The 72,089-nt window shown below is 49.0% G+C and overlaps 1 protein-coding gene across 3 annotated transcripts; it reads left to right on the forward strand.

Moving 5' to 3' along the window:
- Window positions 1-30,901: 30,901 nt before the first annotated feature.
- Window positions 30,902-52,426, forward strand: coil (coilin p80). Of its 3 annotated transcripts, none has more exons than XM_072242131.1 (7): window positions 30,902-31,197; window positions 32,515-33,511; window positions 35,222-35,308; window positions 36,295-36,342; window positions 38,413-38,482; window positions 43,316-43,407; window positions 50,466-50,708. In XM_072242131.1, exons 1-7 carry the CDS (start codon window positions 30,962-30,964, stop codon window positions 50,526-50,528), a joined length of 1,593 nt encoding a protein of 530 aa, XP_072098232.1. In that variant the 5' UTR covers window positions 30,902-30,961; the 3' UTR covers window positions 50,529-50,708. The 3 variants fall into 3 exon arrangements, with proteins under 3 accessions (XP_072098232.1, XP_072098233.1, XP_072098231.1); XM_072242132.1 differs by lacking the exon at window positions 50,466-50,708 and adding an exon at window positions 50,076-50,458; XM_072242130.1 differs by lacking the exon at window positions 50,466-50,708 and adding an exon at window positions 52,158-52,426 and having other exon boundaries at window positions 30,904-31,197.
- The last annotated feature ends 19,663 nt before the right edge of the window (window positions 52,427-72,089 follow it).

A 72,089-nucleotide genomic window follows, 5' to 3' on the forward strand; every position in this document is an offset into this window, starting at 1 on the left:
CCTCAGTGCCTTACCATTTACCCTGTATGTTCTATGTTGGTTTGTCCTTCCAACGTGCAATACCTCACACTTGTCAGTATTAAACACCATCTGCCATTTTTCAGCCCATTTTTCCAGCTGGTCCAAGTCCCTCTGCAGGCTCTGAAAACCTTCTTCACTGTCTACTACACCTCCAATCTTTGTATCATCAGCAAACTTGCTGATCCAATTTACCACATTATCATCCAGATCATTGATATAGATGACAAATAACAATGGACCCAGCACTGATCCCTGTGGCACACCACTAGTCACAGGCCTCCACTCGGAGAAGCAATTCTCTACTACCACTCTTTGGCTTCTTCCATTGAGCCAATGTCTAATCCAATTTACCACCTCTCCATGTATACCTAGCGACTGAATTTTCCTAACTAACCTCCCATGCGGGACCTTGTCAAAGGCCTTACTGAAGTCCATGTAGACAATATCCACTGCCTTCCCTTCATCCACTTTCCTGGTAACCTCCTCGAAAAACTCCAACAGATTGGTCAAACATGACCTACCACGCACAAAGCCATGTTGACTCTCCCTAATAAGCCCCTGTCTATCCAAATGCTTGTAGATTCTGTCTCTTAGTACTCCCTCCAATAACTTACCGGCCTATAATTTCCCGGATTACTTTTCAATCCTTTTTTAAACAACGGAACAACATGAGCCACTCTCCAATCCTCCGGCACTTCACCCGTAGACTGCGACATTTTAAATATTTCTGCCAGGGCCCCTGCAATTTCAACACTAGTCTCCTTCAAGGTCTGAGGGAACACTCTGTCAGGTCCCGGGGATTTATCCACTTTAATTTTCCTCAAGACAGCAAGCACCTCCTCCTTTTCAATCTGTACAGTTTCCGTGGTCTCACTACTTGATTCCCTCAATTCCATAGATTTCATGCCAGCTTCCTTAGTAAATATAGACGCAAAAAACCTATTTAAGATCTCCCCCATTTCCTTTGGTTCCACACAAAGCCGACCACTCTGATCTTCAAGAGGACCAATTTTATCCCTTACAATCCTTTTGCTCTTAATATACTTGTAAAAGCTCTTTGGATTATCCTTCACTTTGACTGCCAAGGCAACCTCATGTCTTCTTTTAGCCCTCCTGATTTCTTTCTTAAGTATTTTCTTGCACTTCTTATACTCCTCAAGCACCTGATTTACCCCCTGTTTCCTATACATTTCATACAACTCCCTCTTCTTCTTTATCAGAGTTGCAATATCCCTTGAGAACCAAGGTTCCTTATTCCTATTCAATTTGCCTTTAATCCTGACAGGAACATACAAACTCTGCACTCTCAAAATTTTCCCTTTGAAGGCTTCCCACCTACCAATCACATCTTTGCCAAAGAACAACCTGTCCCAATCCACGCTTTTTAGATCCTTTCTCATTTCTTCAAATTTGGCCTTCTTCCAGTTCAGAACCTCAACCCTAGGACCAGATCTATCCTTGTCCATGATCAAATTGAAACTAATGGTGTTATGATCACTGGAACCAAAGTGCTCCCCTACACAGACTTCTGTCACTTGCCCTAATTCGTTTCCTAACAGGAGATCCAATATTGCATCCCCTCTAGTTGGTCCCTCTATATATTGATTTAGAAAACTTTCCTGAACACATTTTACAAACTCTAAATCATCTAGACCCCTAACAGTATGGGAGTCCCAATCAATGTATGGAAAATTAAAATCCCCTACCACCACAACTTTATGTTTCCTGCAGTTGCCTGCTATCTCTCTGCAGATTTGCCCTTCCAAGTCTCGTTGACTATTGGGTGGTCTGTAATACAATCTCACTAATGTGGCCATACCTTTCCTGTTTCTCAGCTCCACCCATAAGGACTCAGTAGACAAGCCCTCTAATCTGTCCTGCCTGAGCACTGCTGTAATATTTTCCCTAACAAGCAATGCTACTCCTCAACCTTTCATTCCTCTGCCTCGATCACACCTGAAACATCGGAACCCTGGAATATTAAGCTGCCAGTCCTGCCCCTCCTGTAGCCAAGTTTCACTAATGGCTACAACATCATAATTCCACGTGTCAATCCACGCCCTCAACTCATCCGCCTTCCCCGCAATACTCCTAGCATTGAAATATATACACCTCAGAAGATTTTTACCACCACTCACAACCTTTCTATCAGCGGATTTGCTTAAACTTTCAACATCATTTATTTTCACCCCAGCCACACTGTCAGCTCTGGCACTCTGGTTCCCATCCCCCTGCAAATCTAGTTTAAAGCCTCCCCAATAGCACTAACAAACCTCCCTGAAAGGATATTGGTCCCCCTGTGGTTCAAGTGTAACCTGTCTCTCTTGTACAGGTCCCACCTGCCCCAGAAGAGGTCCCAATGATCCTGAAATCTGAAACCCTGCCCCCTACACCAGTTCCTCAGCCACTTGTTCCTCCTCCAGAGCATCCTATTCCTACCCTCACTGGCACCTAGCACAGGTAGCAATTCTGAGATTACCACCCTTGAGGTCCTGCTTTTCAACTTCCTACCAAGCTGTCTCTACTCACTGTCCAGGACCTCTTCACTCTTCCTTGCTATGTCATTGGTATGTCATAAGTATGTAAAAGGAAAAAAAATAGTGGAGACAAATGTACAGTAGTACTTTACAGTCAGAAATGATAGAATTTGCAATGAGAAGCAAAAAAATGGCAGAAGAATAGACAGTGAAGAAAATGATGAAAGATCACAGAGGAATCTTCATTACCTGGATAAATGAGCTGTGGAATGGCAAATGGGTCTCAATTCAGATAAGTTCGAGCTGTCGCATTTTAGGAAGTCAAACCAGCTATGGACTTTCACAGTGAACAGTAGGGCCCTGGGGAGTGTTGTGGAACAGAGCGACCTTGGAGAACAAGTTCACAGAAAAAGCATCACATGTAAACAAAGGTGAAGAAGGCCAGAATCAGGTTTAGTATCACTGGCATATGTTGTGAAATCGGTTGTTTGGAGGCAGCTGTGCATTGTAATGCATAATAATAGAATCAGTAAATTACAGTAAGAAGTTTTCATGTTGTTTTAAGTTAAATTGAATTCTGTAAGTAGAGCAAAAAGTCAAAAAAAAAGTAGTGAGGAAGTGTTTCGGGTTCAATGTCCATTCAGAAATCTGATGGTAGATAGGAAGAAGCTGTTCCTGGATCTTGAGGCTCTTGTACGTCCTCCCTGATGGTAGCAATGAGAAGAGGACATGTCCTGGGTGATGGGGGTCCTTAATGATGGATGCTGCCTTTCTGAGGCATCACCTTTTGAAAGTGTCCTGGATGCTTGGAAGGCTAGTGCCTATGATGCTGACTAAGTTCACAACTTTCTACAACTCACTTTAATCCTGAGCAGTGCCTCCCACCACCACCCCCCCCATACCAGATGGGATGCAGCCAGTTAGAATGCTCTCCATTGTACATCTATAGAAGTTTGCAAATGTCTTTGGTGACAGACCAGATCCCCTCAAACTCCTAATGAAATATAGTCGCTGTTGTGCCTTCTTTGTAACTGCATCGATATGTTGGGCCCAGGATTGATCCTCAGAGATGTCGATGCCCAGGAACTTGAAATTGCTCGTCCTTTCCACTTCTGATCCCTCGAAGAGCACCAGTATGTGTTCCCTCCTCTTACCCCTTCTGAAGTTTACAATCAATTCTTTGGTCTTACTGACCTTGTGCGTTAAGTTGTTGCTGTGCCACCACTCAATCTGCTGATCCATATTGCTCCTGTACGCCTTCTTGTCACCACTTGAAATTCCACCATCAATAGTTGTGTCATCAGCAAATTTATCGATGGCATTTGAGCTGTGCCTAGCCACACAGTCATGGGTGTAGAGAGAGTAGAGCAGTGGGCTAAGCACACATCCTTGAGGTGCGCCAGTATTGATTGTCAGCGAAATGGAGATGTTATTTCCAATCTGCAGAGACTGTGGTCCTCCGGTGAGAAAGTTGAGGATCCTGTTGCAGAGAGAGGTACAGAGGGACCAGGTTTTGGAGCTTTATAATCAGAACTGTAGAAATGATTGTATTAATTGCTGAGCTGTAGTCAATATTTAACAGCAGTGTGACATAAACATTAGTAATGCCCAGGTGATCCAAGGCCTTGTGAGGAACCAATGAGTCATTTCCACTGTAGACCCATTGTGGCAATAGGCAAACTGCAGTGGATCCAAGTTTGGCCTTCATCAGCCAGGACATGTTGGGACGTGAAGATGAAGTTGTACAAGATGTAGGTGAAGCCATAGTTTAAGTATTGTGTACAGTTTAGATTGCTCTGTTATAGGAAAGATGAAATTAAAGTGGAAAGAAGGCAGGAAAGATTTATGAGTATGTTACAAGGACACGAGGGCCTGAATTTCAGAAAGAGATTTCGCAGGCTAGGTGTAGGAGATAGAGAGTATATAAAATCTTGAAGGGTTAGATTGGCTGAATGCACATAGTCTTTTTCCCAGTGAGGGGGTACTCAAAACTAGAGGGTGCAGGTTTAAGGTGAGAGGGAAAATACTTAAAAGGGACATCAAGGGGAATTTTCACACCGAGGAGGGTCAGTATATGTAAAGGAAGTGGTTGAGGCAAGTACAATAATGGCATTTAAAAGATTTTTGAATAGGTACATGAATAGGAAAGGTTTAGGGGAAGGTGGGTCAAATGGGATGGCCTTCGGGGAACATGGTTGGCATGAATGAACAGGGCCGAGAGGCCTGGACTGTGCTGATTTATACTGACTCAAAAGCAAGTACTTTATTTGTTTTCATACTAGAGGATGCAACTTAGGGAACTGAGAATGCAATGAGAAAGAAGAAGTTTTAGTTAAACACAGGCAAAAAGATTCTGCAAATGCTGGAAATCTTGAACAACACAAACAAAATGCTGGAGGGAGTCAGCAGGTCAGGCAGCTTCCATGGAGGGGAATAAACAGTTTTTTTTCAGATTAAGAGGACATGTTATTGTCATTTAGTAATGCATACATTAAGAAATGAGAAAAATGTTTTTCCGGAATGATATCACGGAAACACATGACAAACCGACTGAAAAACTGACTAAAACCACATAATTATAACCTATAGTTACAACGGTGCAAAGCGATACCATAATTTGATAAGAACAGACCATGGCACGGCAAGAGTCTCAAAGTCTCTGGAAAGTCCCATCATCTCACGCAAACGGTGAACCTCCAGTGCCGCAAACTTGCGGCATCCTGGAAGCATCCGACCACAGTCCGACTCCGACTTCGTCCGAAAACTCCGAGCCTCTGACCAGCACTCCGACTCCGAGCACCATCTCTGCTGAGCATTCCAACCCAAGCCCCGGCAACAGGCAAAGCCGAGGATCTGGGGCCTTCGTCTCCAGAGATTCTCCATCGCGCAGCAGCAATGGCAGCAAAGCAGGCATTTCAGAAGTTTCTCCAGGTGTTCCTCCATGCTTCTCACGGCTGTCTCCATCAAATCCGGATTGTGCACGGCCCCCTTGTTACACATGCGACATTCATTCGGAACGGCCACATGCGCTGCATTGCGCCGCCATCTTCTCCTCCCTCCCAGTTGATGTTTCAGTCTGAGATTTATTTCTGGTAATATTACTTTATGTGTTCTGTGTGAGTTATATTAGTGTGTTATACACTTCGGGCCGGAGGAACGTTGTTTCGTTTGGCTGTGTACATGTGTACGGTTGAATGACAATAAACTTGAGCTTGAAGTTCCGCCAGCATTTTGTGTACATTGCTCAAGATTTGGTTAAAAAGAAGTTTAAGAAATTGATGTCCCAAAGACTCATACATGCATAGGGCAGGATGACTGAATCCCAAAGGGAAAGATGGAAATTGTGGCTGCATTAGTTATCATCTTCAAGGATTCTGCAGATTGTGAAATAAATACTTCTGGTGGGCAAGAGGGAGATGCAACCACACTATTATATACAAGAGGAGGGACGTTTGAGAAATGTGCCGAGGCTTTGGCAGGAGGTGGCTGAGTAGAAGAAGGGAACCGGTGAGGTCTTGTATGTCCTTTTTAACTTCATTGTTCAGAATGAGTGTCATTGGGATGTTGGTCAGGACAGTAGCATTTTCCTCCTGAGGTTGTGGGAGATCAGGGAGACTGCCAGTTTCCCTGAAGACTACATTCATGAGAAGAGTGCTCAGTCAGGGCTAGCTCCTGACTTGCAGCATTAAGGGATTAGAGCTGGAGATGAATATACTGAAGACCACTATAGACCAGAGCTTTAGTGAGGTAGTCCCACCTAAGATTTAGGCTTCAGGTAGCTCGGTGATCTCCAAGAGAGGTAATGTCAGGGTCACTTGCAAGCCCAAGTGCAGGAATCCCACAGACTTCAAACAAAACAAAATTTTATTACATAAATATATCAGCAAAACTAATTAGAACTCAGGCAAACTATATGGAATCTTGAAGAACTGAAGTCGTTCACGATACAGTGAAGAACTCGGTCAGAGTTTCACCAGGCAAGGATCCATAATGACCGAGCAAAGACGGGTTGGCAAGCCCCCCTGGAGCGCATAGGAATTCAGGACCAATCAGACCGCCCCAGTGTCCAGACAGAAAAATAACCCCAAAGACAACAACTACAATACAAGACATTGGAAATGCCGAGCTAATTCAATCACCCCAAATTGAATAAAAGTGACAAATACAAAGAGAGCTTAGCAATGCCCATGATCCCAAAGAGACACCTGCAACACAAAGTGAAAACTCAGAGCAAGTCCAAACACAAATAATAACATAAAAGGTAAACAAACATAAAAACATAGAAGGTGAACAAACCTAGGAACACCTCATACCCATGAGGTAACACAGAGAAAACGATCCACACACTACCTGAAATTTTTTTTTAATGACCCCTGGTTCTGACAAACTCCCCACACCCCCACCCCAACCCTTCTAAAGTCAACTCCTGGTGGCTTAGAGCGATCAGAGAAAAGGTCAGGATCTGGAACCCAACTCCTCTCCTCCAGACCATACCTCGCCCAATCAACTAAATACTGGAATTGCTCATGAACTTTCCGGAAGTCAAGCAATCTGTGGACAGTGTAAACAGGCCCTCTGTCTATAATTCCAGGAGGAGGGGGAGGCTTAGGAATAGGGGCCAAAGAACTACATAGTCAGGGTTTAAATTTAGAGGTGTAAAAGATGGGATAGGTTTAGAGAGACCTGGGAAGCTGTAATCTATAAGTTACAGAACTTAACAATTCTAAAAGGAAATTGAAGCAAGGAGCTAGCATTTACGATTCAGTTTTATGGGGAGGTCACGGGTAGAAAGCCAAACCAGCTGACCACACAAAAAAAAGACCTTGTCACCTCCTGTTGACATGGAATTGCTGCCTCACTGAAAAAACTTCCAAAATCTTCTTGGCTTTAAGCCAGCACTGCTGACCGCAGGCAGAACACTGACTTCCTCTTCCTGCTCGGGGAAGAGACATGTTAAGCAAAGAATGGTGAAGGGTGTAATGAACCTTCTCTGAATGGTGAAGGGTTTTATTTACTATTCCTGAATGGTGAGGGTGTAATGACTTATCTCTGAATGGTGAACGATGTAATCATAGAACCATAGAAACTACAGCACAGAAACAGGCCATTTGGCCCTTCTTGACTGTGCTGTGCCGAACCATTTTCTGCCTAGTCCCACTGACCTGCACACGGACCATATCCCTCCATACACCTCCCATCCATGTATCTGTCCAATTTATTCTTAAATGTTAAAAAAGAATCCGCATTTACCACCTCGTCTGGCAGCTCATTCCATACTCCCACACTCTCTGTGTGAAGAAGCCCCCCCAATGTTCCCTTTAAACTCGCCCTCCCTCACCCTTAACCCACGTCCTCTGGTTTTTTTCTCCCCTTGCCTCAGTGGAAAAAGCCTGCTTGCATTCACTCTATCTATACCCATCATAATTTTATATACCTCTATCAAATCTCCCCTCATTCTTCTACGCTCCAGGGAATGAAGTCCTAACCTATTCAACCTTTCTCTGTAACTGAGTTTCTCAAGTCCTGGCAACATCCTTGTAAACCTTCTCTGCACTCTTTCAACCTTATTTATATCCTTCCTGTAATTTGGTGACCAAAACTGAACACAGTACTCCAGATTCGGCCCTACCAATGCCTTATACAACCTCATCATAACATTCCAGCTCTTATACTCAATACTTCGATTAATAAAGGCCAATGTACCAAAAGCTCTCTTTACGACCCTATCTACCTGTGATGACACGCGTAGGAAATTTTGTATCTGTATTCCCAGATCCCTCTGTTCCACTGCACTCCTCAGTGCCTTACCATTAACCCTGTATGTCCTACCTTGGATTGTCCTTCCAACGTGCAATACCTCACACTTGTCTGCATTAAACTCCATCTGCCATTTTTCAGCCCATTTTTCCAGATGGTCCAAGTCCCTCTGCAGGCTCTGAAAACCTTCCTCACTGTCTACTACACCTCCAATCTTTGTATCATCAGCAAATCTGCTGATCCAATTTACCACATTATCATCCAGATCATTGATATAGATGACAAATTACAATGGACCCAGCACTGATCCCTGTGGCACACCACTAGTCACAGGCCTCCACTCAGAGAAGCAATTCTCTACTACCACTCTTTGGCTTCTTCCATTGAACCAATGTCTGACCCAATTTACCACCTCTCCATGTATACCTAGCGACTGAATTTTCCTAACTAACCTCCCATGCGGGACCTTGTCAAAGGCCTTACTGAAGTTCATGTAGACAATATCCACTACCTTCCCTTCATCCACTTTCCTGGTAACCTCCTCGAAAAACTCCAATAGATTGGTCAAACATGACCGGCCACGCACAAAGCCATGTTGACTCTCCCTAATAAGTCCCTGTCTATCCAAATGCTTGTAGATTCTGTCTCTTAGTACTGTGATGTACCCAGTAACTGGGTTGCCAAACCAGCAGAAATGGACCACTCAGTTGGAGTCTGGATTACTGGAACTAAGAAAGTTTTATTAAAGAAATAAGCAACACAGTACTCTAATAGTAAGGATATAAATGCAACAGTTTAGCAATGAATAAACACATAAGTACACAGAACTAGAGTAATAGGGTCAACCAAGCTCTATCGCAGTCTAGGGGTAAGATGATCAATCACAAGTGACAGAGTTCAGTTTAGTTCAGTTCGCAGTAACCGCCGTCGTGCCGTTGGAGAGAGAGAGAGAGAGAGAGAGAGAGAACGAATGAATATGCAAATCGGATTCCAAACAGACCTTCGATATTCCTCGCAGTTAGCTTTCGGGCGAGCCCTTTGTAATGTCTTCTGAGGTCACAAACTGTGACCCCTCCGTTCCAGACACGATCGTTCTTCAGCGGTGAACCCGGCACCCAGGCAAGGGCGGACACACACCAGGTTCCCGCCGACCGTATCTTTCCACCCTGTGCGTCTATGGCTGGTCCCGCGATCAGACCTCCAAAACTCCCACCAACTTGTGGGGGCGCACCGCTTCCAGGGTCTTGTTACCTCGTGGTGTCGTGTGTGGTGTCTTAGCGAACCTGCCCCTTTTTATCCCCCTGCTGGGGTATCGCCTGTCCATCACACTTCAAGCAGTTCAGGGTTCAAAAGGAGCCGGTCTTGACAATACTCAGACTGGTGTCTTCTTCTGTTAAACTCTGTCGTCTCTTCATTAACATTTCCAAATGCTGCTCCATTGTCTTACTTATCTCTCTCTCTCCTGAAGACAGGTGGCAGATCAACTGTTGATCCCACTGGTGCCAGCACAGGACAGTTAACATCTTAATCTATGTGTACTTTTGTAACCCTCTTTCGTCACAGTACTCCCTCCAATAACTTACCTACTACCGACGTTAAACTTACCGGCCTATAATTTCCTGGATTACTTTTCGATCCTTTTTCAAACAACGGAACTCTCCAATCCTCCGGCACCTCACCTGTAGACAGCGACATTTTAAATATTTCTGCCAGGGCCCCTGCAATTTCAACACCAGTCTCCTTCAAGGTCCGAGGGAACACCCTATCAGGTCCCAGGGATTTATCCACTTTAATTTTCCTCAAGACAGCAAGGACCTCCTCCTTTTCAGTTTCCATGGTCTCACTACTTGTTTCCCCTAATTCCATAGACTTCATGCCAGTTTCCTTAGTAAATACAGACGCAACAAACCTATTTAAGATCTCCCCCATTTTCTTTGGTTCCGCACATAGGCGACCACTCTGATCTTCAAGAGGACCAATTTTATCCCTTACGATCCTTTTGCTCTTAATATACCTGTAAAAGCTCTTTGGATTATCCTTCACTTTGACTGCCAATGCAACCTCATGTCTTCTTTTAGCACTCCTGATTTCTTTCTTAAGTATTTTCTTGCACTTCTTATACTCCTCAAGCACCTTATTTACTCCCTGCTTCCTATACATGTCATACAACTCCCTCTTCTTCTTTATCAGAGTTGCAATATCCCTTGAGAACCAAGATTCCTTATTCCTATTCAATTTGCCTTTAATCCTGACAGGAACATACAAATTCTGCATTCTCAAAATTTCTCCTTTGAAGGCTTCCCACCTACCGATCACATCCTTGCCAGAGAACAACCTATCCCAATCCACACATTTTAGATCCTTTCTCATTTCTTCAAATTTGGCCTTCTTCCAGTTAAGAACCTCAACCGTAGGACCAGATCGATCCTTGTCCATGATCAAGTTGAAACTAATGGTGTTATGATCACTGGAACCAAAGTGCTCCCCTACACAGACTTCTGTCACTTGTCCTAACTCATTTCCTAACAGGAGATCCAATATTGCATCCCCTCTAGTTGGTCCCTCTATATATTGATTTAGAAAACTTTCCTGAACACATTTTACAAACTCTAAACCATCTAGACCCCTAACAGTGTGGGAGTCCCAATCAATATATGGAAAATTAAAATCCCCTACCACCACAACTTTATGTTTCCTGCAGTTGCTTGCTATTTCCCTGCAGATTTGCTATCTCTGAATGGTGAAAGGTGTAATGAGTTCTCTCTGAATTCTGAAGGGTGTAATGAACTATGAATGGTGAAGGCTGTACTGAGTGTTGAAGGGTGTAATGAGTATGTCTGAATCATGAAGGATGTAATGAGTTATCTACGAATAGAGAAGGGTGTAATAGCTAAATGCTGAAGGGTGTAATGAGCTATCTCTGAATGCTGAAGCATGTAATGTGTTATCTCTGAATGCCTGAAGGGTGTAATAAATGTCTCTGAATGTAGAAGGGTGTACTGAACTATGAATGGTGAAGGGTGTACTGAGTATCTCTGATGGTGAAGGGTGTAACGAGTATCCCTGAATGGTGAAGGGTGTAATGAGTCTTTGAATGGTGAAGGGTGTAATGAGTCTTTGAATAGTGAAGGGTGTAATGAGTTATCTCTGAATGGTAAAGTGTTTAATGAGTTGTCTACTAATGATGAAGGGTGTAATGAGCAATCTCTGCCCAAATTAAATGGTCTCTCCAAGAGTATTGGTTACCAGAAACAAGGCAATGAAGAGTGCAATCAAACTCTTGGTTAGTTCTCTTGGTCTGCCCATTTGTATGTGGGTGAACACCAGAAGAACGGTTAGAAGCGGCTCCAATAAGTTTACAAAATGCTTGCCAAAACTTGGAAATAAATTGTGGACACCTGCTGGAGACAATATTGGAAGGAAACCCAGGTACCCTAAACACTTGCTTCCATAGAAGGTTTGCAGTTTCACAGACTGTGGGTAATTTAGTGAGGGGAGATAATTTACAAGCCTTGGAAAATCAATCAGCAATGACTAAAGTAACAGCAAAGTGGTGTGAGGGGGTAAACCAGGGATAAGATCCAGCAAGAGATGAGACCAGAGATAGGTGGGAGGAAGAGGACCCTGGGAGGAGAATTAGAACCTTTGGAACAGGCTAGGACAAATGACTTGACGTCTCTATTCATACCAGCTACCAATAACAGCTTTTTATGAATCCCAGGGTGAGCTATTATCCTGGATGCCCCATCTGAGGAGGTTCGGCCTAAGTTCAAGTGACGCAAAAAGGCGATCTAGGGGAACATTACTGGGAACTAGATTACTCCCCTCAAGTGCTTGTCCGACTTGGGAATCAATATCAAGAACCTATCAAACTCTGCTTTAAGTACACCCAACAACCTGGTCTCCACAGCTGCCTGCGGTAATAAATTCCACACATTCACCACCTTCTGGCTAAAGAAATTTCTCTGCTTTAAATACACCCAACAACCTGGTCTCCACAGCTGCCTGCGGTAATAAATTCCACACATTCACCACCTTCTGGCTAAAGAAATTTCTCTGCATGTTTTAAATAGACAGCCCTCTATCTTGAGACTGTGCCCTCTTATCCTGGAGTCCCCCACCATGGGAAGCATCCTTTTCATATCTACTCTGTCTAGGCCTTTCAATATTTGAAAGGTTTCAATGAGATCCCCCCCTCATCCTTCTAAATTCCAGTGAGTACAGACCCAGAGCCATCAAACATTCCTCGACTAATAATCCTTTCATTCCTGGAATCATCCTTGTGAGCCTCCTCTGGACCCTCTCCAATGCCAGCACAACTTTTCTTGGGTGGGGAGCCCAAAACTGTTCACAGTACTCAAGGTGAGGCCTCACCAGTGCCTTATAAAACCTCAGCATCACATCCTTGCTCTTGTATTCAAGCCCTCTTCAAATGAATACTAACATTGCATTTGCCTTCCTCACCACCGACTCAACCTGCAAGTTTGAAAAAAGCGGCAAGATTTTCAATGGGAGTCATTGACTGGAGTACTGTACAGAAACATCGTGAGCACTCCTGTGCAGGTCTGACAAAGAGCCTGAAAATCAGGAAGTTTTTCGTTGGGAGTCGTTGATTGGAGTACTGTGCAGACGCCACAAGAGTGTTCAAGTGCAGGTCTGACAAAGAGTTCTTAAAAACCCCAGTCTCTATAAAAGAGAGCTACCACCTAGCGGAGTTGAGCGTGGGACTGGTCATCGTTTGAGTAGTCTTGAATCAGAGTAGTAAGGCTTTGGCAAGAACAGATGGAGATTAGGTAAGTTTGTTCCTTATTTCTTATTTAACTTTAGAGAGAACAGGGGGTATGTCTACAGAGCCAGTGTTCCGTTCCAGGTGTCAGATGTGGGATTTTCAGGAGACTCCCAGCCTCCCCGATGCCCACATCTGTGGCAGGTGCACTGAGACCATGTTAGGGAACTGGAGCTGCAGCTCGATGATCTTTGGCTTGTTAGGGTAAGTGAAGCAGTGACAGACAGGAGTTACTGGGAAGTAGTCACCCCAGACAGATAAATAGGTGACTGTCAGGAGAGGGCAGGAAAAACATCAGATAGTGGAGAGCACCACTGTGGCCATCCCCCTCAACAATAACTACTCCATTTTGAGTACTGTTGGGGGGACGACCTACCCTGGGAAGGAACAGTGGCCGTGCCTCTGGCACTGAGTCTGGCCCTGTGGCTCAGAAGTGTAGGGCACAGAAGAGGCTGGCAACAGTGATATGGGAATCTATAGTCAGAGGGATAGATAGGTGATTCTGTGGACACAGAAAGTAATCTTGGATGTGCAAACATGAGGAAATCTGCAGATGCTGGAATTTCAAGCAATACACATAAAAGTTGCTGGTGAGTGCAGCAGGTGAAGGGTCTCGGCCTGAAACGTCGACTGTACCTCTTCCTAGAGATGCTGCCTGGCCTGCTGTGTTCACCAGCAACTTTTCAGTACTCTTGGATGGCAGTTTGCCTCCCAGGTGTCAGGGCCCAAGATGCTTCTGGACACGTCCACAATATCCCAAAAAGGGAGGGTGAGCAGCCAGAAGTCGTGGTATGTATTGGCACCGATATGGGTAGAAAAAGGGAGGCGGTCCTGAAAACAGACTACAGGAGTTAGGAAGGAAGCTGAGAAGCAGGGCCTCCGGTGTAGTAATCTTGGGATTACTGCCTGTACCACGTGACAGTGAGGATAGGAATAGAATGGGGTGGCAGATAAATGTGTGGCTGAAGAACTGGAGCAGGAGGCAGGGATTCAGATTTCTGGATAATTGAGACCTCTTCTGGGACAGGTGGGACATGTACCTGAGTCCGAGGGGGACCAATATTCCTGCGGGCAGATTTACCAGAGCTGTTGAGACCGGTTTAAACTAATATGGTGAGGGATGGGAACCAGTATGATAGAGCTGAGGATGAGCCAGCAGGTTTACAAGTAGATGATGGATTTAACAGGAAGGACAAGCCAATGATTGGGTACAAATGCAGACAGAGCAAAGTTAAATTTTACCACACAGGCAAAATTCAAAGGGGCGAAGAATGCAGGGCTGAAGGAGCTGTATTTAAATGCATGCAGCATTCAGAATAAGGTGGATGAACTTGTGACAAAATTAGATTGGTCAATATGAGGTGGGCATCACTGAGTTGTGGCTGAAAGGCGGCCATAGTTAGGAGCTTAACATCAAAGGATATACTTTGTATCAAAAGGACAGGCAGAAAGGTATAGGTGGTGGTGTGTTTCTGTTGGTAAGAGATGGAATTACATCTTTAGAAAGAGGTGTCATAGGGTCAGAGAATGTTGAATCTTTGTGGGTGGAGTTAAGAAACTGCAAAGGTAAAAAAACGATTTTGGGAATCATATATAGGCCTCCAAATAGTAGCCAAGATGTGGGGTTGAGATTGCAAAGGGAGCTGGAAAAGGCATGTAATAAGGGAAATGACACAATTGTAATGGGGGACTTCTACATGCAAGGGATTGGGAAAATCAGGTTGGTGTCAGATCACAAAAGAAGGAATTTGTTGAATGCCTATGAGATGGCTTTTTAGAGCAGCTTGTGCTTGAGCCTTCTAAAGGAAAAGCTATCTTAGATTGGGTGTTGTGTCATAACCCTGATCTTATTGGGGATTTTAACATAAAGAAACCCTTGGGAGGCAGTGATCATAAAGTGATTGAATTCGTACTGCAATTTGAGGGGGAGAAGCACAAGTCACATGGATCAGTATCACAATGGAATAAAGGGAATTACAGAGGCGTGAGAGAGGAGCTTGCCCAGGTGGATTGGAGGAAGATACCGGTGGGGATGATGACAGAGCAGAGGTGGCTGAAGTTTCTGGGAATAGTTCACAAGGTGCAGGCTAGATATATCCCACAGAGGAAGAAGTTCTCAAGTCGCGGGGTAGGCAAACTTGTCTGACAAGGGAAGTTAAGGACTGTATAAAAGCTAAAGAAAAGTCATATGAGGTAGCAAAAGTGAGTTGGAAGTTGAGTGGTTGAGAAGCTTTTAAAATCCAACAAAAGGCCAGTGAAAAACAAATATTCTGGTTAGGGGACAAACGGTAATAACTCCCCCAGATCAGTTAATCACAGGGACAGGCTAAGACAAACAAGAATAAGAGGGATCCCTGGAATGAATTGATTGGAACTTTAATGTTTCATGGTGATTCCCAATCCGAGAGCCTAACAGTCTGGAAATATATCAAACTTTCCCTGTCCTGAGGGGCCTGCCATCCTATGCAGTGGCAGTAAAGGGATGTTCAAACTTTGAGAGAGGACCCCATTTGTAAGTGCCAACCCTAAATCTAAAATCTCAGCGACTGAACCCAAGTCAACAAATGCCCGAATGGGAAATTCCTTTTGATTTCATATCAAACAAGAGGGTAAATGTTACCCCAAAGAAGTACTTATAGGAGAAGCCATGGAGATCGTCACAGACCTCCCCTCAATGGACAGCCCCTGGGGTTTAGATAGATAGGTAGATATACTTTATTGATCTGGAGGGAAATTGGGTTTCGTTACAGCAACACCAACCAAGAATAGAGCATAAGCAGAGCAATACAAAAACCACAAACAATCAAACAACAAAATGCAAACTATGCCAGATGGAAAACAAGTCCAGGACCAGCCTATTGGCTCAGGGTGTCTGATCCTACATGGAAGGAGCTGCAAGTTCGATGGCCACGGGAAGGAACGACCTCCCGTGCCGCCCAGTGTTATATCTCGGTGGAATATGGCCTCTTGGGGCACATGGTCGGATAATGCCCCAAATCCCCACAGTACAAACAATGTGTGACAAACAGGAGCTACAGGGAGGTAGTTACCCCTAGGTTGCAGGAGACAGGAAACTGAGTAACTGTCAGGAGAAAGAGGGGAACTGCACAGCCAGTGCAGAGTACACCTGTGGCCATTCCTATCAATAATAACTTTATAACTTTAGGTACTATTGAGTGGGAAACAACATACCAGGGGGGAGCTACAGTGACTGGGTCTCTGGCACTGAGTCTGGTGCTGTGGCTCAGAAGAGCAGAGATGTGAAGAGGCTCTGTTGGTAAAAAAAAATAAATTAAATCATTAGAAAGAGGTGACATAGGGTGGGAAGGTGTTAAATCATTGTGGATAGAGCTAAGGAACTGCAAGGGTAAAAAGACCCTGATGGGAGTTGTATACAGACTCCCAAACAGTAGTAAGGATGTGGCCTACAAATTACAATGGGAGATAGAAAATGCATTCCAAAAGGCAATGTTGACATAAGATATAGGAGCAGAATTAGGCCATTTGGCCTATAGCATCTACTCTGCCATTTCAACATGGCTGATCCAATTTCCGTCTCAGCTCTAATCTCCTGCCTTCTCCCCATATCCCTTCGTGCCCTGACTAATTAAGAATCTATCAACCTCTGCCTTAAATATATAGTGCCAATAAAAAGTATTCATCCCCCCCTTAGAAGTTTTCATATTTTATCATTTTACGACATTGATTGACAGTACATTTAATTTGGCTTTTATTGACACTGATCAACAGAAAAAAACTCTTTCATGTCAAAGTGAAAACAAATCTCTACAAACTGATCTAAATTAATTACAAATAAAAAACACATAATAATTGATTGAAGAAGTATCACCCCCTTCAAGTCAGTATTTAGTAGATACACCTTTGGCAGCAACTACAGCCCATATCTGTGTGGATAGGTCTCTATCAGCTTTGTATATCTGGACACTACAAATTTCCCCCATTCTTCTTTACAGAACTGCTCAAGCTCTGTCAGATTGCTTGGAGATCACGAGTCCTTTTCAAGTCCAGCCACAAATTCTCAATTAGATTGAGGTCTAGACTCTGACTTGGCCACTCCAGGACATTAACTTTGTTTTTAAGCATTTCCTGTGTAGATTTGGCTTTATGCTTGGGATCATTGTCTTGCTGGAAAACAAATCTCCTCCCAAGTCACAGTTCTCTTGCAGACTGTGTCAGGTTTTCCTCCAGGATCTCCCTGTATTTTGCTGCATTCATTTTACTCTGTACCTTCACAAGCCTTCCAGGGCCTGCTGCATGAAGCATCTCCACAGCATGATGCAGCCACTACCTTGCTTCGCAGTAGGGATGGTGTGTTTTTGATTATGCATGGTGTTTGGTTTATGCCAAACAGCATTTAGTCTGATGGCCGAAGAGCTCAATTTTGGTTTCATCAGATAATAGAACATTCTTCCAGCTGACTTCAGAGTCTCCCACATGCCTTCTGGCAAATTCTAGTCTCTTTGCCACTCTCCCATAAAGCTGCGACTGATGAAGCAATGGTTGTTGTATGTGTAGTCTCTCCCATCTCAGCCACTGAAGCTTGTAACTCCTCCAGAATTGTCATAGGACTCTTGGTGGCCTCCCTCACTAGTCCCCTTCTTGCACAGTCACTCAGTTTTTGAGGGCTGCCTGCTCTAGGCAGATTTACAGCGGTGCCATATTATAACCATATAACAATTACAGCACGGAAACTGGCCATTTCGGCCCTTCTAGTCTGTGCTGAACTCATACTCTCACCTAGTCCCACTGACCTGCACTCAGCCCATAACCCTTCATTCCTTTCCTATCCATATATTTATCCAATTTAACTTTAAATGACAACATAGAACCTGCCTCAACCACTTCTGCTGCAAGCTCGTTCCACACAGCTACCACTCTGAGTAAAGAAGCTGCCCCTCATGTTACCCCTAAACTTTTGCCCTTTAACTCTCAACTCATGTCCTCTTGTTTGAATCTCCCCCACTCTCAATGGAAAAAGCCTATCCACGTCAACTCTATCTATCCCCCTCATAATTTTAAACACCTCTATCAAGTCCCCCCCCCCAACCTTCTACACTCCTCCAAAGAATAAAGACCTTCCTTTCCATTTCTTGATGATTGACTTAACTGTACTCCAAGGGATATTCAGTGACTTAGAAATTTTCCTGTATCCTTCTTCTGACTTGCACTTTTCAATAACCTTTTTGTGGTGTTGCTTGGAGTGCTCTTTTGTCTTCATGGTGTAATTTTTTCCAGGATATTGACTCACCAGCAGTTGGACCTTCTAGCTACAGGTGTAGTTTTACTACAATCAATTGAAACACCTTGACTGTACCCAGGTGTTCTCCATTTAACTAATTATATGACCTCTAAAACTAATTGGCTGCACCAGTGATGATTTGGTGTGTCATATTAAAGGGGATGAATTATTGTGTGTTTTATATTTGTAATAATTTAGCTTGCTTTGCAGAGATCAGTTTTCACTTTGACGCAAAATAAACTTCCGGTGGGGCGGGGGGTGAATACTTCTTATCGGCACTTTACATAAAGATTTGGCTTCTACAGCTTCACCACTTTTTAGCTAAAGAAATTCTTCCTCATCTCCGCTCCAAAAGGACGGCCCTCTATACTGAGGTTGTGGCCTCCAGTCTTAGACTCTCCCGCCATCAGAATCATTCTCTCCACATCCACTCTTTCAAGCCCTTTCACCATTCGATAGGCTTCCATGAGGTTACCCCTCATTCTTCTGAATTCTAGTGAATACAGGCCCAGGGTAATCAGACACTCCTCATATGACAAGCCATTCAATCTTGGAATCATTTTCGTGAACCTCCTTTGAATCCTCTCCAGTTTCTAATCCTTTCTAAGATAAGGGGCCCAAAACTGCTTTCAATACTCCAAGTGAGGCCTCACCAGTACTTTATAAAGTTTCATCATTACATCCTTGCTTTTATATTCTAGTCCTCTTGAAAGAAGTGCTAACATTGTATTTGCCTTCCTCACCACAGGCTCAACCTGCAAATTAACCTTTAGGGAATTCTGCATAAGGAATCCCAAGTCCCTTTGCACCTCAGATTTTTTTTGTATTTTCTCTCCATTTAGAAGATAGTCAACCCTTTCATTTCTTCTACCAAAGTCCATGACCATACACTTCCCGACACTGTATTCCATCTGCCATTTCGTTGCTCATTCTCCTAATATGTCTAAGTCCATCTGTAGCTTCTCTACTTCCTCAAAACTACCTGCCCCTCCAGCTATCCTTGTATCATCTGCAAATTTTGCAACAAAGCAATCAATTCTATCATCCAAGTCATTGACATATAATGTAAAAAGAGTTGGTCCCAACACAGACCCCTGTGGAATACCACAAATCACCAGTAGCCAACCAGAAAAGACTCCCTTTATTCCCACTCTTTGCCTCCTGCCAATCATCCACTGCTTTATCCATTCTAGTACATTTCCTGTAATACCACAGGCTCGTAGCTTGTTAAGCAGTGTGGCACCTTGTCAAAGGCCTTCTGAAAATCCAAGTACTCAAGATCAACTGATTCTCCTTTGTCAGTCCTGCTTGTTATTTCTTTAAAGAATGCCAACAGATCTGTCAGGCAAGATTTCCCCTTAACGAAACCATGCTGACTACGGCCTATTTTATCATATTCCACCAAGTACCCTGAGACCTCATCTGTAATAATCGACTCCAACATCTTTCCAACCACTGATATCAGACTAATTGGTGCATAATTTCCTTTCTTCTGTCTCTCTCCCTTGAAAAGTGGATACAATAGACAATGGGGATTTCAATATGCAGGTAGATTGGGAAAATCAGGTTGGTGTGGGATTTCAAGAATGGGAATTTCTTGAATGCTTATCAGATGGCTTTTTAGAGTAGCTGATGGTTGAGCCCACTGGGGGATCAGTTATTCTGGATTAGGCATTGTGCAATGAACCAGAATTGATTAGAGAGCTTAAGGTAAAAGAACCCTTAGGGGAAAGTGATGTTCAAATTCACCCTGAAATTTGAGAGGGGGAAGCTAAAGTCAGATGTATCAGTATTACAGTGGAGTAAAGGGAATAACAGAGGCATGAGAGAGGAGTTTTCCAGGGTTGATTGGAAAAGAACACTAACAGAGATGTTGGAACAACAATGTCTGGAATTTCTAGAAGCAATTTGGAAAGTATGGAATATATACATTCCAAAGAGGAAGAAGTATTCCATAGGTGAGATGACACAACCGTGGCTAACAAGGGAAGTCAAAGTCAACATAAAAGCCAAAGAGAGGACATATAATAAATCAAAGATTAGTGGGAAGTTAGAAGATTGGGGAGCTTTTAAAAAACAACAGAAGGCAACTAAAATTGTAATTAAAAAGGAAAAGATGGAATACAAAAGTAAGCTAGCCAATAATATTAAAGAGGATACCACAAATTTCTTCAGATGCATAAAGTGTAAAAGAGAAGTGAGCGTGGATATCAGACCACTATAAAACGATGCTGGAGAGGTAGTTATGGCGGACAAGGAAATGGCAGACAAAATGTATGAGTATTTTGCAACAGCCTTCACTGTGGAAGACACCAGCAGAATGGTGGACGTTCTTCGGTGCCAGGGGTCAGAAGTGTCTGAAGTTGCCGTTACTAGGGACAAAGTTCTTGGGAAACTGAAAGGTCTGAAGGTAGATAAATCACCAGGACTAGAAAACCTATAATACAATACAGGCCTTTTGGCCCGTAATACTGTGGTGAACATGTACTTACTTTAGAAATTACCTAGGGTTACCCATAGCCCTCTATTTTTCTAAGTTCCATGTACCTATCCAGGAGTCTCTTAAAAGACCCTATTGTATCCACCTCCACCACTGTCACCGGCAGCCCATTCCACACACTCACCATTCTCTGTGTAAAAAACTTACCCCTGACATCTCCTCTGTACCTGCTAGTTGGGAAGATGATGGAATCAATTGTTAAGGATGTGACTTTGGGGTACGGAGGCGGATAATAAAATAGACCATAGTAAGCATGGTTTTCTTAAAGGAAAATCTTGCTTGAAAATCTGTTGGAATTCTTTGAAGAAATAACAAGCAGGACAAACAATTGGTTTATGTTGTGTACTTGGATTTTCAGAAGGCCTTTGACAAGGCGCCACACATGAGGCTGCTTAACAAGTAAAGAGCCCATGGTGTTACAGGAAATGTATTAGAATGGATAAAGCAGTGACTGATTGGCAGGAGGCAGAGAGTGGGAAGAAAAGGAGCCTTTCTGGCTGGCTGGCTGTGTTGGGACCACTTCTTTTTACATTATATGTCAATGACTTGGATGTTGCAAAGTTTGGTGATGATACAAAGATAGCTGGAGTGGCGAATAGTTCTGAGTATGTCAAGAGGCTACAGAAGGATTTGGACAGATTAGAAGAATGGGCAAAGAAGTGGCAGGTGGAATACAGTGAAGTGTATGGTCATGCACTTTGGCAGAAGAAATGAAAGGGTAGATTATTTTCTAACTGGAGATAAACTTCAAAGATCTGAGGTGCAAAGGGACTTGGGAATGCTTTCACAAGCAAATATGCAGATGCTGGAAATCTAAGCAACACACACAAAATGCTGGAGGAACTCAGCAGGCCAAGCAGTATCTATGGAATCCTCCAGTATTTTGTGTCTGTTGCTGTGAGTGCTCGTGCAGGATTCCCTAAAGGTTACTTTGCAGATTGAGACTGTAATGAGGAAGGCAAATGTAAGGTTAGCATTCATTTCAAGAGGACAAGAATATAAAAGCAAGGTTGTAATGATGAGGCTTCATAAAGCACTGGTGAGGCCTCATCTGGAGTACTGTGAGTAGTTTTGAGTCCCTTATCTTAAAAAGGATGTGCTGACACTGGAGAGGGATTGAGGGAAGTTCACCAAAGTTAGAGGACTGGGAAGTTTTTAAATACCAACAGAAGGCAATGAAAAAAGTGATTATGAAGTTAGAGATGGAATACTAAAGTGAGCTAACCAATAATATTAAAGAGAAATGCATAGGCAGAGGCTCAAGTTTTTGGGTCATTGGGAACCTTTCTGGGTCTGGGGTGACTTACACAAGAGGGACAATTTCTACCTGAACTGGAGAGATACCAATGTCCTGGCTGGGGGATTTACAAGTGCTACACAGGCGTGTTTAAACTTGAGTGGCAGGGAGGTAGGACCTTGAGAGTGGAGTGGCTGTGGAGAAAGCAGGGATCAATACTAAACACAAGAAAGTCTGCCGATACTGGAAATACAAAGCAACACATACAAAATGCGGGAGGAACTTAGGAGATCAGGTGGCATCTATGGAAATGAATAAACAGTCAACGTTTTGGGCCAACACCCTTCATCAGGACTGGAATAGAAGAGGCTTGACAGAGAAGGTGGATGAACCCAATGTGTAGATTAGTTCTGGGAACTGAGAAATCAGAGTCAGAACAGAAACATGGCTGAGGGAAGGGCAGGACTTGCAACTCAATGTCCAGAATACAGATGAATATTTGCTTTCCTCTTTAATAATACTAAAGAGGATACCAAAAGTTTCTTCAGATACATAAAGTGTAAAAGAGAGGCAAGAGTGGCTATCAGACCACTGGAAAACAATGCTGGAGAGGTAGTAATGGGGGACAAGGAAATGTGATTGAACTGAATAAGTATTTTGCAATAGTCTTCACTGTGGAAGACACCAAAGCATGGTGGAAATTCCAGGTGTCAGGGGGCATGAAGTATGTGAAGTTACCATAACTAGAGAGAAGGTTCTTGGGAAACTGTAAGGTCTGAAGGTAGACAAGCCACCTGGACCAGGGTTCTGAAAGAGGTGGCTGAAGGCACTAGTAATGATCTTTCAAGAATCACTAGATTCTGGAATGGTTTCAGAATACTGAAAAACTGCAAATGTCACACCACTCTTCAAGAAGGGACAGAGGCAGAAGAATGAAAATTATATGCCAGTTAGTCTGACTTCAGTGGTTGGGAAGATTTTGGAGTCGATTATTAAGGATGAGGTCTCAGGGTACTTGGAGGCACATGATAAAATAAGCCATAGTCAGCATGGTTTCCTCAAGGGAAAATCTTGCCTGACAAATCTGTTAGAATTCTTTGGGAAATAATAAGCAGGATAGACAAAGGAAAATCAGTTGATTTTAGCATGAATAAAGTAGTCGTTCATTTGCAGGAGGCAAAGATTGGGAATAAAAGGAGCCTTTTCTGGTTGGCTGCCAGTAACTAGTGGTGTTCCACAGGGATCTGTGTTGGGACCTATTCTTTTTATGTTATATGTTAATGACTTGGATGATGGAATTGATGGCTTTGTTGCAAATTTTGCAGAAGATATGAAGATTGGTGGAGGGGAAGTTGTTTTAAAGAAGTAGAGAGGTCACAGAAGGACTTAAACAGATTGGGAGAATGGACAAAGAAATGGCAGATCGAATACAGTGTTGGGAAGTGTATGGTCATGGACTTTGGTAGAAGAAATGAAAGAGTTGACTATTTTCTAAATGGAGAGCATATACAAAATAAAACTGAGGTGCAAAGGGACTTGGGAGTCCTTGTGCAGGATTCCCTAAAGGTTAATTTGCAGGTTTGAGTCAGTGGTGAGGAAAGCAAATATAATCAACATACACAAAATGCTGGTAGGAGAAATGAAAGGGTTGACTATGGTGTCTGTGGTGCGGAAGGCAAATACAATGTCATTTGAAGAGGACTAGAATATAAAAGCAAGGATGTAATGTTGAAACTTTATAAAGCACTGGTGAGACCTCACTTGGAGTATTGTGAGCAGATTTGGGCCCCTTAGAAAGGACGTGCTGAAACTGGAGAGTGTTTAAAGGAGGTTCGCGAAAATGATTCCAAAATTGAATGGCTTGTCATATGAAGAGTGTCTGATGACCCTAGGCCTGTATTCACTGGAATTCAGAAGAATGAGGGGTGATCTCATTGAAACCTATAGATTAGTGAAAGGCCTTGATAGAGTGGATGTTTCCTGTAGTCGCAGTGTCCAAGACCAGAGGCCACAGCCTCAGAATAGAGGGCCATCCTTTGAGAATGGAGATGAGGAGGAATTTCTTTAGCCAGAGAGTGGTGACTCTGTGAAATTCATTGCCACAGGCAGTTGTGGAGGCCAAGTCTTTATGTGTACTTAAGGCAGAGTTTGATAGATTCTTGATGGGTCAGGGCATGAGGGATACAGGGAAAGGAATGGAGGTTGGTGCTGAGAGAAAAATTGGATCAGCCATGATGAAATGGCAGGACAGACTCGATGGGCCAAATGGCCTAATTCTGCTCCTATATCTTATGGTCTTACAAAAGTGTGACAGAGGTTCAGAGAAGAGTGGGTGCTCCCTTGTTGATGAAAGAAGAGGGAACAAGAGCACCTCGGGAGGATTTTCAGTATGTAAAAGTCCCAATGAGAGAGTGTGCAATACTGGATCTATTATTAGGGAATGAGACAGAAGAAGGTGGAGGGGAGCACTTTGCACCCAGTAACCACAATGTCATGAGTTTCAAAGGAAATGTGCAGAATGACAGGTATGGTCCGTGGGCCGAAATTCTAAATTGGAAAAAGGCCAATTTTGATGGTAACCGAAAGGATCTGGCAAGTGTGGTTTGGCTGTTTTCTGCCAAAGATGTACTTGGAAAGTGAGAGGCCTTCAAAAGTGACACTCTGAGAGTACAAAGGTTGTACTTGTCTGTCAGAGTAAAAGGTAAAGATAGTAAGTATAGGGAACTTTGTTTTTCAAGAGATATTGAAGCCCTGTTCAGAGGTTAAGGGGAAAAATATAGCAGGTACAGGCAATTAACTACAGATGAGTTGCCTATAGAGGACAAGCAATGCAAGCAGACACTTAAGAAAGAAATCAGGAAGACTAAAAGATGGCAGGACGTTGCTCTGTCAGATAATGTGAAGGAGAATCCCAAGTGACTCTACAGGTAAGTTAAAAGGATTGTTTGGGACAAGATTGGTCCTCTGTAAGACCAGAATGGTAATCCATATGTGGAGCCAGAACAGATGGGGGATATCAAAAATGCATTCTTTGCATCTGCATTTACTTAGAAGATGGACACAGAGTCTATAGAAGTGAGGCAAAGTGGCATCAACTTCATGGACCCTGTACACATTACAGAGAAGGAGCTGTTTGCTACCCTCAGACCAATCAGGGTGGTAAGTCCCCAGGGCCTGACAAGGTGAGCGCTCAGACCCTACAGGAGGCAAGAGCAGAAATTGCCGGGGCCCTAGTGGAGTTATCTTAGTGACAGGAGAGATACCAGAACATTGGAGAACAGCCAATATTATTCTACCGTTTAAGAAAGGCTCTAAACATAAACTAGGAAAAGAACATACAACATAGAACAGTACAGCACATTGTTGTGCCGACCCTCAAACCCTGCCTCCCATATAAACCCCCACCTTAAATTCCTCCATACACCTGTCTAGTAGTCTCTCAAACTTCACTAGTGTATCTGCCTCCACCACTGACTCAGGCAGTGCATTCCACGCACCAACCACTCTCTGAGTAAAAAACCTTCCTCTAATATCCCCCTTCAACTTCCCACTCCTTACCTTAAAGCCATGTCCTCTTGTATTGAGCAGTGGTGTCTTGGGGAAGAGGCGCTGGCTATCCACTCTATCTATTCCTCTTATTATCTTGTATACCTCTATCATGTCTCCTCTCATCCTCCATCTCTCCAAAGAGTAAAGCCCTAGCTCCCTTAATCTCTGATCATAATGCATACTCTCTAAACCAGGCAGCATCCTAATAAATCTCCTCTGTACCCTTTCCAATGCTTCCACATCCTTCCTATAGTGAGGTGACCAGAACTGGACACAGTACTCCAAGTGTGGCCTAACCAGAGTTTTATAGAGCTGCATCATTACCTCGCGACTCTTAAACTCTATCCCTCGACTAATGAAAGATAACACCCCATAAACTTTCTTAACTACCCTATCTACCTGTGAGGCAACTTTCAGTGATCTGTGGACATGTACCCCCAGATCCCTCTGCTCCTCCACACTTCCAAGTATCCTGCCATTTACTTTGTACTCTGCCTTGGAGTTTGTCCTTCCAAAGTGTACCACCTGACGCTTCTCCGGGTTGAACTCCATCTGCCACTTCTCAGCCCACTTCTGCATCCTACCAACGTCTCTCTGCAATCTTCGACAATCCTCTACACTATCTACAGCACCACCAACCTTTGTGTCGTCTGCAAACTTGCCAACCCACCCTTCTACCCCCACATCCAGGTCGTTAATAAAAATAATGAAAAGTAGAGGTCCCAGAACAGATCCTTGTGGGACACCACTAGTCACATCCCTCCAATCTGAATGTACTCCCTCCACCATGACCCTCTGCCTTCTGCAGGCAAGCCAATTCTGAATCCACCTGGCCAAACTTCCCTGGATCCCATGCCTTCTGACTTTCTGAATAAGCCTACCGTGTGGAACCTTGTCAAATGCCTTACTAAAATCCATATAGATCACATCCACTGCACTACCCTCATCTATCTGCCTGGTCACCTCCTCAAAGAACTCTATCAGGCTTGTTAGACACGATCTGCCCTTCACAAAGCCATACTGACTGTCCCTAATCAGACCATGATTCTCTAAATGCCCAGAGATCCTATCTCTAAGAATCTTTTCCAACAGCTTTCCCACCACAGAGGTAAGGCTCACTGGTCTATAATTACCCGGACTATCCCTACTACCTTTTTTGAACAAGGGGACAACATTCGCCTCCTCCAATCCTCCGGTACCATTCCCGTGGACAACGAGGATATAAAGATCCTAGCCAGAGGCTCAACAATCTCTTCCCTCGCCTCATGGAGCAGCCTGGGGAATATTCCGTCAGGCCCTGGGGACTTATCCGTCCTAATGTATTTTAACAACTCCAACACCTCCTCTCCCTTAATATCAACATGCTCCAGAACATCAACCTCACTCATATTGTCCTCACCATCATCAAGTTCCCTCTCATTGGTGAATACCGAAGAGAATTATTCATTGAGGACCTCGCTCACATCCATAGTCTCCAGGCACATCTTCCCACCTTTATCTCTAATCGGTCCTACCTTCACTCCTGTCATCCTTTTGTCCTTCACATAATTGAAGAATGCCTTGGGGTTTTCCTTTACCCTACTCGCCAAGGCCTTCTCATGCCCCCTTCTTGCTCTTCTCAGCCCCTTCTTAAGCTCCTTTCTTGCAACCCTATATTCCTCAATAGACCCATCTGATCCTTGCTTCCTAAACCTCATGTATGCTGCCTTCTTCCACCTGACTAGATTTTCCACCTCACTTGTTCCTTCACCCTACCATTCTTTATCTTCCTCACTGGGACAAATTTATCCCTAACATCCTGCAAAAGATCCCTAAACATCGACCACATGTCCATAGTACATTTCCCTGCAAAAACATCATCCCAACTCACACCCGCAAGTTCTAGTCTTATAGCCTCATAATTTGCCCTTCCCCAATTAAAAATTTTCCTGTCCTCTCTGATTCTATCCTTTTCCATGATAATGCTAAAGGCCAGGGAGTAGTGGTCACTGTCCCCAAGATGCTTACCCACTGAGAGATCTGTGACCTGACCTGGTTCGCTACTTAATACTAGATCTAGTATGGCATTCCTTTTAGCCTGCCTGTCAACATACTGTGACAGGAATCCGTCCTGGACACACTTAACAAACTCTGCCCCATCTAAACCCTTGGAACTAATCAGGTAGCAATCGATATTAGGGAAGTTAAAGTCACCCATGATAACAACCCTGTTATTTTTGCACCTTTCCAAAATCTGCCTCCCAATCTGCTCCTCGGTATCTCTGCTGCTACCAGGGGGCCTATAGAATACCCCCCAATAGAGTAACTGCTCCCTTCCTGTTCCTGACTTCCACCCGTACTGACTCAAAAGAGGATCCTGCTACATTACCCACTCTTTCTGCAGCTGTAATAGTATCCCTGACCAGTAACGCCACCCCACCTCCCCCCCCCCCATCCCTTTTAAAACACTGAAATCCAGGAATATTGAGAATCCATTCCTGCCCTGGTGCCAGCCAAGTCTCTGTAATGGCCACTACATCATAATTCCATGTATGTATCCAAGCTTATAGGCCATTGAGTCTGACATCAGTTGTGGGAAAGTTATTGGAAGGTATTCTGAGGGACTGGATGTAAGTATTTGATAGACAATGACTGATTAAGGATAGTCAGAGTAACTTTGTGCATGGAAGGTCATGGGAAACCAAGGTTAAAGAGTTTTTCTAAGAATTTGCCAGGAAAGTGGATGAAGGCAAGGTGGTGGGTACTGTCTATAGGGACAGTAGCAAGGCATTTGATGAGGTCCCACAAGAGAGGTTGGTCAAGAAGATTCAGCGGCTGGGCGTTCATGATGAGGTAGTAAACTGGATTAGACATTGGCTTTGTGGGAGTAGCCAGAGAGTGCCAGTAGATGGTTGCCTCTCTGACTGGAGGCCTGTGACTAGTGCACTACAAGGGATCAGTGTTGGGTCCATTGTTGTTTGTCATCTATATCAATGATCTGGATGATAATGTGGTTAACTGGATCAGCAAATTTGCAGATGACACCAAGATTGGGGGTGTAGAGGACAGTGAATAAGGCTATCATGGCTTGCAGAGGGAGCTGCATCATGTGGAAAAATGGGCTGAAAAATGGCAGATGGAATTTAATGCAGACAAATGTGAGGTGTTGCACTTAGGGAGGACAAAGCAGGGTAGGTCTTACACTGAGGGTTTTTTTCCACTGAGCTTGAGTAGGACCACAACCACAGGCCATGGCTTAAGGGTCATGAGAGTGTGGACTGAGCTGCAGCGTAAGTGGTGCTGTGAGCTTGATTTCAACATTTCAGAGAAGATTGGATAGATACATAGATAGTAGGGATGTGGAGGGCTATGGTCCAGTGCAGGTTGATGGGAGCAGGCAGTTTCAATTGTTTCAGCACGGACTAAAGTTCAAAGTAAAATGTATTATCAGTGTAGAGTACATGCATGTCACCACATACGACCCTGAGATTCTTTTTCAGTGGGCATAATTAGCAAATCTACAGAACAGTAACTCTAAACAGGATCAGTAAACTGTGATTATCAGGAACAAGCTGTGCAAATACAGATAATAAATAAATGGCAATAAACAACGAGCACGGAATAAGAAAATAGAAGAGTCGTCAAGTGAGTGTAGTTATCTCCTTTTGTTCAAGGTTCACAAGCCTGATGGTTGGGGAGTAGTAACTGTTCTTGAACCTGGTGGTGGCACCTATATCTTCTACTTGATGGCAGCAGCAAAAAAAGAGCATGGCTTGGCTAGTGAGGATCTTTGATGATGGATACTGCTTTTCTACAACAGGATTCCACATAGATGAGCTCAATGGTTGGGAGGGCTTTATCAGTGATGTACTGGGCCGAATCCACTACCTTTTGTAGGATTTTCCGCTCGAAGGCTGAACGGCTTGCTTCAGTGCTATACTTCCCTATGACTCTGTATTTGTGGGGGATAGCTTAGTAAGGCCATTTGGGCAGGTTAGAAATGGGAGAAGGGTGGTCACTCAGTTGTGACTTGTAGAACATTACAGGGTAGAATGGGAGATTATAACTGCCCTAACCTTCACTGAGTTACCTTGGCTAGGTGGCCAGAGTCCTGACCCATGGCCAGAATGGGTGGGGTTTGAGGCAGCTCTGCCCATCTACAAAAGGGGCAGGGTCGAGTGGGCCATCTTTCTTTCCAGTAGCCCCTCCCACATTGAGTTAGGGGTGTTTACAGTGGAGATGCTGGCAGTGTTGGTTGCGTTACAATGGGTTCAGAAAGCCAGACAAGGCAAAGCATTGATATGTTCAGATTCATCCTCAGTTCTAGCAAGTTTAAGGTCTTTTCACACAAACAGTCAGCAAGATGTACTTTATGAAGTCCTTCAGTTAGTTACAAGAATTGCAAATCAGGGAAGTCAGGTAAAATTTCTATGGGTTCCAGCACATGTAGGGGTGAAGGGGAATGAGAGGGTGGATGAGTTGGCAAAGAAAATGTAGAAATGCACATTAGTATCAGTAAAGCAGAGGTTAAGTGTGTAATCTGGGAAAAAATCAACCAAATGTGGCAAGAAAGATGGGACAGGGAGGGGAAAGGGAGGCATTGATATCAAATACAAAAGAGTGTTGCAGGTACTAGGGTAGGTAGTAGATACAGAGGAGAGGAAACTGTGTGGACTAGGTTAAGGCTGGGGCACCGTGCATTAAACAAAACATTGAAAATAATAGGGAAACACCAGACAGCATTGTGTGAGGAATGTCAGGAAGAGGAGTCAGTAGAACATGTAGTTCTGAGCTGCAGAAAGTATGGGATACAGAGAGAGGTGATGAGAATTAAACTAAGGGAGTTGGGGGTGCAGGAATTCACATTAAAAGGGTTGCTGGGCATGGGTGAGAGAGCACAGGTCCGGGTATTTTTAGCGTTCTTAAGGGGTACAGGGTTTTTTTTTAATAGGATATGACGGATAAACAGGAATAGGGTACTAGGATGGTCAAAGATGGGAGGGTGAAGTGTAGGTGTGTGTGTGTGTGTGTGTGTGTGTGTGTGTGTGTGTGTGTGTGTGTGTGTGTGTGTGTGTGTGTGTGTGTGTGTGTGTGTGTGTGTGTGTGTGTGTGTGTGTGTGTGTGTGTGTGTGTGAGAGAGAGAGAGAGAGATAGATAGATATATTTAGAATGTATGTCTAGTGCACATTCCGGAGCAGAGGGTGGCGGTAATGCACCATTAAGATGGATGCCAACTGCCGTGAAACAAGACACAGACAAACAGACCCTCCCACTTTGGGACTGCAGAGGCTCCACCCCACTTGCAGAAGGGGTGGAGTTTGCGGTGGACCCGCCCTCAACGCCGGAAGGGGCGGGTTCTGCGGCGGATCTATCCCCCGACAACCTGCGGCCTACCATGGCGGCGCTCCGCCTGCGCCTCGCTTTCGACTACCCGCCGCCGCTGTTGCCTTCCGCCCGGTTTTGCTGGCTATTACTGCCCGCCGAGCAATGCCGAGTGGTGGCCGACCTGGAGAGCATCATCCGCGGCCGCTTCGGCTTCAGTCGCCGCACCCGGCTGCACCTCTTCCTGGACGGTGGTCTGCTGCCGCCCAACGAGAGCGTCCTGTTGGTGCGGGACAACGACTCGATCCGGTGAGGCTGGAGTGGGATACCTCCCGGGATAACCCTCCATCCCCAATACCCTGGGTAACAACGCCCCGCTACCTAGATATCCCTTCTGGCACCCGATATCCCGGGACAACGACTCGATCCGGTGAGGCTGGAGGGTCCATGGTACCTATCTCCCTGATGCCCGTATCCGGGGGAAACACCCCTAACGTAGTCTGCATACATTCTGCAGTACCATGCTCCCCGTACCCCGATAATACACCCGCTACCCCGGGGTATCACCTCTGAAATACCCTGCATACCCTCTCCACTACCACTACCACTACCACTCTCCCCGGTAACTCGATAATACATCCGGTACCCAGGTATCATTCCCGATATACCCTGCATATCCTCTCCACTATCACCCTCCCCGTAACTCGATAACCCACCCACTACCCCGGGGTAACACCTCTGATTTACTCTGCATGCTACACACTCTTGTATCCTGGTAATCTGCCCGGTACCCTGCCTGCAATAGCCTCTCATGCAGGGGATCTCTGCCAGTACATCATCTGGTGCTGATACCCCTGCTATCACCCTAATACCCTCCACCCTTTCCAATCCCCAGTAACCCTCCCTGCTATCATCCATTCTCCTGAAATCCCTCAATACCCCCCAGCAGATCCCCTCACTCCACTGCCCCCAGCACCTCCGGTTATCCATTGTCTTCCCAGCCCGTGACCCTCCTCTTCTATTCCCTCTCCCCATGCCACGGCTGGGAGGCAGAAGCCTGGGTGGGGGGATGAGGAGGGGTGGGCAGTCTCCTGACCAATTGACTGACTGGAATTGCATTAAGGATGTACATGTGACCAGTGTACTGGGGATGGGCTGGGGGACTGGAGTCTGCATCTGGACATAACCTCTGCACCCAATTATACACTTGTGCCAGGGCCACCCAGAGGCACAGCCAGCTGGGGGGAATGGGGTGTGTTGTGGATGGATCATCGCACTGGTCAGTGTGACTGGTCACACAGTATGGTCATTGCTGGGTGGGGGTGTTGTGGGTGGATCATCGCGCTGGTCAGTGTGACTGGTGACTGTGCAGTCAATGCTGCGTGTAGGGGTGTTGTGGGTGGAGTCGTTGTGCCAGTTAGTGTGACTGTGCAGTCAATGCCGCGTGTGGGGGTGTTGTGGGTGGAGTCGTTGTGCCAGTCAGTGTGACTGGTGACTGTGCAGTCAATGCCGCGTGTGGGGGTGTTGTGGGTGGAGTCGTTGTGCCAGTTAGTGTGACTGGTCACACAGTATAGTCATTGCTGAGTGGGGGTGTGTGTGACCATGTGGGTGTGCACTCTCTGACAGGGTGAGACAAGAGGAATTGCCGGCAGACAGACCTGTGGCTGGTGAGGATGCAGGTGGGCTGCTGGTGAACAAGAAAGGGAGCAGACACCGATCGGTGGAGAGGAAGAGCAGAAAGCGGAGGAAGCTCGCAGAGCTGAGCGAGGGACAAACCCCCAACTCGACCGAGGAATCTGTCTGCGGCGTAACCACAGAGCGTTTGGGGAAGAGAAAGAAGGCAGCAGAGGACGGTGCTCAGAAAAAACATGGCAAGAAGAGAAAATATAAGCGCAGCAGCGAGTGGGAGAGGATTGAAGCTTGCAGTGAGAGCCCCACGTTACAACGACACTCCCCAGCCACAACACGCATTGTCCCAGCCTCGGGGAGCAGAGAGTGGGAGAGGGTTGTAGCTCGCAGTGAGAGCCCTACATTACAATGCCACTCCCCAGCCACAACACACACCGTCTCAGCCTCAGACAGGTTCTCGGCCGGTGAACTGGATCACCATGTTCCGGCGACTAATGGTGTTTTGTCGGTGCCCGGCCTCGCTGGGAAGGGACAGAACTGCAGGAGTTTGGAGCAGACAAGCATGCCGGCAGCAGCAGAGACAAGCAGCAACACTGACACACCCAGCAGTGATTCAGACGACCCCATGGGGAGCCGGGAGGCTATTCCTAGCCCTGCCTCGATCACAGCCCTTCCTGCCTCCAGCTCGTCCGCAGGCTCCAGGGATTCCCGGCCAGAGAAGCCAGGGGGAGTGGAGACTGCATCTGGATGTCAGACTGCCCCACCCTGTCACCCAGGGAGAATGGGCTTCGGACTGGGGTGCGGGAGGGGCCGTGGACGAGGAGGTGTGACTCCACCGTGGGTCGGTGCAAAGGGCTGGCAGCAGCAGGGTCCCACTCGGGGCAGGGGCCGAGGGACTGGAGCCCCACACAACCACTATCCACGTGGCCGTGATACGAAGCCGGGAGAATGGTTGGAACCTGCGCCCGTGCCTGCACAGCACCGGACCTTGGAGGTGAGTGGTACAGAGCTGGGGTCTGGGTAAGGGTGGTGTTCTGTCCTTGCTAAACCCCCTGGGAGCCTGTCTCTGGGTTACTGTTGTGTTCGTCTGTGTCAAGCCCGATACCCTTCCCCTCTCCCATCATAGAACACAGCACAGTACAGGACCTTGTGTACTCCAGGATCAATCTAACCCTTCCCTCCTACGTAACACTCCATTTTTCTATCATCCATGTGCCCATCTAAGAACCCCTAACGTATCTGTCTCCACCAACGCCCCCGGCAGTGAGTTCCACACACCCACCACTCTCTGGGTTTTAAAAGAAAATCTTCTGACATTGCCCCTATACTTTCCTTCAATCAAAATTAAAATTATGGCTTCTTGTATTAACCATTTTTTCCCTGGGAAAGTTTCTCGCTGTCCACTTAATCTGTGCCTTTTATCATCTTGTACACCTCTATCCGGTTGTCTTTCATCCTCCTTCACTGCAAAGACAAAAGCCCTAGTTCATTCAACCTGTCCTCATAAGACACGCTGTCTAATCCAGACAGTATCCCGGTAAATCTCCTCTGCACCCTCTCTAAAGCTTCTGCATCATTTCTATAATGAGGTGATCAGAACCGAACAGAATATTCCTCTGTGATCTGACCAGAATTGTCTGTGCGATCCATGAACGTGACTGTGTTATTCCTTTTTATTTATGTATATATCTATTGTTAGTAATTTTATGTCTTGCATTGCACTGCTACCACAAAACAAACTTGATGTCATCTGAGACAGTGAAAGTCAAGCTGTTTGTGATTCTGGAATCAAGGTCACGGGATCAGACTGTGCTTCAGTTCCACTGCCACAGACAGAAATAGTCAGTGACCACACTCACTGTGGAGCTGGGAGGGAATTTGTCGATATGTGAAACGGTTCGTGTTTGAGGAGGAGGGAGGGTGTGTGTTTGTGAGACTTGCAGGTTTGTCAGGGGGTTGGGATACTGCCTGTGTGATAGTGATGCAACAGGTCCCTACACCAGTCCTGTTCCTATTGGGAAAAGTCCTGGCAGGTTGGCAGAGTCTGTGTGTGGGTGTGACAGTGGGACTCTGCGTGGGTCAGCAGGCCCAGGGCCTGTAGGAAGGGGTGAGGTAGGGAAGCCTGGCAGTGACCAGGAAGGTGGGAACCATGGTCTGGCACAGACGGGCAGCACTGACCCAGGACAATCGGGCACTGGCTGGGGAGGGGGGGAGGGGTGCAGCCTGGTATTGATTGGGGAGGGGCTGATGGTCTGGCATTGACAAGATGGTGGTATGGAGATGTGGAGATAGTGGTGAATCTGTGAAGCTTATGGCCACAGGTAGTTGTGGAGGCCAAGGCATTGGGTATATTTAAGGCAAAGATTGATAGATTCTTGATTGGTCAGGGCATTAAGGGATGCAGGAGAATGGGGCTGAGAGGGAAATGGATCAACCATGATGAAATGGCAGAGCAGACTTGATGGGACAAATGGCCTAATTCTGCTCCTATATCTTATGGCACTGACCAGGGAGGTCCAGTGGGCACTGACCAGGGAGGTCCGGCGCTGTCCAGTGGACACTGTTGGTTGGCATGGCCCAGGAGTGGTCCGGCACTGTCTGGTTGGCACTGACCAGGGCAGTCTGGCACTGATCCAGGACAGGCAGTTTCCACCTGTTACTCCTGGCAGCCTCAATAACATTGTCTGTGTTCTACCCTGAGCAGAGTGTCCCCAAGGTTCCTCCGAGGGATTACAGCAAGCTGCCGCTCCTGGCCGCTCCACCACAGGTTGGGGAACGGATTGCCTTCAAGGTAAGCTCTGCACTGGCTGAGTATCACCAGTCACCAGTGTTGACCAAAATCGAAGACTAGATGAAGTTGGAGCTGGGATCCTCACAGGTGATTCTGCCCTAGGGAGAAAAGCAGAGAGTAGGCAAATCATATAGAGCCATAGAGCACTGCAGCCCTTCAGCCCATCTGCTGTGTGACAACCTGTTATTCTACCTACTCCCATCAACTGCACCTGGACCATAACCCTCCATATCCCTCCCATCCATGTACTTATCCAAACTTCTCTTAAACATTGCAGTGGGCACTGACCAAACCCACGTCCACCAGTTCAGTTGGCAGCTCTTTCCACATGCTCACCACCCTTTGAATGAAGGTTCCCCTTAAATATTTCACCTTTCATTCTTAGCATATGACCTTTAGTGCTAGTTTCACTCAACCTTAGTGGAAAAGCATCCTAACTATACAATTCATAATTGTGTCTATCTCTGTCAAATCATCCCTAGTTCTCTGACACTCCAGAGGATGAAGTCCGAACCTGTTCAACCTTTCCCTGTAACTCAGGTTCTCAAGCCCCAGCAACATCCTGGTGAAATTTCTGTGCACTCTAAAGGCTATTGATATCTTTCCTGTAGGTGGGGGATCAGAACTGTACATAATACTCTGAATTAGGCCTCATCAACGTCTTATACAACTTCAACATAACATCCCATCTCCTGTACTCAGTACTCTGATTTCTGAAGGCCAACATGCCTCGATGCGTTCAGGGACTGAACTGCTTTAGTGTAAAAAGGTTTCCAAGTTGCATGGAGCATTGAGAGCAGTGTGTGAAGAACCCCAGAGAGTGAGGAGGGGGCACAGTTCCATTCTGTGGGATGGCACAGTGTCTGAAGGGAAGGGGTTGTGTGGGTTTCAGGACAATGTGAGAGGCCAAAGGGGAAATGTCTACAAGAAGGCAGTCTGTTCTTTCTTGAACCTCTGGCACTTGTGACTCTGGATTTCCCGTTAAGGTGCTGGAGCTGTCGGAGAATTACACACCGGAACTGTCTGATTACAAGGTACTGAGATATCCTTTCTTATCGCACTCACGTACGGACTCTGCCTTGATGGGCAGACCGCATGCCAGCAGGAGCTGATTATGGGCTCCGTAATGGGTGGGAAGAGGGCTAATGAGTTCTGCACCAGTGAAGAGGGAGGGTCTGGGTGGGGGGTTGGTTGGGGGGGGGGCAAGACCCAGTTGCAGCCAGGCGTTGGGGTGCAGACGGAGGCGAGGAGCAGGCAACATGTTGCTAGAGGAGGTTGCTGTAACGTGGGTTCAGGGAACAGCAAGATTAACGGGGAATCGGTGTGGATCAAGAGGGACGGTGGGATTAACGGACTGTTGGTGTGCAGGTAGAGGGGACGGTGGGATTAACGGACTGTTGGTGTGCAGGTAGAGGGGACGGTGGGTTAATGGACTGTTGGTGTGCAGATAGAGGGGACGGTGGGATTAACGGACTGTTGGTGTGCAGATAGAGGGGACGGTGGGATTAACGGACTGTTGGTGTGCAGATAGAGGGGACAGTGGGATTAACGGACTGCTGGTGTGCAGATAGAGGGGACGATGGGATTAACGGACTGTTGGTGTGCAGGTAGAGGGGACGGTGGGTTAATGGACTGCTGGTGTGCAGGTAGAGGGGACGGTGGGTTAATGGACTGCTGGTGTGCAGGTAGAGGGGACGGTGGGATTAACGGACTGCTGGTGTGCAGATAGAGGGGACGGTGGGATTAACGGACTGTTGGTGTGCAGGTAGGGGGGACGGTGGGATTAACGGACTGTTGGTGTGCAGATAGAGGGGACGGTGGGGATTAACGGACTGCTGGTGTGCAGGTAGTGGGGACGGTGGGATTAACGGACTGCTGGTGTGCAGGTAGAGGGGACGGTGGGATTAACGGACTTGGTGTGCAGATAGAGGGGACGGTGGGATTAACGGACTGTTGGTGTGCAGGTAGGGGGGACGGTGGGATTAACGGACTGTTGGTGTGCAGATAGAGGGGACGGTGGGGATTAACGGACTGTTGGTGTGCAGATAGAGGGGACGGTGGGATTAACGGACTTGGTGTGCAGATAGAGGGGACGGTGGGATTAACAGACTGTTGGTGTGCAGATAGAGGGGACGGTGGGGATTAACGGACTGTTGGTGTGCAGATAGAGGGGACGGTGGGATTAACGGACTGTTGGTGTGCAGATAGAGGGGACGGTGGGGATTAACGGACTGTTGGTGTGCAGATAGAGGGGACGGTGGGATTAACGGACTGCTGGTGTGCAGGTAGAGGGGACGGTGGGATTAACGGACTGTTGGTGTGCAGATAGAGGGGATGGTGGGGATTAACGGACTGTTGGTGTGCAGATAGAGGGGACGGTGGGATTAACGGACTGTTGGTGTGCAGATAGAGGGGACGGTGGGATTAACGGACTTGGTGTGCAGATAGAGGGGACGGTGGGATTAACGGACTGTTGGTGTGCAGGTAGGGGGGACGGTGGGATTAACGGACTGTTGGTGTGCAGATAGAGGGGACGGTGGGATTAACGGACTGTTGGTGTGCAAATAGAGGGGACGGCGGGGATTAACGGACTTGGTGTGCAGATAGAGGAGACGGTTGGATTAACGGACTGTTGGTGTGCAGATAGAGGGGACGGTGGGTTAATGGACTGTTGGTGTGCTGATAGTGGGGACGGTGGGATTAACGAACTGTTGGTGTGCTGATAGAGGGGACGGTGGGGATTAACGGACTGTTGGTGTGCAGATAGAGGGGACGGTGGGATTAACGGACTTGGTGTGCAGATAGAGGGGACGGTGGGATTAACAGACTGTTGGTGTGCAGGTAGAGGGGACGGTGGGATTAATGGACTGTTGGTGTGCAGATAGAGGGGACAGTGGGATTAACGGACTGTTGGTGTGCAGGTAGAGGGGACGGTGGGATTAACGGATCGTTAGTGTGCAGATAGAGGGGATGGTGGGATTAACGGATCGTTGGTGTGCAGGTAGAGGGGACGGTGGGATTAAAAGACCAGTTATGGTGAGGATGGAGGGAACAACGGGAAGCGTAAGCTCACAGTGTGACTGTTTGGTAACTTTCTCCTGAAGGAAGGAAGAATCGTGAGTTACGATGCTGAAACCCAGCAGGTGGAGCTCAGTGTGGAATCAGAAACCTCAGGTGAATACGCTGCACAGTTACGCTGACGGCTACACTTGGTGAAATAGCTGCTGCACCTACAGTTAGACCTAGGAGACGTTCCTTTGGATGGGATGTGACCCCCTGGCTCACTACGCTCTGTGGTGAAGGCTCTTGCATCTGGTTTGGTGGTCAGGTTGACAGGGAGTGATGTGTAGAGGGATCTGGGGGGTGGTCAGATGATGAAATGGGGTTGATAGTGCAGCACGGTCTGATGGCGGAGCGGAGTTTGGAGGGATTGTGGAGTGGTGAATGGGAGCCTGATGATGAACTGGCTCAGTTCCAGGAGTGGACAGTGGAGAAAGGTTTGGAGAGATGGTGGAGTGGGGAGTGGGGGCCTGATTGTGGACTGAACTCAACTTCAGAAGTTGACAGCGAAGTGGGAAGTGGGGATGCAACGATGGACCAACTCAGCTCTGAGAGCTGACAACAGAGAGGAGTTCGGAGGGATATAGAGCGGGGAGTAGGGGAGTAGGGCCCTGGTGACAGAACAGCTCAGCTCTGGTGCTCAGTGAATCTCTCCAGACTGGAGCAGGGATCAGGGTCCTGGTGAAGGACCATCTTAGCTCATGGAGCTGACAGTGGAGAAGGATTTGGGGGGTTTGGTGGAGCTGGGAGCAGGGGCCTGGTTTTGGACTGGCTCAGCTCTGTTGTCCAATGCGCTCTCCTCCTCCTCCTGACTGAAGCAGGGGCCTGGTGACAGGCCGGTTCAGCTCTGTTGCTCGACACTCTTTCTTCCTACTCCTGACTGAATTGCCTCTGCAGTTAGAATCACTGGTCTCTATAACCTTACACACTTCACCTGTCGGAGCCTCAATCCTGTGTAACCGGCTGTTGCCCTGTTCATTGTTAAATAAAATTACTGCTCCTTTGACACTTTAGATCACAGTTCTTAGAACCATAGAACACTACAGCACAGAAAACAGGCCATTCGGCCCTTCTAGTCTGTGCTGAAACTTTATTCCACGAGTCCCATTGACCTGCACCCAGTCCATAACCCTCCAGACGTCTCCCATCCACGTATCTATCCAATTTATTCTTAAAACTTAAGAGTGAGCTCGCATTTATCACATCAGATGGCAGCTCGTTCCACACTTCCACCACTCTCTGAGTGAAGAAGTTCCCCCTAAACCTTTCCCCTTTCACCCTAAAGCCATGTCCTCTCGTATTTATCTCTCCTAATCTAAGTGGAAAGAGCCTACTTGCATTTACTCTCTCTGTACCCCTCATAATTTTGTAAACCTCATTCAAATCCCCCCTCATTCTTTTACGCTCCAAGGAATAAAGTCCTAACCTGTTCAATCTTTCGCTGTAACTCAACTCCTGAAGACCCGGCAACATCCTAGTAAATCTTCTCTGCACTCTTTCAATCTTACTGATATCCTTCCTATAGTTAGGTGACCAGAACTGCACACAATACTCCAAATTTGGCCTCACCAACGTCTTATACAACCTCACCATAACATCCCAACTCCTAGACTCAATAATTTGATTTATGAATGCCAGGATGCCAAAAGCCTTCTTTACAACCCTGTCTACCTGTGACACCACTTTCAAGGAATTATGTATCTGAACTCCCAGATCCCTTTGTTCCTCTGCACTCCTCGGTGCCCTACCATTTACTGTGTATGTCCTACCTTGATTTGTCCTTCCAAAATGCAACACCTCACACTTGCCTGCATTAAATTCCATCTGCCATTTTCTGGCCCATTTTTCCAGTTGGTCCAGATCCCTCTGCAAGCCTTGAAAGTCGTCCTCGCTGTCCACAACGCCTCCAGTCGTAGTGTCATCAGCAAACTTGCTGATCCAATTTACCACATTATCATTTAGATCATTGATATAGGCAACAAACAACAATGGTCCCAGCACAGATCCCTGAGGCACACCACTAGTCACAGGCCTCCAGTCTGAGAAGCAATCATCCACTACCACTCTCTGTCTTCTCCCACACAGCCAATTTTGAATCCAGTTTACAACCTCTCCATGGATACCTAGTGTCTGATCCTTTTGAACTAACCTCCCACGTGGGACCTTGTCAAAGGCCTTACTAAAGTCCATGTAGACAACATCCACAGCCTTTCCTTCATCTACTTTCTTGGTAACCTCCTCAAAATACTCTACAAGATTCATTAAACACGATCTACCACGCACAAAGCCATGCTGACTATCCTTAATCAGCCCTTGGCTGTCCAAATACTTATATATCTGATCTCTCAGAACACCTTCCAATAATTTACCTACTACTGATGTCAGCCTCACAGGTCTGTAATTACCTGGTTTACTTTTGGAGCCTTTTTTAAACAACGGAACAACATGAGCTACCCTCCAATCCTCCGGCACTGCACCTGTGGCTAAGGACATTTTAAATATTTCTGCCAGGGCCCCTGCAATTTCTACACTAGTCTGTCTCAAAATCTGAGGAAATATCATGTCAGGCCCAGGGGATCTATCTACCTTTATTCACTGTAAGGCAGCAAGCGCCTCCTCCTCTTTAATCTCTATATGTTCCATGACACTGCTGCTTGTTTCCCTTCCTTCCTTGTACGCTATGCTAGTTTCCTGAGTAAACACTGATGTAAAAAAAACTGTTTAGATCTCCCCCATCTCGTGAGGCTCCACACATAGACGACCACTCTGATTTTCTAGGGGACCAATTTTGTCCCCTACTATCCTTTTACTCGTAATATACTTGTAGAAACCCTTCGGGTTTACCTTCACATTATCTGTCTTTTTGCCTTCCTAATTTCCTCCTTTAGTATTTTCTTACATTTTCTATACTCTTCAAGTACGTCATTTGTTCTTTTTTGCTTATGCCTGCTATACACCTCTCTTTCTTAACCAGATCGCCAATATCCCTTGAAAACCAAGGTTCCCTATGCCTGTTAACTTTGCTTTTAATCTTGGCAGGAACAGGCAAACTCTGCACTCTCAAAATTTCGCCTTTAAAGGCCTTCCATTTACTGAACACATCCTTGTCAGAAAACAACTTATTCCAATCCACTCTTCCTAGATCCTTTCTTATTTCCACAAAATCGGCCCTTCTCCAATTTAGAACCTCAACTCGAGGACCAGACCTATCCTTATCCATAATTAACTTGAAACTAATGACATGTGGTCACTGGACCCAAAATGTTCGCCTACACATACTTCTGTCACCTGACCTGTCTGGTTCCCTAATAGGAGATCAAGTATTGCATCCTCTCTTGTAGGTACCTCTACATATTGATTTAAAAAACTTTCCTGAACAAATCTGACAAACTGCAAGCCATCCAGCCCTTTCACAGTGTGGGAGTCCCAGTCAATAAGTGGGAAGTTAAAATCACCTACTATTACAACTTTCTGTTTCTTACATCAGTCTGCTATCTCTCTACAGATTTGCTCCTCCAATTCTCTCTGACTATTGGGCGGTCTATAATACAACCCTATAGTGTAGTCACACCTTTCCCGTTCCTCAGCTCCACCCATATGGCCTCTGTAGATGAGCCCTCCGGGCTGTCCTGTCTGCGCACAGCTGTGATATTCTCCCTGACTAGTAATGTCACTCCTCTCCCGTTCATCCCTCCCCCTCCTCATCACGTCTGAAACAATGGAACCCCGGAACAGTAAACTGCCAGTCCTGCCCCTCCTGCAACCAAGTCTCACTAATAGCAATAATGTCGTAATCCCACGTGCCAATCCACGCCCTAATCTCATCTGCTTTACCTACAATACCCCTTACATTGAAAATAGATGCACCTGAGAATATTTCTATCACGCACAAGCCTTGGATTTCTGTCTATAGGTGCAGTCCTCACATGACCTTTATCCTCCTCCACCTCACTATCTGCTCTAACACTCTGGCTCCCCTCCCCCTGCAAATCTAGTTTAAACCCCCCGGAGCAGCACTAGAAAACCTGCCCGCAAGGATGTTAGTCCCTCTCCAGTTCAGGTGCAAACCGTCCTGTTGGAACAGGTCCCACCTTCCCTGGAACAAAGCCCAATTGTCCAGAAACATGAAGCCCGCCCTCCTGCACCATCTCCTTAGCCACGTATTTAGCTGCATTATCTTCCTATTTCTAGCCTCACTAGCACGTGGCACGGGTAGCAATCCTGAGATTGCAACCCTGGAGGTCCTGTCCTTCAACTTTGCACCTAACTCCCTAAACTCTCTTTGCTGGACCTCCTCCTCCTTCCTACCCACGTCATTGGTCCCTACATGGACCACGACATCTGGCTGCTCACCCTTCCTCCTGAGAATACCGAGAACTCAATCCGAGATATCACGGACCCTGGCACCAGGGAGGCAACAGACCATCCGGGATTCTCGATCTCTCCCACAGAACCACTTATCTGTCCCCCTATCACTACTGCTCTCCTCTTTTCCCTCCTTCCTTTCTGAGCTGAGGGTCCAGTCTCGGTGCTAGAGATGTGACCACTACAATTTGTCCCTGGTAGGTCGTCCCCACCAACAGTATCCAAAACGGTATATTTATTGTTGATGGGAATGGCCACAGGGGTGCTCTGCTCTTTCTGTCTATTCCCCTTCCCTCTCCTGACAGTCACCCAGCTACCTGTCTCCTGACTTTTAGGGCTGACTGCCTCCCTGAAACTCCTGTCTATTTCTGCCTCATGAATGATCCGAAGTTCATCCAGTTCTGTAACTCGGTTTGTCAGGAGCTGTGGATGCCCCTTTTACAGGTGTAGTCATCAAGGACAATTGTGCTGGCCCTGACTTCCCACATACTGCATATGGAGCACTCAACTGCCCTAACTGCTGCCTCCATTACCTACTCCCAAGTTAATTAAATTAATTAATTAAATTCTTCTCTCTTACAGGAAGTTCCAAAGAGCCTGGAAAGTTTGACCTGGTTTATCAGTCTGAGAACGGAGAGGCTGTGGTGGAGTATGCAGTGACAAGGGAGTCCCAGGTACCTGTTGGCTAATTGCTCACCTCACCCTGCCCGATACTCCAACCCAGCCCACATCTGGTCATGGCCCCTGGCGGGGGATGGACAGGGGGAATGGTAGGGAAAGGGTCGTCCAATCCGGCAGCTCCTCTCCCAGCTCAGGATCGGCTGCAGGAAACTGAGTGTGGGGGCTACAGAACTAGCTCTAGCTGCACAATACACGCTCAGAGTGCCATGTCCAATTCTGGTCACCACACAGCACTGGTCAGAGCACAGGAAAGATTCACCAGGATCTGCGCATCTTCACTTCCCTCAGGAGTAGTACCAGGATACTGCAGAGGGCAAATGTTAGTCCTTTGTTCAGAAAGGTAATGATGATAATCCTGGGAATTATAAAGCAGTGATGGCAAACTATTAGAGAGGATTGTTAAGAGTCAGGATTAAACAGCTTTTGGTTAAGCTCTGGATAGTCAGCATGGCTTTGAGAGGGGCAGGTTATACCCCTATTGACTATACCCTGATTGACTTTTTTATGCAAGTGAGAAAATCATAGAGTGGATAATTATAATTAATACCTTCTTCTGCGGGCGGAAGTGGCTACTATCAGAAGGTATAACTTTAAAGTGATTGGCGGAGAGTACAAGGGGCATGTCAAAGGTAGGTTTTTTTTTACATAAAGAGTGGCGCATGTGTGGAATGCACTGCCAGGGGGTGATAGAAGAGGCAGATACATTAGGGACATTCCTGGATGATGAAAAAAAAATGGAGGTCTATGCCAGAGAGTTAGATTGTTCAAGTACATTAAATGGCACAACATTGTCAGCTGAAGAGTCTATATTGTGTTAGCTGGAATGGAGGGTATAGTCACAAAGAGGGACTGGATAGGTTGAGTTTGTTCTCGCTTGAGTGTCAGAGGTTGGAGTGCTGATTACATTATAGAAAGTGATGAGAGACAGAGTTAGGGCAGATAGTGTCTTTTTCTCCAGACGGGAGTGTAGAATTCCATAAGACTATAAGATGTGAGCAGAATTGGGTCATTTGGCCCTTCACATCTCCTCTACCATTTTATTATAACTGATCCATTTCTGTCTCAACCCCAATCTCCTGGCTTAACCCTTCATGCCCTGACTAATCAAAAATTTATTAACACCTGCCTTAAGTACACAGAATGACCTGGCCTCCACAGCTGCCTGTGGCAATGAGTGCCACAGATTCACCAGCCTATGGCTAAAGAAATTCCTCTTCATCTCTGTCCTAAATGGATGTCCCTCTGTTTTGAGGTTGTGCCCTCTGGTCCTAGACTCCCCCACTATAGGAAGCATCCTCTCCACATCCACTCTATTTGGGCCTTTCAATATTCAAAATATTTCAATGAGTTCTCCTCTCATTCTTCCAAATTCCAGTGAGTACAGGTCCAGAGCCATCAACTGCTCCTGGTATGATAATCCTTTCATTCCCAGAATAACTTTCGTGAACCTCCTTTGAACCCTTTCCAATGTCAGGACGTCCTTTTTTAGATAAGGGGCCCTAGACTACTCTCAGTATTCCAAGTGAGGCCTCACCAGTGCCTTATACAGCCTCAACATTACATCCTTGTTTTTATATTCAAGTTCTCTCGAAATGAATGTTAACAGTGCCTTCCTCACCACCGACTCATCTTGCAAATTAACCTTTAGTGAATCCTGCACAAAAACTCCCCAGTCACTTTGCACCTTGGATTTTGGAATTTTCTCTCTGATCAGAAAATAGTCTATACTTTTATTTCTTCTACCAAAGTGCATGACAGTACACTTCCTGACACTGTATTCCATCTGCCATTTTGCCCATTATCCTAGCTTGTCCAAGTCCTATAGCCTTCCTGCTTCCTCAACATTACCTGTCTTCATATCATCTGCAAACTTGACCACAAAGCCATCAATTCCCTCATCCAAACACTGACGTATCATTTGAAGAAGCACCGAACCGTGCAGAACACAACTAATCACCAGCAGCCAATCAGAAAAGCTCCCATTATTCCCCCTCTTTACCTCCTGCCTATCAGACAATGTTCTATCTATCCTGTAATACCTTGGGCTCTTATCTTGTTAAGCAGCCTCACGTGTGGCACTTTATCAAAGGCCTTCTGAAAATCCAAGTACAGAACAACCGATTCTCTGTCAATCCTGCTTGTTATTTCTTCAAAGAATTCCAACAGATTTGTCAGGCAAGATTTTCCTTTGAGGAAACCATGCTGACTACTGCCTATTTTATAATGTGCCTCCAAGTATCCCGAAACCACATCCTTAATCGACTCGAACATCTTCCCAACCAGCTAACTAGCCTATAATTTCTTTTCTTCTGCCCCTCCTTTTTTTTGAAGAGTGGAGTGACATTTGCAATTTTCCAGTCCTCCAGAACCATTCCAGGCTCTAGTGATTCTTGAAAGATCATTACTAATGCTTCCAGACATCTCCCCAGTCACCTCTTTCAGAATCCTGGGGTGTACATCATCTAGTCCAGGTGACTTGCCTACCTTCAGACCTTTTAGCTTCCCAAGTACCTTCTCCCTAGTGATAGCAACTGCATTCACTTCTGCCCCCTGACAATCTCAAACCTCCGGCATACTGCTGGTGTCTTCCATGGTGAAGACTAATGCAAAATACTTATTCATTTTGTCTACCATTTCCTTGTTGCCTATTATTCCTCTCCTATGTCGTTTTCCAGCGGTTCAATATCTACTCTTGCCTCTCTTTTATTCTTTATATATCTGAAAAAAAAAACTTTTGGTATCCTCTGATATTATTGGTTTGGTTGGCTTACCTTCATATTTCATCCTTACCCTCCTTATGATATTTTAGTTGCCTTCTGTTGGTTTTTAAAGGTTTTCCAATCCTCTAACTTCCCAATATTTTTGCACTATTACATGCCCTCTCTTTTGCTTTTATATTGGCTTTGACTTCCCTTGTCAGCCACAATTATGTTATCCTACCTTCAAAATGTTTGTTCTTTGAGATGTATCTATCTTGCGCCTTCCAAATTGTTCCCAGAAACAAGAAACATTACTGCTCTGCTATCATCCCTGCTAGTGTCCCCTTCCAATCAAGTTTGGCTAGCTCCTCTCTCATGCCTCCAGAATTGGTGATTCCCTAGTGGGCTCAACCACAAGCTACTCTTTTATAAAAAAAAAAAAACACCTTCTTGTAGGCCTTCTACAAATTCGAAAATCACCAATCTGACTTTCCCCATCTACCTTCATATTGACAAGTATTTTCTATCTCCCCTTGTAATTTGTAGTCCACATCCTGGCTACTGTTTGGAGGCCTATATATACTGTCCCTATAAAAAGCATTCAGCCCCCCCCTCCCCAAGAAGTTTTCATTTTTATTGTTTTACAACATTGAATCATAGTGGATTTAATTTGGCTTTTTTGACACTGATCAACAGAAAGAGACTCTTTTGTGCAAAAGTGAAAACAGATCTCTACAAAGTGATCTAAATTAATTACAAATTTAAAATACACAATTGATTGCATAAGTATTCACCCCCCCCCCCCCCACCTTAATGTGATACACCAAATCATCACTGGTGCAGCTATTGGTTTTAGAAGTTACATAATTAGTTAAATGGTGATCTGATTTTTGGAGATGTGCAATCAAGGTATTTCAATTGATTGTAGTAAAAGTACACTTGTATCTGGAACGTCCAACTGCTGGTGAGGCAGAATAACACCAAGCAACTCTACGAAAGGTTATTGTAAAGCTCAAGTCAGGAGATGGATACAAGAATATTTCCAAGGTACTGAATATCCCTTGCAGTACAGTTAGGTCAATTGTCAAGAAATGGAAAGAATTTGGCACTGCTGTAAATCTGCCTAGAGCAGACCATCCTCAAAACTGAGTGACCGTGCAAGAAGGGGACTAGTGAGGGAGACCAAGAGACGAATGACATCTCTGGAGGAGTTACAAGTTTAGGGAAAAAAAGCTCATATGAAATCTCAGCTAGAGTTTGCCAGAAGGCATGTGGGACACTGAAGTCAGCTGGAAGAAGGTTCTATGGTCTGCAGAAAAGGAGGAAGTCATGGAGGGATTGTCTATGGAGTCTCTGTGGGTGGAAGTTAGGAACAGGAAGGGGTCCGTAACTCTACTGGATGTTTTTTCTAGACCTCCCAATAGTAACAGGGACATCAAGGAGCAGATAGGGAGACAGATGCTGGAAAGGTGTAATAATAACAGGGTTGTCGTGGTGGAAGATTTTAATTTCCCAAACGTTGGTTGGTATTTCCCTAGAGCAAGGGGTTTAGATGGGGTGGAGTTTGTTAGGTGTGTTCAGGAAGATTTCCTGACACAATATGTAGATAAGCCTACAAAAGGAGAGGCTGTATTTGATCTGGTATTGGGAAATGAACCTGGTCAGGTGTCAGGTCTCTCAGTGGGAGAGCATTTTGGAGATGGTGATCATAATTCTATCTCCTTTACGATAGCATTGGAGAGGGATAGGAACAGGCAAGTTAGGAAAGCACTTAATTGGAGTAAGGGGAAATATGAAGCTCTCAGGCAGGAACTTGGAAGCATAAATTGGGAACAGATGTTCTCAGGGAAATGTACAGCAGAAATGTGGCAAATGTTCAGGGGATATTTGCGTGGTGTTCTGCACAGCTACATTCCAATGAGACGGAAAGAATGGTCGGGTACAGGAACTGTGATGTAGAAAGGCTGTTGAAAATCTAGTCAAGAAGAAAAGAAAACCTTACGAAAGCTTCAAAAAAACTAGGTAATGGTAGAGATCTAGAAGATTATAAGGCTAGCAGGAAGGAGCTTAAGAATGAAATTAGGAGAGCTAGAAGGGGCCATGAGAAGACCTTGGCAAGCAGGATTAAAGAAAATCCCATGACATTCTACAAGTATGTGAAGAGCTAGAGGATAAGACGTGAGAGAATAGGACCAATCAAGTGTGACAGTGGAAAAGTGTGTATGGAACCGGAGGAGATAGCTGAGATACTTAATGCTTTGCTTCAGTATTCTGTATGGAAAAGGATCTTGCCGATTGTCGAGATGACTTACAGTGGACTGAAAAGCTTGAGCATATAGATATTAAGAAAGAGGATGTACTGGAGCTTTTGGAAAGCATCAAGTTGGATAAATCTCCAGGACCAGACGAGATATACCTCAGGCTGGTGAGGGAGGAGATTACTGAGCCTCTGGCGATGATCTTTGCATCATCATTGGGGACGGGAGAGGTTCTGGAGGATTGGAGGGTTGCGAATATTGTTCCATTATTAAAGAAAGAGAGTAGAGATAGCCCAGGAAATTATAGACCAGTGAGTCTTATTTCAGTGGTTGGTAAGTTGATGGAGAAGATCCTGAGAGGCAGGATTTATTAAAATTTGGAGAGGCATAAGATGATTAGGAATAGTCAGCATGGCTTTGTCAAAGGCAGGTCGTGCCTTACGAATCTGTTTGAATTTTTTGAGGATATGACTAAACACGTTGATGAAGGTAGAGCAGAAGATGTAGTTTATATGGATTTCAGCAAAACATTTGATAATGTACCCCATGCAAGGCTTATTGAGAAAGTAAGGAGGCATGGGATCCAAGGGGACCTTGCTTTGTGGATCCAGAATTGGCTTGCCTACAGAAGGCAATGAGTGGTTGTAGACGGGTCATATTCTGCAGGGAGGTCAGTGACCAGTGGTGTGCCTCAGGGATCTGTTTTGGGACCCCTTCTCTTCGTGATTTTTATAAATGACCTGGATGAGGAAGTGGATGGATGGGTTAGTAAATTTGCTGATGACACAAAGGTTGGGGGTGTTGTAGATAGTGTGGAGAGCTGTCAGAGGTTACAGTGAGATATCGGTAGGATGCAAAACTGGGCTGAGAAGTGGCAGATGGAGTTCAACCTAGATAAGTATGAGGTAGTTCATTTTGGTAGGTCAAGTATGATGGCAGAATATAGTACTAATGGTAAGACTCTTGGCAGTGTGGAGGATCAGAGGGATCTTGGGGTCCATGTCCATAGGACAGTCAAGCTGCTGTGCAGGTTGACTCTGTGGTTAAGAAGGCATACGGTGCATTGGCCTTCATCAATCGTGGGATTGAGTTTAAGAGCCGAGAGGTAATGCTATAGCTATATAGGACCCTGGTCAGACCCCACTTGGAATACTGTGCTCAGTTCTGGTTACCTCACTACAGAAAGGATGTGGAAACCATAGGGTGCAGAGGAGATTTACAAGGATGTTGCCTGGATTGGGGAACATGCCTTATGAGAATAGGCTGAGTGAACTCGGCCTTTTCTCCTTGGAGCGACGGAGGATGAGAGGTGACCTGATAGAGGTGTATAAGATGATGAGAGGCGTTGATCATGTGGATAGTCAGAGGCATTTTCCCAAGGCTGAAATGGCTAACACGAGAGGGCCCAGTTTTAAGGTGCTTGAAAGTAGGTACAGAGCAGATGTCAGGGGTAAGTTTTTTACAGAGAATGATGAGTGAGTGGAATAGGCTGCGCTGACTTTGGTGGACGCGGATACAAAAGGGTCTTTTAAGAGACTCCTGGATAGGTACATGGAGCTTAGAAAAATAGAGGGCCATGGGTATCACTAGGTAATTTCTAAAGTAAGTACATGTTTGGCACAGCATTGTGGGCCGAAGGGCCTGTATTGTGTTGTAGGTTTTCTATGTTTCTATGAAACTAAAATTGAGCTTTTTGGCCATCAGACTAAACACTATGTTTGGTGAAAGCCAAACACCACACATCATCTCTATCGTGAAGCATGGTAGTGGCTACATCATGCTGTGGGGATGCTTCACTGCAGCAGGCCCTGGAAGGCTTGTGAAAGTAGAGGGTAAAATGAATGCAGCAAAACGCAGGGAAATCCTGGAGGAAAACTTGACACAGTCTGCAAGAGAACTGTGACTTGGGACATGATTTGTTTTCCAGCAAGACAATGACCCCAAACATAAAGCCCAAGCCATTCAGGATTGGCTTAAAAACAACCAAGTTAATGTCTTGAAGTGACCAACAGAGTCTAGACTTCGATGCAGTTGAGAATTTGTGGCTGGACTTGAAAAGGGGTGTTCACTCTCAATCTCCATGCATTCTGACAGAGCTTGAGCGGTTTTGTAAAGAAGAGTGGGGGAAGATTGCAGTGTCCAGATGTGCAAAGCTGACGGACCTATTCACACAGACTCAAGGCTGTAATTGCTGCCAAAGGTGCATTTACTAAATACTGACAAAGGGAATGAGTAATTATGCAATCAATTATTTTGTGTTTAATAATTGTGTTAAATTTAGATCACTTTGTATATATGTTTTCACTTTGGCACAAAAGAGTCTTTCTGTTGTTCAGTCAAAAAAGCAAAATAAATTGCACTTTGATTCAATGTTGTGAAACAATAAAACATGAAAACTTCGAGGGGGTGAATACTTTCTATGGCACTGCAACTCCCATCCTTAACTCTACCCACAAGGATTCTACATCTTTCGATCCTGTGTCTCTTCTCTGTCAAGGTTTTTTTTTTCCAATTTTTAACCAACAAGGCCAACTTCCCCCCTCAGCTTACCTGCCTGTCCTTTTGAAACAATGTGTATTCTTGGATATTAAGTTCCCAACTGTAATCTTTTTTTCAGCCACAACTCAGTGATGCCCACAACATCATTCCAGCCAATCTCTAACTGCGCTACAAAATCATCTACCTCGTTCCACATATAACACCCTTAGTCCTGTATTTGTCACCATTTTCAGTTTTGTCCTTATTACACTTCAGCTCATCCCACTGACTGCAATTTTGCCCCATCATTTGCCTGTCCTTCCTGTCAGTCTCACTACACACTGCTCTGCTTGTATATCAACTGCCCCATCCTCAGTTTCCTATTCCTCTTGAGGGCACTGGTTTGAGATGAGAAGGGAGATTTGAGCGTAAGTGTTTCCGCACGAATGAGATGTCAGAAGAGATAGCTGGAGCAAATCCAATGGCAGGGTCTAAACCACACTTCAATAGGAAGGGAATAGCTGGATAAAGAACTTGTGTGGGCAAGTGGGATTAGTTTGGATAGGAATTGGGGCCAGCATGGACAAGATGCAGCAAAGAGTTTGGGAAGAGCTATGATCTGACCACAGACCCTGGGAGTGAGAGGGGTAGACCCACAGACTCATTCTAGGGAAGATCCCAGGATATTTATCGGAACAAGACAGGGAGACTCGATGATGATCCTACTTTCTGATTGGTGGATAAGGATGGAACTGGGTTTAGGGTCACTCTGCGACTGGGAGGGGCAGGAAGTGGAGCTTTGCTGGATCACTGGGTCAGAAACTGTTATTGGTGGTGATGGATTGACCTGGCAATGTTAATGAGGACGGTGGCTATAGCAGTTGCAGATGCTAATCAGGAGGGGTCAGGACACTGGGGGTGGATGGTGTGGGGCAAGTGTCTGGGAGAGGGGCCCAGGGAAGGTGGCAGAGAGGCTGGAGAGAAGAGCCAGTCAGGGCAGTGTCCATGTGACCATGGGAAAACTTGGCAGTAAGCTAATGTACTTGGAATATCCTGATGTCCTGAGAAATGCTTGTCGAATAACCAGAGAGGGGCAGGTGGGAGGGATGGAGAGTGGTCAGCTAGGAAGATTCCCACAGGGAGAACAGCTGCGCAAGCTGGGGCCTGCAGTCCTCCTTATGCAAAGTGGGAGCTTTGAGAAAGCAGTTGGCTACAGCTGCAATGGAGATGGGCTGAGTGGCCTTTTGGTTCAGTTATGTCTGCCATTAGGTACCAATGTTCTGCCTTGTTTTTCCTGTGTTCTTACAGTTGACACAAAGCTGGAGTTCACTGGTGGAGCCTCGTCTGATAGTGCCTTTTGCTGCTGAGACCGAGGCGTTGGAGATGGCCTGTTAACCCCCTCCTTCCTGCACACCCTACACCTGGTCCAGACCGGGCCAAACCATTCATGGCCAGCCGCTGCTCTCCTCCACACCCTGGCTGTATAGAGCTGTGTTTTGTAGGTGAACCATGCAATTGGACTTGTAGTGGCTTCGTTACCTTTGTGAATCATGGAATAAATGTTTTTGTTTATTAAATTTCTGCTTTTATATCTTCCTACACACAAGAATTCCAAATAACAGCGAAGAACAAATTCGAAGCTCTACAAAACATCACTATTATAGAACAGCAATGGGAAAATCTCAGAGACAGCATAACACAAGCAGCACAAGAGGTGGTTCCCAAACAACAGAAAAAAAGCTAAAAAGAAATGGATGACAGAAGAAATTCTGAATCTTATGGAACAAAGAAGAAAATGTAAGGAAAACGAAAACACCTACATATCCTTGCATGCACAGATAACAACCAAGTGCAAGGAAGCAAAAGAAAAGTGGCTTAAGGACAAATGTGAGTTAATAGAACAATTGCAGAAGACCAACAACAGCAAACGTATGCACGACGAGATCAGAGGTCACAAATCGGAAGAAAAGCGGGGCAACAACAGGATGTATAAAAGCAAAAGATGGCTCTACAATTATGGAAAAAGAGAAAACTAATGCAAAGATGGTCAGAATACATAAAAGACCTATACAACGACAAAGACCGAGAGGACAACTTTGATATTGGCAACAACAACGAGGGCCCAGCAATACTGAAAGAAGAAGTGGAACATGCTATGAAGAAAATGCAAAAGGGGAAATCATCAGGACCAGATAACATTCCGGTTGAACTGTATGAAGCGCTAGAAGATTTTGGTGTAGAGAAATTAACAACCTTATTGAATAGAATATACAACAGTGGCAAAGTACCAGAAGATCTTTTAAAGACAGTAGTCATTGCACTGCCAAAGAAACCAGTTGCAATAGAGTGTGGACAACACAGAACAATTAGTTTAATGAGCCACCTCACAAAAATTCTACTTAGAATCATCATGCTCAGAATAAGGAACAAAATTAAACCAGAGATCTGTGAAGAACAGTGTGGCTTTGTTCGAAGGCAAGGGAACATCAAACGCCACTTATATTCTCAGGAATATTATCGAAAGGTCAACAGAAGTACAACAAGACCTATACTTCTGTTTCATTGACTACACAAAAGCCTTGGACACAGTGAGACACCAACTCATCATGAAAATGCTTAAAGATATATCGGCAGAAAAGATATAAGGACGATCAGGAATCTCTACTGGCAACACAGTGCAGCCATACGGATAGACAACGAGATTGGTGAACATCAGCCAATAAAGTGAGGAGTCAGACAGGGTTGTGTTCTATCACCAGACCTGTTCTCCCTGTACAGCGAAAACATCATGAGAACCACACAAGACCTACCTGGAATAAGTATAGGAGGACGCAATATTAACAGCCTCCGTTATGCGGATGATACAGTACTGATAGCAAACAGTGAAGTAAATTTACAGAAACTAGTATCTATCATCAACACAGAGAGCGAAAGACTTGGCCTAACCTTAAACAAAAAGAAAACTGAAGTAATGGTAATAGCAAAGAAACCTGATATCCCAAACTGTAGGATCGTACTGGGAAATTAAATCCTGAAACGAGTTCACAACTTCAAGTACCTTGGATCACGGGTAACATCTGATGGCAAATGCGAAACAGACATAAAAGCAAGAATAGCAATGGCAAGAACAGCATTTACAGAAATGAGAAACATCCTAACGAACAAGAAAATAGCAATTGACATCCGCCTTAGAACTCTCAGCTGCTACATTCTTCCTATATTGATGTGTGGCTGCGAGTCATGGACCATCACAAATGCAATGGAAAAAAGAATCAATGCAGCAGAGATGTGATTCCTCAGAAGAATGCTATGCATATCATATACGGACAGGATAACCAACGAAGAAGGTCTACAGAGAAAGAAAATAAACGTACATTACTTAAAAGAATCAGAAAATAGCAATCAAAATTCTTTGGACACATCATGCGAACAGAGACATTAGAACATTTAGTTACAACTGGAAAGCTGGAAGGAAAAAGAAGCAGAGGGAGACAGAGAATGGAAATGATAGATGGAATAACATCCTGGTTAGAAACAGGGGAGGCAACAACTACAACTTGGAGGGTCAGGGACCGTGATGGATGGAGAGACATGATCGCCCACGCCGAACGGCAAGACAGCTGAATGATGATGACACACAAGAATGTGTATTGGAGAAAGACACAAAATGTTGGGGGATCTCAGCAGCTGTGGAGAGGACATTTCCTCAGGACTGGAACAGAAGCAGGAGAAAGCCAGAATAAGATGGGGGGGTATGGGGGAGGAGTGCAAACTAGTAGGTAATAGGTGGGACCAGCTGAGGGTGGGGGGAGGAGGTGATGGGGCGAAAGAAGAAAGAATCTAATAGGAGAAGAGAATAGACCATGGGAGTAGGGAGGTGATGGACAGTTGAGGGGTGAGAGGGGAACCTCAGTGGGAAATGAAAGTAGAGGCAAGGGTGAAGGGGGGCAATTACCAGAAGTTAGAGAAACCTATGTTCATGCCATCGGGTTGGAGGGTACCCAGATGGAATATGAGGTGTTGCACTTCCAACCTGAGAGTGGCCTCATCGTGGCAGAAGAGGAGGCCATGGACCAATTTGTTGGATTGAGAATGGGGTTGGAATTAAAATGGTTAACCGCCAGGAAATCCTGTCTGTTGTGGTGTACTGGAATTGGTTTGATTGTCATAGTACAGTGCAATGAGGTAGAGCAATAACAATGCAGAATAAAGTGTTCCATAATCCACTTACATCTGTATCTCCCGCTGGCTACTGGGAGGCGAGGAATAAAACTCCATCAGAGTGACTGCACCTTTCTTATTCCTGAGGTCCACACAAAGTGTACAGGCCCTCCAGGATGTTCTCTCTGAATGCTGGTATGACATTCTCTGTGATCAGTGGGGCAACTCGCTTCTCTTTTATACCCTGTCTAATGTATCTGTAACATTGAACTGTCCTCGTAACCACGTCTCTGTATTGGCCACAATATCTCAGTTCCATGTACTGATCAAGGCTCCAAGTTAATCTGCCTTGTGTGTTGTACTCTACACTGAAACCATGTTCATTAACACTGCACCGCTCGTCTTTCAAACTTACTGATCAAAATATCCACTTTCTCCTCAATCCTTCCACTTGCTGACCAGCTCCCCCTTCCCATTGCCAATTTAGTGTAAACCCTCCCAAGCAGCATGGGTGCACTCCCCTCCAGTTTCCCTCAGGGATGAGTTTCTTGTGCACAGAGCAGTGGGTGCCTGGAACATGCTGCCAGGGCTGGTGATAGAGCCAAATACGTTAGGAACATATCAGAAATATACTTCCTCAAAGAAGTCTCAACAGATTTTTAAAACGCAGACATGAGGAAATCTGTAGATGCTGGAACTTCAAGCAACACACACAAAAAAAGCTGGTGGAATGCAGCAGGCCAGGCAGCATCTCAAGAGGTACAGTTGACGTTTCGGGCCGGGACCCTTCGTCAGGACTAACTGAAAGAAGAGGTAGTAAGAGATTTGAAAGTAGGAGGGAGTGATCCAAAATGATAGAAGACAGGAAGGGAGGGATGGATCCAGCTCTTAGATCCATCCCTCCCCTCCTGTCTTCTATCATTTTGGATCTCCCCCTTCCCCTCCTACTGTGCAGAATTTGTATGTTCCTGTCAGGATTAAAGGCAAAGTGAATAGGAATAAGAAACCTTGGTTCTCAAGGGATATTGCAACTCTGATAAAGAAGAAGAGGGAGTTGTATGACATGTATAGGAAGCAGGGAGTAAATAAGGTGCTTGAGGAAGTATAAGAAGTGCAAGAAAATACTTAAGAAAGAAATCAGGAGTGCTAAAAGAAGACATGAGGTTGCCTTGGCAGTCAAAGTGAAGGATAATCTAAAGAGCTTTTACAGGTATATTAAGAGCAAAAGGATTGTAAGGGATAAAATTGGTCCTCTTGAAGATCAGAGTGGTTGCCTATGTGCAGAACCAAAGGAAATGGGGGAGATCTTAAATAGGTTTTTTGCGTCTGTATTTACTAAGGAAACTGGCATGAAGTCTATGGAATTAGGGAAAACAAGCGGTGAGATCATGGAAACTGTACTGATCGAAAAGGACGAGGTCCTTGCTGTCTTGAGGAAAATTAAAGTGGATAAATCCCCGGGACCTGACAGGTTGTTCCCTCGGACCTTGAAGGAGACTAGTGTTGAAATTGCAGGGGCCCTGGCAGAAATATTTAAAATATTGCTGTCTACAGGTGAGATGCCGGAGGATTGGAGAGTGGCTCATGTTGTTCCGTTGTTTAAAAAAGAATCGAAAAGTAATCCGGGAAATTATAGGCCGGTAAGTTTAACGTCGGTAGTAGGTAAGTTATTGGAGGGAGTACTAAGAGACAGAATCTACAAGCATTTGGATAGACAGGGACTTATTAGGGAGAGTCAACATGGCTTTGCATGTGGCAGGTCATGTTTGACCAATCTATTGGAGTTTTTCGAGGAGGTTACCAGGAAAGTGGATGAAGGGAAGGCAGTGGATATTGTCTACATGAACTTCAGTAAGGCCTTTGACAAGGTCCCGCATAGGAGGTTAGTTAGGAAAATTCAGTCGCTAGGTATACATGGAGAGGTGGTAAATTGGATCAGATATTGGCTCAATGGAAGAAGCCAAAGAGTGGTAGTAGAGAATTGCTTCTCTGAGTGGAGGCCTGTGACTAGTGGTGTGCCACAGGGATCAGTGCTGGGTCCATTGTTATTTGTCATCTATATCAATGATCTGGATGATAATGTGGTTAATTGGATCAGCAAATTTGCTGATGATACAAAGATTGGAGGTGTAGTAGACAGTGAGGAAGGTTTTCAGAGCCTGCAGAGGGACTTGGACCAGCTGGAAAAATGGGCTGAAAAATGGCAGATGGAGATTAATGCAGACAAGTGTGAGGTATTGCATGTTGGAAGGACAAACCAAGGTAGAACATACAGGGTTAATGGTAAGGCACTGAGGAGTGCAGTGGAACAGAGGGATCTGGGAATACAGATACAAAATTCCCTAAAAGTGTCGTCACAGGTAGATAGGGTCGTAAAGAGAGCTTTTGGCACATTGGCCTTTATTAATCGAAGTATTGAGTATAAGAGCTGGAATGTTATGATGAGCTTGTATAAGGCATTGGTGAGGCCGAATCTGGAGTATTGTCCTGACGAAGGGTCTCGGCCTGAAACATCGACTGCACCTCTTCCTAGAGATGCTGCCTGGCCTGCTGCGTTCACCAGCAAATTTTATGTGTGTTGCTTGGATTTCCAGCATCTGCAGATTTCCTGTTGTCTGGAGTATTGTGTTCAGTTTTGGTCACCAAATTACAGGAAGGATATAAATAAGGTTGAAAGAGTGCAGAGAAGATTTACAAGGATGTTGCCAGGACTTGAGAAACTCAGTTACAGAGAAAGGTTGAATAGGTTAGGACTTCATTCCCTGGAGCGCAGAAGAATGAGGGGAGATTTGATAGAGGTATATAAAATTATGATGGGTATAGATAGAATGAATGCAAGCAGGCTTTTTCCACTGAGGCAAGGGGAGAAAAAAACCAGAGGACATGGGTTAAGGGTGAGGGGGGAAAAGTTTAAAGGGAAAGTGGTGGGAGTATGGAATGAGCTGCCAGACGAGGTGGTAAATGTGGGTTCTTTTTTAACATTTAAGAATAAATTGGACAGATAAGTGGATGGGAGGTGTATGGAGGGATATGGTCCGTGTGCAGGTCAGTGGGACTAGGCAGAAAATGGTTCGGCACAGCACAGCCAAGAAGGGCCAAAAGGCCTGTTTCTGTGCTGTAGTTTCTATGGTTCTATGGTTCACAGAAACCATACTGACTTTGACTTATTTTATCATTAGTGTTGAAGTTCCCCGCAACCTCGTTCTTAATAACGGACTTTCCTGACCACTGAGGTATGGCTAACTGGCCTATAATTTCCTTGTTTTTGTTTTCCTCCCTTCTGAAAGAGTGAAGAGACATTTGCAATTTAACGTCACAAACAACAGAGATCACAGTACCAATCCCTACGGACACCACGAATCACAGACCTCCAGCTCGCGTAAAACCTTTGACCACCACTCTCTGTGTTGTACGGGCAAGAATCCAAACAGCCAATTCACCATTGATCCCATGTATCTTAATCTTATAGTGATCATTCCATGAGGGACCTTGCCTCACCCCTTACTAAAATCCATGCAGTCACCATCCTCAGCTCTGCCTTCATCACCTCACCAAAAAACTCAGTAACTTTACGCACCCTTCATACACCGACCCCGTTCCCTCTCCCTCTCATGCACCGAACCCCGTCCCCGTTCCCGTTCCCGTTCCCTCTCCCTCTCTCACACCGGACTCCGTTCCCTCTCCCTCTCTGACACCGGGCCCCGTTCCCTCTCCCTCTCTCACGCCGGACCCCGTTCCCTCTCCCTCTCATGCACCGGACCCCGTTCCCTATCCCTCTCTGACGCCGGACCCCGTTCCCTCTCCCTCTCTGACGCCGGGCCCCGTTCCCTCTCCCTCTCTGACGCCGGGCCCCGTTCCCTCCCTCTCTCACGCCGGACCCCGTTCCCTCTCCCTCTCTCACGCCGGACCCCGTTCCCTCTCCCTCTCTCACGCCGGACCCCGTTCCCTCTCCCTCTCTGACACCGGGCCCCGTTCCCTCTCCCTCTCTCACACCGGACCCCGTTCCCTCTCCCTCACTCACAACGGACCCCGTTCCCGTTCCCTCTCCCTCACACCGGACCCCGTTCCCGTTCCCTCTCCCTCACACTGGACCCTGTTCCCGTTCCCTCTCCCTCACACACACCGGACCCCGTTCCCGTTCCCTCTCCCTCACACACACCGGACCCCGTTCCCTCTCCTCTCTCACACACACCGGACCCCGTTCCCTCTCCTCTCTCCTCTCTCACACACCGGACCCCGTTCCCTCTCCTCTCTCACACACCGGACCCCGTTCCCTCTCCTCTCTCACACACCGGGCCCCGTTCCCTCTCCTCTCTCACACACCGGGCCCCGTTCCCTCTCCTCTCTCACACACACCGGACCCCGTTCCCTCTCCTCTCTCACACACCGGACCCCGTTCCCTCTCCTCTCTCACACACCGGGCCCCGTTCCCTCTCCTCTCTCACACACCGGGCCCCGTTCCCTCTCCTCTCTCACACACCGGGCCCCGTTCCCTCTCCTCTCTCACACACCGGGCCCCGTTCCCTCTCCTCTCTCACACACCGGGCCCCGTTCCCTCTCCGCTCTCACACACCGGGCCCCGTTCCCTCTCCTCTCTCACACACCGGGCCCCGTTCCCTCTCCTCTCTCACACACCGGGCCCCGTTCCCTCTCCTCTCTCACACACCGGGCCCCGTTCCCTCTCCTCTCTCACACACCGGGCCCCGTTCCCTCTCCTCTCTCACACGCCGGACCCCGTTCCCTCTCCTCTCTCACACACCGGGCCCCGTTCCCTCTCCTCTCTCACACACCGGATCCCGTTCCCTCTCCTCTCTCACACACCGGACCCCGTTCCCTCTCCTCTCTCACACCGGACCCCGTTTCCCTCCCTTACAGACTAGACCCCGTTCCCTCTCCCTCTCACACACCAGCCCCGTTCCCTCTCCCTCTCTCACACCGGACCCCGTTTCCCTCCCTCACAGACTAGACCCCGTTCCCTCTCCCTCTCACACAACAGCCCCGTTCCCTCTCCCTCTCTCACACCGGACCCCGTTTCCCTCCCTCACAGACTAGACCCCGTTCCCTCTCCCTCTCACACACCGGACCCCGTTCCCTCTCCTCTCTCACAGGTCCTCGTTCCCTCTCCCTCAGACACACCGGACCCCGTTCCCTCTCCCTCTCACACACCGGACCCCGTTCCCTCTCCCTCTCACACACCGGACCCCGTTCCCCTCTCCCTCTCACACACCAGCCCCGTTCCCTCTCCCTCTCTCACACCGGACCCCGTTCCCTCTCCTCTCTCACACACCGGGCCCCGTTCCCTCTCCTCTCTCACACACCGGGCCCCGTTCCCTCTCCTCTCTCACACACCGGGCCCCGTTCCCTCTCCTCTCTCACACACCGGGCCCCGTTCCCTCTCCTCTCTCACACACCGGGCCCCGTTCCCTCTCCTCTCTCACACACCGGGCCCCGTTCCCTCTCCTCTCTCACACACCGGACCCCGTTCCCTCTCCTCTCTCACACACCGGGCCCCGTTCCCTCTCTCTCTCACACACCGGATCCCGTTCCCTCTCCTCTCTCACACACCGGACCCCGTTCCCTCTCCTCTCTCACACACCGGACCCCGTTTCCCTCCCTCACAGACTAGACCCCGTTCCCTCTCCCTCTCACACACCAGCCCCGTTCCCTCTCCCTCTCTCACACCGGACCCCGTTCCCTCTCCCTCTCACACACCAGCCCCGCTCCCTCTCCCTCTCTCACACCGGACCCCGTTTCCCTCCCTTACAGACTAGACCCCGTTCCCTCTCCCTCTCACACACCAGCCCCGTTCCCTCTCCCTCTCTCACACCGGACCCCGTTTCCCTCCCTCACAGACTAGACCCCGTTCCCTCTCCCTCTCACACACCAGCCCCGTTCCCTCTCCCTCTCTCACACCGGACCCCGTTTCCCTCCCTCACAGACTAGACCCCGTTCCCTCTCCCTCTCACACACCGGACCCCGTTCCCTCTCCTCTCTCACAGGTCCCCGTTCCCTCTCCCTCACACACACCGGACCCCGTTCCCTCTCCCTCTCACACACCGGACCCCGTTCCCTCTCCCTCTCACACACCGGACCCCGTTCCCTCTCCCTCTCACACACCAGCCCCGTTCCCTCTCCCTCTCTCACACCGGACCCCGTTTCCCTCCCTCACAGACTAGACCCCGTTCCCTCTCCCTCTCTGACACCGGGCCCCGTTCCCTCTCCCTCTCTGACACAGGGCCCCGTTCCCTCTCCCTCTCTCACACCGGACCCCGTTCCCTCTCCCTCTCTCACACCGGACCCCGTTTCCCTCCCTTACAGACTAGACCCCGTTCCCTCTCCCTCTCACACACCAGCCCCGTTCCCTCTCCCTCTCTCACACCGGACCCCGTTTCCCTCCCTCACAGACTAGACCCCGTTCCCTCTCCCTCTCACACACCAGCCCCGTTCCCTCTCCCTCTCTCACACCGGACCCCGTTTCCCTCCCTCACAGACTAGACCCCGTTCCCTCTCCCTCTCACACACCAGCCCCGTTCCCTCTCCCTCTCTCACACCGGACCCCGTTTCCCTCCCTCACAGACTAGACCCCGTTCCCTCTCCCTCTCACACATCAGCCCCGTTCCCTCTCCCTCTATCACACCGGACCCCGTTTCCCTCCCTCACAGACTAGACCCCGTTCCCTCTCCCTCTCACACACCAGCCCCGTTCCCTCTCCCTCTCTCACACCGGACCCGTTTCCCTCCCTCACAGACTAGACCCCGTTCCCTCTCCCTCTCACACACCAGCCCCGTTCCCTCTCCCTCTCTCACACCGGACCCCGTTTCCCTCCCTCACAGACTAGACCCCGTTCCTTCTCCCTCTCACACACTGGACCCCGTTCCCTCTCCTCTCTCACAGGTCCCCGTTCCCTCTCCCTCACACACACCGGACCCCGTTCCCTCTCCCTCTCACACACCAGCCCCGTTCCCTCTCCCTCTCTCACACCGGACCCCGTTCTCCTCTCCCTCTCACACACCAGCCCCGTTCCCTCTCCCTCTCTCACACCGGACCCCGTTTCCCTCCCTCACAGACTAGACCCCGTTCCCTCTCCCTCACACACACCGGACCCCGTTCCTCTCCTCTCTCACACACCGGGCCCCGTTCCCTCTCCTCTCTCACACACCGGACCCCGTTCCCTCTCCTGTCTCACACACCGGGCCCCGTTCCCTCTCCTGTCTCACACACCGGATCCCGTTCCCTCTCCTCTCTCACACACCGGACCCCGTTCCCACTCCTCTCTCACACACCGGACCCCGTTTCCCTCCCTCACAGACTAGACCCCGTTCCCTCTCCCTCTCACACACCAGCCCCGTTCCCTCTCCCTCTCTCACACCGGACCCCGCTCCCTCTCCCTCTCACACACCAGCCCCGCTCCCTCTCCCTCTCTCACACCGGACCCCGTTTCCCTCCCTTACAGACTAGACCCCGTTCCCTCTCCCTCTCACACACCAGCCCCGTTCCCTCTCCCTCTCTCACACCGGACCCCGTTTCCTCCCTCACAGACTAGACTCCGTTCCCTCTCCCTCTCACACACCAGCCCCGTTCCCTCTCCCTCTCTCACACCGGACCCCGTTTCCCTCCCTCACAGACTAGACCCCCGTTCCCACTCCCTCTCACACACCGGACCCCGTTCCCTCTTCCTCTCTCACAGGTCCTCGTTCCCTCTCCCTCACACACACCGGACCCCGTTCCCTCTCCCTCTCACACACCGGACCCGTTCCCTCTCCCTCTCACACACCGGACCCGTTCCCTCTCCCTCTCACACACCAGCCCCGTTCCCTCTCCCTCTCTCACACCGGACCCCGTTTCCCTCCCTCACAGACTAGACCCCGTTCCCTCTCCCTCTCTGACACCGGGCCCCGTTCCCTCTCCCTCTCTGACACAGGGCCCCGTTCCCTCTCCCTCTCTCACACCGGACCCCGTTTCCCTCCCTTACAGACTAGACCCGTTCCCTCTCCCTCTCACACACCAGCCCCGTTCCCTCTCCCTCTCTCACACCGGACCCCGTTTCCTCCCTCACAGACTAGAACCCGTTCCTCTCCTCTCACACACCAGCCCCGTTCCCTCTCCCTCTCTCACACCGGACCCCGTTCCCTCCCTCACAGACTAGACCCCGTTCCCTCTCCCTCTCACACACCAGCCCCGTTCCCTCTCCCTCTCTCACACCGGACCCCGTTTCCCTCCCTCACAGACTAGACCCCGTTCCCTCTCCCTCTCACACATCAGCCCCGTTCCCTCTCCCTCTATCACACCGGACCCCGTTTCCCTCCTCACAGACTAGACCCGTTCCCTCTCCCTCTCACACACCAGCCCCGTTCCCTCTCCCTCTCTCACACCGGACCCCGTTTCCCTCCCTCACAGACTAGACCCCGTTCCCTCTCCTCTCACACACCAGCCCCGTTCCCTCTCCCTCTCTCACACCGGACCCCGTTTCCCTCCCTCACAGACTAGACCCCGTTCCTTCTCCCTCTCACACACTGGACCCCGTTCCCTCTCCCTCTCTCACACCGGACCCCGTTTCCCTCCCTCACAGACTAGACCCCGTTCCCTCTCCTCTCTCACACACACCGGACCCCGTTCCCTCTCCTCTCTCACACACCGGACCCCGTTCCCTCTCCTCTCTCACACACCGGACCCCCGTTCCCTCTCCTCTCTCACACACCGGGCCCCGTTCCCTCTCCTCTCTCACACACCGGGCCCCGTTCCCTCTCCTCTCTCACACACCGGGCCCCGTTCCCTCTCCTCTCTCACACACCGGGCCCCGTTCCCTCTCCGCTCTCACACACCGGGCCCCGTTCCCTCCTCCTCTCTCACACACCGGGCCCCGTTCCCCTCCTCTCTCACACACCGGGCCCCGTCCCTCTCCTCTCTCACACACCGGGCCCCGTTCCCTCTCCTCTCTCACACACCGGGCCCCGTTCCCTCTCCTCTCTCACACACCGGGCCCCGTTCCCTCTCCTCTCTCACACACCGGACCCCGTTCCCTCTCCTCTCTCACACACCGGGCCCCGTTCCTCTCCTCTCTCACACACCGGATCCCGTTCCCTCTCCTCTCTCACACACCGGACCCCGTTCCCCTCTCCTCTCTCACACACCGGACCCCGTTTCCCTCCCTCACAGACTGGACCCCGTTCCTCTCCCTCTCACACACCAGCCCCGTTCCCTCTCCCTCTCTCACACCGGACCCCGTTCCCTCTCCCTCTCACACACCAGCCCCGCTCCCTCTCCCTCTCTCACACCGGACCCCGTTTCCCTCCCTTACAGACTAGACCCCGTTCCCTCTCCCTCTCACACACCAGCCCCGTTCCCTCTCCCTCTCTCACACCGGACCCCGTTTCCCTCCCTCACAGACTAGACCCCGTTCCCTCTCCCTCTCTGACACCGGGCCCCGTTCCCTCTCCCTCTCTGACACAGGGCCCCGTTCCCTCTCCCTCTCTCACACCGGACCCCGTTCCCTCTCCCTCTCTCACACCGGACCCCGTTTCCCTCCCTTACAGACTAGACCCCGTTCCCTCTCCTCTCACACACCAGCCCCGTTCCCTCTCCCTCTCTCACACCGGACCCCGTTTCCCTCCCTCACAGACTAGACCCCGTTCCCTCTCCCTCTCACACACAGCCCGTTCCCTCTCCCTCTCTCACACCGGACCCCGTTTCCCTCCCTCACAGACTAGACCCCGTTCACTCTCCCTCTCACACACCAGCCCCGTTCCCTCTCCCTCTCTCACACCGGACCCCCGTTTCCCTCCCTCACAGACTAGACCCCGTTCCTCTCCCTCTCACACATCAGCCCCGTTCCCTCTCCCTCTATCACACCGGACCCCGTTTCCCTCCCTCACAGACTAGACCCCGTTCCCTCTCCCTCTCAACACCAGACCCGTTCCCTCTCCCTCTCTCACACCGGACCCGTTTCCCTCCCTCACAGACTAGACCCGTTCCCTCTCCCTCTCACACACCAGCCCCGTTCCCTCTCCCTCTCTCACACCGGACCCCGTTTCCCTCCCTCACAGACTAGACCCCGTTCCTTCTCCCTCTCACACACTGGACCCCGTTCCCTCTCCTCTCTCACAGGTCCCCGTTCCCTCTCCCTCACACACACCGGACCCCGTTCCCTCTCCCTCTCACACACCAGCCCCGTTCCCTCTCCCTCTCTCACACCGGACCCCGTTCCCTCTCCCTCTCACACACCAGCCCCGTTCCCTCTCCCTCTCTCACACCGGACCCCGTTTCCCTCCCTCACAGACTAGACCCCGTTCCCTCTCCCTCACACACACCGGACCCCGTTCCCTCTCCTCTCTCACACACCGGGCCCCGTTCCCTCTCCTCTCTCACACACCGGACCCCGTTCCCTCTCCTCTCTCACACACCGGGCCCCGTTCCCTCTCCTCTCTCACACACCGGATCCCGTTCCCTCTCCTCTCTCACACACCGGACCCGTTCCCTCTCCTCTCTCACACACCGGACCCCGTTTCCCTCCCTCACAGACTAGACCCCGTTCCCTCTCCCTCTCACACACCAGCCCCGTTCCCTCTCCTCTCTCACACCGGACCCCGTTCCCTCTCCCTCTCACACACCAGCCCCGCTCCCTCTCCCTCTCTCACACCGGACCCCGTTTCCCTCCCTTACAGACTAGACCCCGTTCCCTCTCCCTCTCACACACCAGCCCCGTTCCCTCTCCCTCTCTCACACCGGACCCCGTTTCCCTCCCTCACAGACTAGACCCCGTTCCCTCTCCCTCTCACACACCAGCCCCGTTCCCTCTCCCTCTCTCACACCGGACCCCGTTTCCCTCCCTTCACAGACTAGACCCCGTTCCCTCTCCCTCTCACACACCGGACCCCGTTCCCTCTCCTCTCTCACAGGTCCTCGTTCCCTCTCCCTCACACACACCGGACCCCGTTCCCTCTCCCTCTCACACACCGGACCCCGTTCCCTCTCCCTCTCACACACCGGACCCCGTTCCCTCTCCCTCCACACACCGGACCCCGTTCCCTCTCCCTCTCACACACCAGCCCCGTTCCCTCTCCCTCTCTCACACCGGACCCCGTTTCCCTCCCTCACAGACTAGACCCCGTTCCCTCTCCCTCTCTGACACCGGGCCCCGTTCCCTCTCCCTCTCTGACACAGGGCCCCGTTCCCTCTCCCTCTCTCACACCGGACCCCGTTTCCCTCCCTTACAGACTAGACCCCGTTCCCTCTCCCTCTCACACACCAGCCCCGTTCCCTCTCCCTCTCTCACACCGGACCCCGTTTCCCTCCCTCACAGACTAGAACCCGTTCCCTCTCCCTCTCACACACCAGCCCCGTTCCCTCTCCCTCTCACACCGGACCCCGTTTCCCTCCCTCACAGACTAGACCCCGTTCCCTCTCCCTCTCACACACCAGCCCCGTTCCCTCTCCCTCTCTCACACCGGACCCCGTTTCCCTCCCTCACAGACTAGACCCCGTTCCCTCTCCCTCTCACACATCAGCCCCGTTCCCTCTCCCTCTATCACACCGGACCCCGTTTCCCTCCCTCACAGACTAGACCCCGTTCCCTCTCCCTCTCACACACCAGCCCCGTTCCCTCTCCCTCTCTCACACCGGACCCCGTTTCCCTCCCTCACAGACTAGACCCCGTTCCCTCTCCCTCTCACACACCAGCCCCGTTCCCTCTCCCTCTCTCACACCGGACCCCGTTTCCGTCCCTCACAGACTGGACCCCGTTCCTTCTCCCTCTCACACACTGGACCCCGTTCCCTCTCCTCTCTCACAGGTCCCCGTTCCCTCTCCCTCACACACACCGGACCCCGTTCCCTCTCCCTCTCACACACCAGCCCCGTTCCCTCTCCCTCTCTCACACCGGACCCCGTTCCCTCTCCCTCTCACACACCAGCCCCGTTCCCTCTCCCTCTCTCACACCGGACCCCGTTTCCCTCCCTCACAGACTAGACCCCGTTCCCTCTCCCTCACACACACCGGACCCCGTTCCCTCTCCCTCTCATACACCGGGCCCCGTTCCCTCTCCCTCTCTGACACCGGGCCCCGTTCCCTCTCCCTCTCTCTCACCGGACCCCGTTCCCTCTCCCTCTCTCAGACCGGACTCCGTTCCCTCTCCCTCTCTGACACCGGGCCCCGTTCCCTCTCCCTCTCTGACACAGGGCCCCGTTCCCTCTCCCTCTCACACACCGGACCCCGTTCCCCTCCCTCACAGACTAGACCCCGTTCCTCTCCCTCACAGACTAGACCCCGTTCCCTCTCCCTCTCTCACACCGGACCCCGTTTCCCTCCCTCACAGACTAGACCCCGTTCCCTCTCCCTCTCACACTCCAGCCCCGTTCCCTCTCCCCCTCTCACACCGGACCCCGTTTCCCTCCCTCACAGACTAGACCCCGTTCCCTCTCCCTCTCACACACTAGCCCCGTTCCCTCTCCCTCTCTCACACCGGACCCCGTTTCCCTCCCTCACAGACTAGACCCCGTTCCCTCTCCCTCTCACACACCGGACCCCGTTCCCTCTCCTCTCTCACAGGTCCCCGTTCCCTCTCCCTCACACACACCAGACCCCGTTCCCTCTCCCTCTCACACACCAGCCCCGTTCCCTCTCCCTCTCTGACACAGGGCCCCGTTCCCTCTCCCTCTCACACACCGGACGCCGTTCCCTCTCCCTCTCTCACACCGGACCCCGTTCCCCTCCCTCACAGACTAGACCCCGTTCCCTCTCCCTCTCACACACCAGCCCCGTTCCCTCTCCCTCTCTCACACCGGACCCCGTTCCCTCTCCCTCTCACACACCAGCCCCGCTCCCTCTCCCTCTCTCACACCGGACCCCGTTTCCCTCCCTTACAGACTAGACCCCGTTCCCTCTCCCTCTCACACACCAGCCCCGTTCCCTCTCCCTCTCTCACACCGGACCCCGTTTCCCTCCCTCACAGACTAGAACCCGTTCCCTCTCCCTCTCACACACCAGCCCCGTTCCCTTTCCCTCTCTCACACCGGACCCCGTTTCCCTCCCTCACAGACTAGACCCCGTTCCCTCTCCCTCTCACACACCAGCCCCGTTCCCTCTCCCTCTCTCACACCGGACCCCGTTTCCCTCCCTCACAGACTAGACCCCGTTCCCTCTCCCTCTCACACATCAGCCCCGTTCCCTCTCCCTCTATCACACCGGACCCCGTTTCCCTCCCTCACAGACTAGACCCCGTTCCCTCTCCCTCTCACACACCAGCCCCGTTCCCTCTCCCTCTCTCACACCGGACCCCGTTTCCCTCCCTCACAGACTAGACCCCGTTCCCTCTCCCTCTCACACACCAGCCCCGTTCCCTCTCCCTCTCTCACACCGGACCCCGTTTCCCTCCCTCACAGACTAGACCCCGTTCCTTCTCCCTCTCACACACTGGACCCCGTTCCCTCTCCCTCTCTCACACCGGACCCCGTTTCCCTCCCTCACAGACTAGACCCCGTTCCCTCTCCTCTCTCACACACACCGGACCCCGTTCCCTCTCCTCTCTCACACACCGGGCCCCGTTCCCTCTCCTCTCTCACACACCGGGCCCCGTTCCCTCTCCTCTCTCACACACCGGGCCCCGTTCCCTCTCCTCTCTCACACACCGGGCCCCGTTCCCTCTCCTCTCTCACACACCGGGCCCCGTTCCCTCTCCGCTCTCACACACCGGGCCCCGTTCCCTCTCCTCTCTCACACACCGGGCCCCGTTCCCTCTCCTCTCTCACACACCGGGCCCCGTTCCCTCTCCTCTCTCACACACCGGGCCCCGTTCCCTCTCCTCTCTCACACACCGGACCCCGTTCCCTCTCCTCTCTCACACACCGGGCCCCGTTCCCTCTCCTCTCTCACACACCGGATCCCGTTCCCTCTCCTCTCTCACACACCGGACCCCGTTCCCTCTCCTCTCTCACACACCGGACCCCGTTTCCCTCCCTCACAGACTAGACCCCGTTCCCTCTCCCTCTCACACACCAGCCCCGCTCCCTCTCCCTCTCTCACACCGGACCCCGTTTCCCTCCCTTACAGACTAGACCCCGTTCCCTCTCCCTCTCACACACCAGCCCCGTTCCCTCTCCCTCTCTCACACCGGACCCCGTTTCCCTCCCTCACAGACTAGACCCCGTTCCCTCTCCCTCTCTGACACCGGGCCCCGTTCCCTCTCCCTCTCTGACACAGGGCCCCGTTCCCTCTCCCTCTCTCACACCGGACCCCGTTCCCTCTCCCTCTCTCACACCGGACCCCGTTTCCCTCCCTTACAGACTAGACCCCGTTCCCTCTCCCTCTCACACACCAGCCCCGTTCCCTCTCCCTCTCTCACACCGGACCCCGTTTCCCTCCCTCACAGACTAGACCCCGTTCCCTCTCCCTCTCACACACCAGCCCCGTTCCCTCTCCCTCTCTCACACCGGACCCCGTTTCCCTCCCTCACAGACTAGACCCCGTTCCCTCTCCCTCTCACACACCAGCCCCGTTCCCTCTCCCTCTCTCACACCGGACCCCGTTTCCCTCCCTCACAGACTAGACCCCGTTCCCTCTCCCTCTCACACATCAGCCCCGTTCCCTCTCCCTCTATCACACCGGACCCCGTTTCCCTCCCTCACAGACTAGACCCCGTTCCCTCTCCCTCTCACACACCAGACCCGTTCCCTCTCCCTCTCTCACACCGGACCCGTTTCCCTCCCTCACAGACTAGACCCCGTTCCCTCTCCCTCTCACACACCAGCCCCGTTCCCTCTCCCTCTCTCACACCGGACCCCGTTTCCCTCCCTCACAGACTAGACCCCGTTCCTTCTCCCTCTCACACACTGGACCCCGTTCCCTCTCCTCTCTCACAGGTCCCCGTTCCCTCTCCCTCACACACACCGGACCCCGTTCCCTCTCCCTCTCACACACCAGCCCCGTTCCCTCTCCCTCTCTCACACCGGACCCCGTTTCCCTCCCTCACAGACTAGACCCCGTTCCCTCTCCCTCACACACACCGGACCCCGTTCCCTCTCCTCTCTCACACACCGGGCCCCGTTCCCTCTCCTCTCTCACACACCGGACCCCGTTCCCTCTCCTCTCTCACACACCGGGCCCCGTTCCCTCTCCTCTCTCACACACCGGATCCCGTTCCCTCTCCTCTCTCACACACCGGACCCCGTTCCCTCTCCTCTCTCACACACCGGACCCCGTTTCCCTCCCTCACAGACTAGACCCCGTTCCCTCTCCCTCTCACACACCAGCCCCGTTCCCTCTCCCTCTCTCACACCGGACCCCGTTCCCTCTCCCTCTGACACACCAGCCCCGCTCCCTCTCCCTCTCTCACACCGGACCCCGTTTCCCTCCCTTACAGACTAGATCCCGTTCCCTCTCCCTCTCACACACCAGCCCCGTTCCCTCTCCCTCTCTCACACCGGACCCCGTTTCCCTCCCTCACAGACTAGACCCCGTTCCCTCTCCCTCTCACACACCAGCCCCGTTCCCTCTCCCTCTCTCACACCGGACCCCGTTTCCCTCCCTCACAGACTAGACCCCGTTCCCTCTCCCTCTCACACACCGGAACCCGTTCCCTCTCCTCTCTCACAGGTCCTCGTTCCCTCTCCCTCACACACACCGGACCCCGTTCCCTCTCCCTCTCACACACCGGACCCCGTTCCCTCTCCCTCTCACACACCGGACCCCGTTCCCTCTCCCTCTCACACACCAGCCCCGTTCCCTCTCCCTCTCTCACACCGGACCCCGTTTCCCTCCCTCACAGACTAGACCCCGTTCCCTCTCCCTCTCTGACACCGGGCCCCGTTCCCTCTCCCTCTCTGACACAGGGCCCCGTTCCCTCTCCCTCTCTCACACCGGACCCCGTTTCCCTCCCTTACAGACTAGACCCCGTTCCCTCTCCCTCTCACACACCAGCCCCGTTCCCTCTCCCTCTCTCACACCGGACCCCGTTTCCCTCCCTCACAGACTAGAACCCGTTCCCTCTCCCTCTCACACACCAGCCCCGTTCCCTCTCCTCTCTCACACACCGGGCCCCGTTCCCTCTCCTCTCTCACACACCGGGCCCCGTTCCCTCTCCTCTCTCACACACCGGGCCCCGTTCCCTCTCCTCTCTCACACACCGGGCCCCGTTCCCTCTCCGCTCTCACACACCGGGCCCCGTTCCCTCTCCTCTCTCACACACCGGGCCCCGTTCCCTCTCCTCTCTCACACACCGGGCCCCGTTCCCTCTCCTCTCTCACACACCGGGCCCCGTTCCCTCTCCTCTCTCACACACCGGACCCCGTTCCCTCTCCTCTCTCACACACCGGGCCCCGTTCCCTCTCCTCTCTCACACACCGGATCCCGTTCCCTCTCCTCTCTCACACACCGGACCCCGTTCCCTCTCCTCTCTCACACACCGGACCCCGTTTCCCTCCCTCACAGACTAGACCCCGTTCCCTCTCCCTCTCACACACCAGCCCCGCTCCCTCTCCCTCTCTCACACCGGACCCCGTTTCCCTCCCTTACAGACTAGACCCCGTTCCCTCTCCCTCTCACACACCAGCCCCGTTCCCTCTCCCTCTCTCACACCGGACCCCGTTTCCCTCCCTCACAGACTAGACCCCGTTCCCTCTCCCTCTCTGACACCGGGCCCCGTTCCCTCTCCCTCTCTGACACAGGGCCCCGTTCCCTCTCCCTCTCTCACACCGGACCCCGTTCCCTCTCCCTCTCTCACACCGGACCCCGTTTCCCTCCCTTACAGACTAGACCCCGTTCCCTCTCCCTCTCACACACCAGCCCCGTTCCCTCTCCCTCTCTCACACCGGACCCCGTTTCCCTCCCTCACAGACTAGACCCCGTTCCCTCTCCCTCTCACACACCAGCCCCGTTCCCTCTCCCTCTCTCACACCGGACCCCGTTTCCCTCCCTCACAGACTAGACCCCGTTCCCTCTCCCTCTCACACACCAGCCCCGTTCCCTCTCCCTCTCTCACACCGGACCCCGTTTCCCTCCCTCACAGACTAGACCCCGTTCCCTCTCCCTCTCACACATCAGCCCCGTTCCCTCTCCCTCTATCACACCGGACCCCGTTTCCCTCCCTCA

Source organism: Mobula birostris, chromosome 24 (genome assembly GCF_030028105.1).
Source record: "Mobula birostris isolate sMobBir1 chromosome 24, sMobBir1.hap1, whole genome shotgun sequence".
Classification (NCBI taxonomy): domain Eukaryota; kingdom Metazoa; phylum Chordata; class Chondrichthyes; order Myliobatiformes; family Myliobatidae; genus Mobula; species Mobula birostris.

Coding starts and splice junctions, on each gene's coding strand:
- coil (XM_072242130.1), top strand. CDS start 30,962: ATGGCGGCGCTCCGCCTGCGCCTCGCTTTCGACTACCCGCCGCCGCTG. Junction 31,198..32,514: donor CGGGACAACGACTCGATCCG/GTGAGGCTGGAG, acceptor ACTCTCTGACAG/GGTGAGACAAGAGGAATTGC. Junction 33,512..35,221: donor CACAGCACCGGACCTTGGAG/GTGAGTGGTACA, acceptor TACCCTGAGCAG/AGTGTCCCCAAGGTTCCTCC.